Genomic DNA, 66,050 nt, shown 5'->3' with positions numbered 1-66,050 from the left:
GAAGGTCTTCCAGCACTGGCTCCATAGTATAAAGCTTCCTATCTACCCCGCTAGGAGAGGACTGCGTGGCTGGTTGAGCCCACTGGCGCTGGATGAGGTCGAGAAACAGCCCCGGGACCGGCACCAACTCCTGTTGTGGAGCTGGAACATCGAACATGACCGCATTGGGATTAGCCGGGGTGGCATCCGCTGCCGGCGCGGCCGGTTTGGGCTTGATCCCCACCCTGGTGGCAGCCTTGACCTTGTCGAGGACAGATTTAAAAAGGCTGGGCTTGAACAGACCCGCAAAGGCGGGCGCTTCAGGAGGAAGGTCCTTGTCGTCCGAAAGACCTAGCACCTCTGGGTCCGGGTCCTCTATGGCAGAGACCTCGCTGACCACCGAGGATTCCAGGGAAGGATGGCGGACACGCTTGCTAGGAGGGGGAGCTGCCTGATCGGATCTGGGACCCCTAGGGGCCACTGCAGTGGGATTCTTAAACTTCATGGCTTCCGTGATGCCCTTAGCAATGGCACGGGCCATCAGTTCCTGCATGCGGGGAGATAACTCTTCTGAGTCAGAGTCAGGATCTAGGCCCTCCTCCAGGGGGGGGGGGTGAACCTCACCCGGCATGTCATCTACGCTAGCATCTCCAGGGGGAGGGGCCTGCTCGCAGGCCCACGAGGGGACCGGGGAAGCCGGCTCCGCAAATGACCTGTTTGGGGACAGGTCCTGGGACTCCACCTCCTCGGCAAGGACCATTTGGAGATCCTCCCGGGAGGAAGGGATTCCGGAATGGGACTGCTCCCTGCCTGCCAGGCTTCTGGCCTTCTCAAATTGCTTGTCAAGGGCCCGCTGGCGCCTTTCAGCATCCTTGGCCTCAGCCACAGAAGGGGTTCTGGAACGCTGTTTCCCAGAACTACCCCCACCACTCTTGCCCGCACCCCCACTCCCCGATGAGGAGGAACCCTTGCTAGGGGCCTGAGAGAGGCTCGGCCTAGTATCTTGGGAATCGGGGGGACTGGGCAGGTCCATAGTCAATGACCACACAAGATGGAGCAAGGCTATGACAAGGCAGAAGTTAGAGAGAGAGACTGGTTGCTGCAGGGGGAACAAAAACAAAAGGATTTGTCAAAATTGTTCTATGCACAGTAATTGAGGCAATACGTCTGAAATCATCCCATGCTTAATACCAGTCAGAGGCCCAGGGGTAGGATTGGGGCCTGCACCGAGGCGCAAGGCTCCGCAGGAGAAGCAGGGAGGAGAATGACTAGAAAAAAGGCTTTGGCCTGCGCTTACTTAGGCCTCCTCCCTGAGCCGGTATAATGACCGTTGGTATGGCCCAGGAACCAGCACCGCTCGCAAAAATAGGTAAAAAGTCGAAGGTGGTGACCCCAGCCTGAGAAACCCTTGCCAGGCCCTGCCACCTCCAGCAGTCTCCTGATAACGAGGCTGATGCAAAATGGCGGCCATGGCTGGGCGCGCTTTTTTCGCGCCTAAAATGGCCGCCGCAACAGCGTGGGGCTAAGGGAGAGCGAGGAGCGAACGCGCCTTGAATGGCGACGATCGCTCACTCCTCCCTGCGGCAGAGGTCCTCTAGCAGGCCGGGGAACGAAAAAACTACGTCTAAAATAACAAACGAGGGGCCTGGGAACGTAGGAACCTCGCCGCTGCAGCCGCGCCGTTTTAAACGACAAGCGGCAGGCCTCCGAAGCCGTCCCATAGAGATCGGCTGAGGGGCACCCCCCCACCACCTTCCAGCTTATCTCCTGGCCTTCAAACGAAGATTCTGCTGGAGAGAAACGCAGCAATGAGGAGAAAAACGTCTCACAATGTTGGGGAAATGTTAGGAAAGAGGAAGAAAACGCAAATAGAGAGTCCAAGCCAAAAAAAGGATTAATTCAGCTCAGAGCTCTAGCTAATTACGTCCAAACGGGCTGACTGAGGAAGAATTCTGGGGATTGATCACACCAGGAGGAGGTGTGGCTAAAGGAAAAATAGTTCCTCAGTCCTAAGGGCAAGCAGACTGAATTAACCCATTGCTTGGACTCTCCAAGCGGTGTACAGGAAAATAACTGGGAGCTATAGGAGTTTGAAAATATCTCATTTTAATATTTAACAAATGTTTACTTGAATGTATTAGATATTAAATGCAGCTTCGCGTCAAAATTGGTTGTTATGTATCTTTAGTAATCCTTATAGGTCATCAGGTGCTACTAGAAAGTTAATTACTATAGCACGCTTCTAAACAAACCGTTATGACAAATATATTGATCAGAATTGTGGTCTTCAACTTAAGAAACTTTGAGAAAATGGCACTTTTTCAGAGCATAAGACACACAGGAGTATAAGATGCACCAAGGTTTTGAAGAGGCCAATTAAAAAGAAAAGTTTTTCCACTCTGCAGACCTCCCCAAAACAGCCTGTTTTTTGTGAAAACGGGCCCATTTTTTTCCAAAAAAAGAGGGCATGAATAGCCCTTAAAAGGCTTGTAGAGTGCTCTTGGCGGGGGGGGGGGGGGAGCCAAAAACAAGCAATAAAAGGGCTATTTCTTGTAAAAAAAGGGCCCATTTTTGTCAAAAAAGGGCATGCATAGCCTTTAGGAGGCTTATAGAGTGCTCCTGGGGCTGGGCATAATTGAGGAAAAAACGGCCCATTTTTTGCTCATTTCTGCCCTCCCCAGTCCCCAGGAGCATGGCACTTCCGGTTTGCTCGGAGGGTGGTTTTAAGCGTTCCGAAGCTTCAGGGACCGTCCGGAAGTTTCCCTGATGCCTTTGGAGTGCTTAAAACCACCCTCCGAGCAACCCGGAAGTCACTTCCGGTTTGCTCGGAGGGTGGTTTTAAGCGCTCCGAAGGCGTCAGGGAAGCCTCCGGATGGTCCCTGAAGCCTCCGGAGGGCCTCCGGGGGGGCGGGGGAGGCTCTTTTCGCCCTCCCCAGGCTCCTATAAAGCCTCTGCAGCCTGGGGAGGGCGAAAAAAGCATGTAAAAATGGGGGGGGGTGTTGCACGTTGTGCGCGCATGCTGGGGGGTCCCGCGTTGCATTATGAGTGCGGCACGCCCGCACACGACCTCCCTGCGCTCCCCCCACTTGTGCCACGTGAGCCAAAAAAGGTTCGCCATCGCTGTTTTAGAATCTGGCTGATTTGTTTAGTTTTGGATATAGAAGAGTCTACTGTGTGCCTAGAAAAAGGGCCTCACTATGTATGAATCTTCATAGCCATTGGATATATCACATCAGATACATTCAGTGCATTCCTGCATGATAAGGTATCATATCGTTCATATTCCAAAAGTTCAATGCATTACAGTCTACATATAAACTCCAGCCATCAGCGTGTGTTCCCAACGCCATCAAACTACTGATTACCTGCAGAGAAACTCAGATTGAGGCAGGGTAATCCAGTGATAGTTTAAAAAAAATCTATAACTTCCTTTAGATAATTTGTCTTCATTGAGAACAAGTATTCTCTATAATGCACACAATATATATCTACTTTTAAAAATCGTTTCATCTGGGATTCTCTTTTGCTCATCATTAGGATCTACAGGTGAAACTCGAAAAATTAGAATATCGTGCAAAAGTTCATTTATTTCAGGAATGCAACTTAAAAAGTGAAACTAATATATGAGATAGACTCATTACATGCAAAGCAAGATAGTTCAAGACGTGATTTGTCATAATTGTGATGATTATGGCTTACAGCTCATGAAAACCCCAAATCCACAATCTCAGAAAATTAGAATATTGTGAAAAGGTGCAACATTCTAGGTTCAAAGTGTACCACTCTAATCAGCTAATTAAGCCATAACACCTGCAAAGGGTTCCTGAGCTTTTAAATGATCTCTCTGTTTGGTTCAGTAGTAATCACAATCATGGGAAAGACTGCTGACCTGACAATTGTGCAGAAAATCATCATTGACACCCTCCATAAGGAGGGAAAGCCTCAAAAGGTAATTGCAAAAGAAGTTGGATGTTTCCAAAGTGCTGTATCAAAGCACATTAATAAAAAGTTATGTGGAAGGGAAAAGTGTGGAAGAAAAAGATGCACAACAGGGTTGACCGCAGCCTGGAGTAATTGATGCAAAAGGGGTCCAAACCAAGTACAGAGTACATATGCATGCTTATACTTTTCAGAGGTCTGATATTGTTCTATCTACAATCCTTGTTTTATTGATTGCATGTAATATTCTAATTTTCTGAGATTGTGGATTTGGGGTTTTCATGAGCTGTAAGCCATAATCATCACAATTATGACAAATCACGGCTTGAACTATCTTGCTTTGCATGTAATGAGTCTTATCTCATATATTAGTTTCACCTTTTAAGTTCCATTACTGAAATAAACAAACTTTTGCACGATATTCTAATTTTTCGAGTTTCACCTGCATACAATAAATAGAACCTCTTTGTTGTGGTTAATACAGAGAATAAAAATATGAGGTAGTCTTTAGAACTATTTCAATAAATCTACATATATACCACAAACTCATTTGCTTGTGAAGAACGATGCTTCATCAGTAATTTTATGCAACAAGACTTCATATAACAAATTTTGTTTTATTTTTCTTCTAATTTTTTGTAAGAGAACTTCTGTTTATCATGAGATTCACTTCCCAAATATATAATGTAAAATCAGTATGTACATTTATTATTGAATATACCATTCATTCCAAAGCAGCTATATGACTTTTCTATTTTAAAATTCCATTTAGCATAATACTATTCAAGAATGTTGGCAGATGGTCTTCCTTTTGCACTGATACTAATAGTTTCTGTGCATCTCTTGCCATCTCCTTAAATTACTATACCTTTATCTTCCTGTAACAATGGTTAGCAAATGATTCTTGAATAATCTTTAAATGAGACGTATTTCTGGTGTTTTCTTAGTTTCAGATGTCTTCATGGATCTATTCATGACTATTTTATGGTCATTGGATTTAGACTATTCTTTGCTATATAAGCTTACTGTTTAGCACACAAGAAAAGGCAGCTATAGTGTATTTTCAAATCCTTCATCCATCAAAAACTAGGTTAGCATAGAATATCTGATCAACACAGACTAGTCTTAATAATAGATGACAACTGTAGTTAAAAAAATACGAAGCCATCAACTGAATACATCAAAGGGCAGCCATATGCTAAATAAGTAAAATCTAAGTGCAAACATAACAAAAATCTAATATTGGAAGGGCAATCATTTAAGCACTCAAGAGTCTCTAAAGTAGCAGGAATAAGATTTATATTACTTTTTTTTAAACTTCTCCATTCTTTTCCCTTACATTTTTGCTTTATAATTTCCTTTTCATGCTAGGATAACCAGAGCACCATATTACAAACATGACTGTATCTTGCATTTCATTACAACGACACTTTTACTTGCAACCCCTTTCTTATTTTCTTTTTAAATCCAAGAAGTTAAATGTCACAGAAATGAATTTCGAAACAGCATGGCAGGAATGAGGACTGCTTTCCTATCATTTATCTTACTAACAGTTGCATTAACTCTTGTAACTGCAATTATAGCACTGCTGTAATTATCTGTACAGCAGAACCCATTATCACCATTTGGTGGAGAAATGTACTTACTAATTGTGTATCCCTTGTCGTTTTAATAAGCGATACTGTCATGGGTCACATACTTTTGTAAGTCACCATTTCAAAGAAAGCAAATATTACACACACAGAATATAGACCCGTGAATTGAATAATATAGTTCATTCTATTGTGACAGTACCTTTGAAAAATCACCAACATTTTATTTCAAATGAAAGTAGGCCTCTGTCATACTGATTTAGTTATTTGTGCTACTATATATGCCTTCCTTTAAGATAAAATTTACAGGTAACTCATGCAGAAATCAGTATGTTCTTTCTTATATGTGTGTTTCTGTAACTATGAATAAAATTTTGTGCAACATACAATAATGCCCATATTTTAAAATTATACAGTCTCTTTTTTGGCCTTGTTTATACACAGCCACAGACTTTATAGTCATATTGAAACTACATTTAATAATCATTTAAATAGTAATTTACTGTTGTAACACCGAAGAATTTTATTGATTTTATTACTGTTTTTATTCTGTATTATCAAGTTATTAACAATTGAACTTATGCTTGGTATAAATTCATTATTACATTTTATATAGGAAAAAACAAAACTAGAGTAGAATTCGAGTAGTGTAGCAGAACTTAAAAGCCACAATTAATAGCGCTTAGTCCACCAGATCTTACCTAGTCAGTAAATACTTAGGCTATAGACAATCATTAAAGCACTTCTATACTGTTGGCAAATAATAATAATAATCCAGGGGTGTCAAACTCACAGCCCATGGGCCAGATACATCATGTACTGACCACACCCACTCACAGTTTAGCAAAGGAGGAAAAGTCATGATACATCACATCACATGACAATGCAATGACACAACGTGACAAGTCGTTATGGTCAGTATATGTTGAGCTTGACTTAAAGAAGTACATTTTTCTAGCCTGTACAGATAAAGGTTTTTAATAAGGCCCTTGTTTAAGTCCCATCAGGATCACTTTCGAATCAGTGTTGACTCAAGTCCCTTAGTTTTTCTTGGCAAGATTTTGGAAGTGGTTTACTACTGCTTCCTTTCTAGGGCTGAGAAAAAGCCCAAAGATCACCCAGCTGCCTTTGTGTCTAAGGTGGGCCTAGAACTCAAAGCCTCCCAGTGTCTAGTTTAACTACAGCACCAAATGAGCATTGTCTCTCTCTGGTACCCCCTCACCCAAACGTACTGAAAAGTAGGTAGGTTTCTACCTGTGCAATTTTGAAGGATTCATATATAAAATAGTTATTTTTTACTCTCTAATATCAGTCATAAGCTATTGCTGCTAGAAAGTGGCATTTCTTTGTTAACATCATTAGGTTAGATATTGGCCCCTACCTTTTCTGGAAAGGCATTCTCCTGAATGGAGAAACAGAATGAAGATATTAAGAAAGTAAAGTGATATCCAAGGAAATCAACTGACTTTAAAAGTTTGCCTCAGGGTGACCTCAAATGCAGAGTACAATGAGAAGCAGCCAGTTCTGGCTCCAGTGCAAGTCACCAAGAGTACTGTAGCAGCTGCAATATGTTGGCTTTCAGGGATTCATCCCCAAGCTATTAAATAAAAAATAAATATTTGTTACATTCTTACAGATATTGTTTGTTTCATGGAACCTATGAGGGATTTAGTGTGTTATTTTAAGATGCAGTGAAGTGTTTCTCTGCTTCCTTCTCTCTTAATAATGACAGTGGTTTTTGAATTGAATCTTTATGCTTTGGGTTGCTTCTTTAAATTAGAATTAGAAAATACTTTGAATAGTAGATTCTTTTTACAGTACTGTACAAATTCTGGAGCATTTTAAACTAATAAAAATAAGTACTTTCTAACTTTCTAGAAGAAAACCACATTTCCTATTTAGTCTTTTCAGAGTGCAGTCTGAAAAATCTACACTGCTTATCAAGTTTGATACAATTAAGGGGATGGGACATGGAATATTTTCATACTTCCAAAAATGATACTGAGTACAAGTTTTCATTTAAAAAATTAACTCTAATTGATAATGATGTAAAGCACTTATTAAGATCTTAGCAACAAGAAAAAATAAAGTAGGGGTTCTATTTTATATCTTCTGTAAAGTTCAGCCAATGATTAAATGGTATTGAGATTTTTTGACATTGACTTTTAAGAATCAGAAATGTAATTCCTTGACTAAGATGCTACACATTTTTATCACCAGCATTTTGAAAATGCAATAAAATCAGTCACAAGAAACAACTTATTGTACAAAAGTTAGCAGATGATGCACTTTAACACCAGGTATAAGCATTATTATATTTAAACTCTGCAGCCAACAAATGAAATAATGTTAAATTTTTACTTTATAAAACATTTTGAGCATGATATAGCATGTGGCATCTTATTTGTTAAAGTTTACAATTTTTTGTTGCTTGGTAGCTTGAGGAAATTTGGTGCCCCCTGCTGTTAGAAAAAAACCCCACATTTCTGTTACTATATATACCTACTTGAGAATTCCTTTATACAAAAAAAAAAAAGTAAACAAAGACAAAAGAAGATGTAACTCAGACATAGGATTAACTTATAGCATGCTGGCATGCTACATAATAAATGGCAGCATTAGTGAAATATTTAAAAAATATAGTTCTTATATTCAGGAAATAATAACTAGCATTGTGTGCTAACATGCTAAAAGTGCTTTTTATAATGGGAATTTCAGTGTGGACTATTAACATGAAAATTGATAGGAATGCTGATGCAACTGTACATGTCTTTATATTTTAAAAATGTACAATTTCTTAATGTTCAGGGTGAATTATACCAATGATTTAACAAAAAGGATAGAAAAAAGGGTGAATGGAAGAAGTTGAATGTTCCAGCGTACTACACAGGAGCTAATTTCAACACAATAGAAACTAAGGGTCCAATAGAAACAACATTCTGCAGATGTTATGCTTCTTTAATTCTTATAGTATTTTATCATAAACAAATGAATCATCTTTTCATTCATTCCTTTCCATTTGTACCAGAAACAAATTTAAACCCTGCATTTGAAACAAACATACCTTTTTCTAAGCAGATATTCAGCAATCATGATTTTCATTCATTCTTTGGTCTCCAATATTTTTTTTCTTTAGTCTCATATACCCACCATACATTACTTTACCAACCTTTCCCTCAGATTGCATACATTCAGAAACTTGTATAATTTTTCTCAAACCATATTTTATTTATTTAAACCATTTATAAACCATCTTAAAACAAATCCTGGGCAGCTTGTAATCAAGAATAATGCAACACTTTCTTTCATACTTGCATTCTGATGTTGAACATTAGTATATAAACTACAGTATTTGTATCATGATGTTTTTACGCTTTTACACTTTTTATGTTTGTCACTTGCCACCCCTTGTGTTTGTAAGAGTCCAATCCAAATAGCTGATCAGCGAGTGCTCATCTAAAAATCAGAAAGTTAATAACTGTTTTGTTGTCACAAATATATCACTTTAGACTTCAGTATTGTTTTCTAATATTGTCTTTTCAACATCTATTTTATTCTCACTGGCCTTTTAATTTTATTTGTAGTGAGCATGCTAATATTTTCCTAGACTGGAATTTGTTTGATTTTATTTCTGCTTTTGTTGCCGTTGTATTGAGTTCAATTCCTAATGACTGTATGGACAAATGCTTGCTATGCTCCAAGGACATTCCTGTAATTGATACTATTTATCCATTTTACTCATCGTTGCCATTGTCTTCTAATTTTACAGTAGTTGTATATTTTAACCCACTTTTATATTTTAGTCACAATTTCAAAATATTTAAAAAAATACTAGGAAAATGTTGTCTGAAAGAAAGCCTTTACATTACAGAATAGATAACCAAATATAAATATGATATTGAACATATATTTCATGATGATTGTAGAATAGTTCTATGCAAAACAAAATGCAGGAAATATTGAAAAAAAAATAGTTATTAAGTATGATACGTTATTTTTATCTTTAGAAGTTCCAAGGAATCTTTCAGAAAGAATTTTACAATACACCAAAGCTCCACTTAGTACTCATAGAAAAATTCTTCATCTAATACGATCTATAAATTGTTGTAATACATACCTGGTCTTGGCACCTATGTTTTCTCCCCAAATTGTTCAACTGGTTTCTTTTTTTCTTGTACAACTCTTGATCAATAGTTGTGAAGGGCTGAAGAAGATAAAAAGGTATGATATGCAGCTGGAGAGTATTTTCTTTTGCAATATTGTCTGATGAAGGTAAGAACAGCTGTTGCTCAGCAACAGCACTCTCAAGATAACTTTTTGAAGCTTTCCAAACAGGATTAAATCCAGTTTCTTCTTGTGCTAATATCCTGTAAGAAGTAACTAAAAAATTCTTTGAAAGCTCAGAAGTATCTGATTCAAGTCGGAACTGAAAATAATTATGTACTTTGTTGGATTTCAGTGGTAAGCAATCTTTTGAATTAAAATGCTGTGTCTCATGTTGCCTAGAAAAAATAGGTGTCTCAATTGTGGATATTCCATATAAAGTAGGAAGCAAGACAAGCCTCTTTCTCAAACTCTGTGGTATTCTATGAAAAGCTTTTACAGTGTATCCGTCATTCTGAGCCACTGAAGCTGAAATGCTTGCTTTTAGATTAGACACTTTGAAGCATAGTTTGTTATTATTCATCTCAAAGTTAGCTGATCTCAACTCTAGGCAAAGTGCCTCCATTAATCTTCCAGTACTGTCATTACTTTTAGCCAGATATGGAACTCTTTGATTTTCAGCTCTCAGAATTTCACTTGTAGCACTCTTGTGTATTTCTTTACTAGAATCACAATTGCATTTACAAAGTAACAAGTGCTTTAGTTCTGATTTTGGTAACCTAGTAGCTATCTGGCAGCCAGTTTGTCTTTTACAAAGATGTATATCTGTGAACTGTCCACATAAACATGCTGTATAAAGTTATATTCTCCAAGGCAAGCCTCACAGAATGGGAAGTTCAATTTTCCAGTTGTCCAGTTGCCTATGGGAGAAAATAAGCCATTAATTCTTCATAATTCATGAAATAAGAAATGGTCATGAAGTCAATTTCCCTCCCACAAAATAGGAAAGACTATATACTTATCATTTTATAACTGAAAAAGAACAAATAATCAAATAACAAAAGACAAAACCTAACACTTTGAAAAAGTTCCTTGAGATAAATACATCTTGGAAATGTTCACGTTAACATCAATACCCAGTTAAAAACATTGATTCGGATGGCTCAGACAGGCTTGGGGGGGAGTCTGCCAGGGCACAGGCCAGCGCTAACTAATGGGCGTGGGTTGGGAGGGCTAGGAAGGGTTGGGATTCCGGGGGAGACATTAAGCCATTCCACTGGGGGGTTCACCATCTCAACTGTTTGTGGGAGAGGCAGATATGGTGGGGGTCGAGGGCCAAATGATGTTCGGAGGACGCGGGTTTGCTGTTTAAGAGCGATCGCGCGTTCCGACCCTCATCGCCCTTCTTGCACCCCTGGGTGCCCGGGATTACAGGACCTTGGTCTCCGGCTGGTGTCGCTTAACGCCAGGTCTGTGGTACATAAGGCTCCCCTCATTTACGACCTCATACAAGAGGGTAGAGCGGACCTGGCATGCATTACGGAGACCTGGTTGGGCCATGAGGGGGGTGTGCCCACTAGCGAACTATGCCCACCAGGCTTCCGGGCGTTTCACCAGCTGAGAGCCCAGGGCAGGGGCGGGGGGGTAGCGGTGGTTATTAGGGAAAGTCTCAGACCTCATGAGGTCACTGTGCCTCAGATAGGCAGTTGTGAGTCCCTCTTTGTGAAGTGGGGCCTTGGAGCTCAGGTGGGCCTTTTTGTTACATACCTGTCTCCTGCTATGTTTCATCGGCCCTGTCGGAGCTGCTGGATTTATTAGCTGGATTGGCGGTTGATTTCCCCAGGCTCATGGTCCTGGGGGATTTCAATCTGCCTTCCATTGGCGAGACATCCGAGTCAGCTCGGGAGTTCATGGCTTCCATGACAGCTATGGACCTAACTCAGTTAATTCAAGACCCCACCCATAATGGGGGACACACGCTCGACCTGATTTTTGTCTCTGGGCAGTGGATGAATGATCTAAATTTAGGGGATATTTCTATTCAACCCTTGTCATGGTCTGATCATTTCCTCATCAGGCTTGACTTCCATACCGCTACCCCTCGCCGCAGGGAGGCGGAACCGACTAGATGGTTCTGCCCCAGGCACCTGATGGACCCCGAAAGGTTCCTGATGGAGCTTGGGACTTTTCCTGAATCCCTTGCTCACAACTCGACCGAAGCCCTAGTAGAAGCCTGGGATAGGGCTGCCGCTGGGGCTTTGGATCGTGTTGTGCCTTTGCGGCCTCTGACGCGGTGTCGATCCCGGATGGCTCCCTGGTTTACCGAGGAGCTCCGGGAGATGAAACGCCGGAAAAGACGCCTAGAGAGTGGCTGGAGGGCCAGCCGGTCCGAATCTGATCGAACACTAGTAAGAATTCATATTAAATCCTACTTAGTGGAGATAGAAGCGGCAAAACGGCAATATTTTTCCGCTCTTATCGCATCCGCAGATAACCGCCCAGCCGCCCTGTTTAGGGTGACCCGCTCCTTACTTAACCAAGGAACTGGGGAAGACCCCTTGCAGGGTAGGGCTGAAGAATTTGTTCAGTATCTGCAGGATAAAATCGCTCAGATCCGGACAGGCTTGGACTCTGACTGGGTAGATTCGGGCGAGCCGACGGGGATGAATCTTGAGGAGACAATCTGGGATGGGTTTGACCCTGTGACCCCCGAAGGCATGGCCACAATTATGGGGAGACTCAGTGCTGCCACTTGTGTGCTGGACCCATGTCCCTCTTGGTTAGTTTCGGCTTCCCGGGAGGTGACACGAGGCTGGCTCCAGGCGATTACCAACGCTTCATTGAGAGAGGGGTTCTTTCCCACCGCCTCCTCCGGCCCCTCCTCAAGAAGCCTTCCCTGGACCCAGCTTCTTTAGCCAACTATCGTCCGGTCTCCAACCTTCGCTTTGTAGCAAAGGTTGTCAAGAGTGTGGTAGCACGTCAGCTTCCCCAGTACCTGGATGAAGCTGTCTACCTGGATCCGTTTCACTCGGGTTTCAGGCCCGGGTACAGCACGGAGATGGCATTGGTCGCATTGGTCGATGATCTCTGGCGGGCCTGGGACAGGGGCTGTTCCTCTGTCCTGGTCCTATTAGACCTCTTAGCGGCTTTCGATACCATCGACCATGGTATCCTACTGCGACGACTCGGGGTGTTGGGAGTGGGGGGCACCGTTTTACGGTGGTTCTCCTCCTATCTGTCGGATCGGTCGCAGTTTGTGTTGACTGGAGGGCAGAGATCGACCCCCAGGCACGTCACTTGTGGGGTGCCCCAGGGGTCGGTTCTCTCACCCCTCCTGTTCAACATATACATGAAAACACTGGGCGAGATCATCCATGGTTTTGGGGTACGGTATCATCAATATGCTGATGATACCCAACTTTTCATCTCTACCCCAAACCACCCAAATGATGCCCTAGACGTGATGTCCCGATGCCTGGAGGCTGTGTGGATCTGGATGGGGAGGAACAGGCTCAAGCTCAATCCCTCCAAGACTGAGTGGCTGTGGTTTCCGTCATCCCGATTTGTACATCTTGTTCCATCTTTGACAATAGGGGGAGAAATTTTAGCCCCCTCAGAGAAGGCTCGCAATCTGGGAGTCCTCCTGGATACGCGGCTTAGTTTAGAAGAACACCTGACGGCCGTGACCAGGGGGGCCTTTTACCAGGTTCGCCTGGTACGTCAGTTGCGCCCCTTCCTGGATCGGGATGCTCTGTGCACAGTCACTCATGTCCTCGTCCTTTCTCGCCTGGACTACTGCAATGCTCTCTACATGGGGCTGCCCTTGAAGAGCACCCGGAGGCTTCAGCTGCTCCAGAATGCGGCCGCGCGTGTTATCATGGGGGTACCTAGCTGCTCCCATGTTACACCCCTTTTAAGCGGCCTGCACTGGTTACCAGTTGTCTTCTAGTGCGATTCAAGGTACTAATTATGACCTTTAAAGCGCTCCATGGCTTAGGCCCAGGGTACCTGCGAGACCACCTACTGCCACCAGTAGCCTCCCACCGTCCAGTACGATCCCACAGAGTTGGCCTCCTCAGGGTGCCATCGGCCAGGCAGTGTCGGCTGGTGACCCCCAGGGGGAGAGCCTTCTCTGTGGGAGCGCCTTCCCTCTGGAATGAGCTCCCCCCAGAGCTTCGCATAATCCCTGACCTCCGGTCCTTCCGACGCACCCTAAAAAGTTGGCTTTTCCAGCAAGCCGGCCTGGCCTGTTAATTTTAATTTTAACTTATTTTAAATGTATTGTTTTTTAAAAAAATTCGGTTTGGAGGAGAAATTTCTTGAAGTTAGAACAATTAATCAGTGGAACAGCTTGCCTCAAGAAGTTATGAATGCCCCAACATTGGAAGTCTTTAAGAAGATGTTGGATAGCCATTTGTCTGAAATGGTGTAGGGTTTCCTGCCTGGGCAGGGGGTTGGACTAGAAGACCTCCAAGGCCCCTTCCAACTCTGCTATTGTATTGTAAACTAAGCTTTTATTTTTGTTCTGAGTTTTGCATTTGATTTTTTGCATTCTACCCAGAGTCCATTAGGATTGGATGGGTTATGACCATTGCTAAATAAATACATAAGTAACAAGATAAAGACTAGGTTTTCCCATTTTGAAATAGCTTTTTCCTACTGTATGTCTTCTGAAATATAATGAATAGTCTTCTTTGTGAATTATAACTTTGAATTCCACTCACTCTAGCATTCTTGTGACATTAACAGATATACATGGAAGTTTACATGATGTAAATGAGAACGTGGCAATGGATTATGATCAAATACAATTCTATGATCTATAGAAAATATATTATCTTAGGCAGAGAACATAAATTTGGCTTTCAATCAATAATTTAAAAGTCTTTTAAATAATCTAACCCTAACTAGACTTATGAGAACAACTAATGTTCTACTGGTAATACTATATGGGACCATATAAGGAACATAAGATATGCAAGTTTAGACTTAACTGAAGCATAAAAATCAGATTTTAAGATCTGATTTTACAATAAATGGCTGGCTGTAGGTCACATTTAATATTTGGAAGGGGTCTAGGGATCATGGTGGCCATAATCACAGTAAAATCTATAGGATATGAATATTAAATTTTGTTTTCTTGGATTTAGAGGCAAGGTTTTAAGGCATAGACATCAAACCTTTGCCTCTAAATCTAGGATATTAAGTTTCATGTTTTTCTGAATTTCTCTTCAAAATGACAGCAAATTATATCACCAAATTTTTACATCACCAAATAGCCTTATTATTGTTGTAGTGTTCTTTGGAGAGATGACCAAAGGACATTGTGAATATATGCTACAAGGATTTAACCCCACCAAGGTCAACCAAAGTATGATGATCATCCCAGCAGACATCATGGGACTATCCAAGGAGTCAATAAATCAATGGAGGAACAATAAATATCTGGGAGTCAATTGATGGTAACTGATAGAAGGTTGATTAACGTAGCTTTGTTGGGATCTCTGGAGTGTTCCATGCCAGTCCCTAGCCTTGAGAGAGAGGTGGCTAGCAGCAAGTGTTACTCGGGGTTGGATGATCAACCATTACCAAAAGCAGCATTGAGTTGTCTATTATCAACTATGTTTTGTTATTGGCTTCAATTATTACTATTATTATGATTGGTCACACAATAAATCAGATATTTAGACTATATTTGTCACAGGCTATCGAGTCCTTCCCAAGGACCTGGGATAGGCAAATGTTGTTGTTTGATAGTGTTAAAGGTATTATCGCAGAATGTAAGTTGTTCCAATTAAAACTTGGAAAAATTGAATGAAGGTGATTTTGTCAATGCTGATGGTGTTTAGGTGGTGCTCTAGGTATTTTGGGATTGTACCCAAAGCACCTATTACAATTGGTAACTATCTTTGCTTTCTTTTGCCACAATTGTTCCATTTCTATTTGCAAATGTTTGCATTTTGTGATTTTTCCCGTTTTCTTTTCTATTTTGCGATCCTCAGATACTGCAACACTTACTATCCAGACTTCTTTGTCTTTCTGACTGACAATTACTAAATTTGATGTGTTATGTGGCAGAAGCTTGTCTGATTGGACCCCTTAGCTTCTTCATTTTTTATTACTTTATTTTCTGGTCCCACCAATTCTTGCTTTCCAAGCAAATGGTATTTCTTGCAGATCTTCCAATGCATCATTGTTGTTACTTTGTCATGCCTTATAATCAGAATGTCCTATTTCAGGCCATGGGCACAAAGCACACCAGAAGGGATTAACTGTTTTATTGTTTAACTAAATCCCAGCATTTCCCAGGCCCCCAATGTACATGAAACATCCTTACAGCAACATCTTCCTGTTCAAAAGTTCTTTCAAGGGCCTTGGCTAACGTAGCAGATATATGTGTTAACCTTCAGTGGACTTTTGCTAATGAGGACCAAATGACAAGGCCTAAAAAAGTATTGATAATAGATGTGATAGGGGAAGAAGAGTTATTTTATTGTATTAAGTTAATGAAATTGTCTGTACTTTTTGTGATAAGGGGAAAGTCATTTCTTCATACATGTTTTGGTTTTTTTCCCATGCATTTTTTTTGTTTTTTTTGTTATATTTTTTGGTTTGTATTCTAAACTTTAATAAAATTATTATTTAATAAGATATGAAGCAGTTTTACAAAATCTGTAATGAACCTGGAACTAGAAACAGGCATGAAAAAAGGAAAGCCTTTGAAACTATCTCTGAATTCAGAAGAATTCAGTTTTAAATTGGTATGCTAAAAAATGTCAATGGACAGATACTCAAAGACAAAAAAATATAAAAGAAGAAGACCCGCAGCAAATTGGATAGACACAATTAAAATGGCAATAAATAAATCATTCAAAGACCTGCAGCACGAAGCTGGGGACAGAGAAAACCTATTAGTGTGGTTACTAAGAGCTGACACCAATTTGATAGTATATAATAATAATAATAATAATAATCAATCATCAAAGCACAGTGGGAATTAGTCATTTCAATCTGTATGGAAATACTATGCAATAATGGACTCAATATTTTTATTCATATTTAAAGTGGGGCTCTTACCTTTTCTATTATGCAATTCACCCAATCTGGAAAAGCTTGTATGTTCATATGCCGTAAATTAGACTTATCCAGGGAGGTAATGGACAATCAAGGCCGCTATAAAATAAAATTCAATATATTATTAGCATTATATATATTTTCAATTTAGAAAGTTTTAAAAATATTTTGACTTCCAAAATCCTATTATATGTGTTAATTGTATTTTTCTTTCCCCTTTTCACTCTTTGTCCATCCTCAATATTTCTATGCACAAGCTAGTTTATCTTTAATAAAGCTCTACATTTATCCTTCTTCCATACCCTTTCAACAAGCTTAAACAAATGGCTGAGATTAAGTATGTCTTGTCTTTACAACATCATCCTAATACTCCAAACTGATTTATTTCTTGCCATTCAGGTCCAGAGGGAACTGTAAGTTTTCCATATGTTCCCTGTCAAGTTTTTGACCAAGCCCAAGGCTGATTAGTTTCAGCAAGTACTGACTAAGCTCAAGGTTTCAGTTCTTCATATCACAATACAAAACATACTGTTTTACTATTCGATCCCAAATTATAAGCATGTTTTTTATGTTTTGATATAAGCTGTCCAGAAGGGATTATTCTAAAATTTAATTCTGATTATCCCAAAGATGCTTTTTTAGGAGGCAACTGGATTTTCTTGTTTTTTCTTTGAAGATGTTTCACTTCTCATCCAAAGAAAGAAAAAACAAGAAAGTCCAGTTGCCTCCTGAAAAAGCACCCTGGGGCAACCATGGCCTGGATAATTGAGAATCTCTACAGACTTTTAGCTGTACAATTTGGGATGAACACCTTTGAATTGTGGGAGTAGGAATGAATTTCTATAGAAAAATTGTCGACTACAGGAACCAGGAGAGCTACTCAGGTGATCCTGAGGACACAGATAAACCTCCAAGTGCTTCAGTGACCCTCTAAAAGGATGCAAATGACCAGCTGTCTGTAAAGAATCTAAATCCTTCCATTCCCCACTATACTGTCAGAGCTGAAGAAGCTTCTTGGATGAGAAACGAAACACCTTCAAAGACAAAATAAGAAAATCCAGTTGCCTCCTGAAAAAGCACCTTTGGGACAACCATGACTTGGATGACTGAGAATCTCTACAGACTTTTAAATATGATTACTTTTTAATTTATAATAAAATAATTTTCCAGACAGAAAACATACCTGATAGTTTTAATTAGGTATTACTGAATCTGCAACATCTCCCTAATGAACTGAAAATATAAACTATATAATATCCATTGAAGGTATACTATAACAATTATACTACAATATGTCTTATAGCATAATGATTTATTGTGACCTTTGACATACCAATTTACCACCAACTAATGGAATATTATTCTTTATTCACATAAATGAATTTTATGAAAGAATTTGAAAACAGGATAATAATAATATATGTTTTAAAGAGTATAGTACAGATTTTAAAACATAAAAGCATAAAATTGTTAAAATGTGGAAAATGCTTCATGTCAACAGGGCTTTTTATATAGGATGATTGTTAGGCTTTCAATTTGTTATCCCAGACCAAAACACAGCTTAGCCAAATGCTGTAATTTCTGTAGCTTCCCCTATACTAGTGTAATAACATTAAAGTTCATTCTATTACAGTATTTTTTCTGGAATGTAAGACACACCGGAGTATAAGACGCACAAAGGTTTGGAAGAGGCAATTTTTTAAAAAAGTAGGCAGGTAGATAGAGGGATAGAGAGGGAGAGAAAGAGAGAGAAATACAGTAGGTAGGTAGGGAGAGAGAGAAAGTAGTTAGGTAGGTAGATAAAGGGATAGAGAGAGAGAGAAAAATAGAGCGAGAGTGTGTGTAGGTAGGTAGATAGGTAGAGGGATAGAGAAAGAAATAGAGAGAGAAATACAGTAGGTAGGTAGGGAGAGAGGGAGAGTATGTAGGTAGGTAGAGGGATAGAGAGAGAGAAATAGAGATAGAGAGAAATACAGTGGATTGGTAAGTGTTTCTGCTGGCATAGCACTTGATCAATGTAATTCTCATCAATCAGTTAAAAATTAGCAAAAAACAGCCATTTTTTTGCGAAAATGGGCCCGTTTTTTGCTCATTTCTGCCCTCCCCAGCCCCCAGGAGCTCTCTGAAAGCCTCCATGAGTGTATGCACGGCCATTTTGGTGAAGGGGCGGGGCTTCGGGAGGCAAATTGTTTTGCTGTATTCAGTATATAAGACGCACCCAGATTTTCAGCCTCTTTTTGAGGAAAAAAGGTGCATCTTATACTCTAAAATATGGTATTTTAATCTCATTTAACTGGTTTGTAGATCATGTCAGTTTCTACACTGCAAGAATATTGTAATAATGAGAAATATGTATAATTAGCATATATTTATGGAACTATCATTTTATTTTATGAAATGAAATGATACCTTTGTTGGCAATCTTAAAAATCCCCATTTTAACAGTACTTTTATCATTTGACATACCAATGGGAAAATGTATTCAGATTCTAGAGTAATAAAAATTATTGTAAATTACATACCATTATTTTTAATTAAGAGACAATGAAATATGTTCTTTTAGAGAAAGTAAGTTTACTATATTTAACAAAATAATCACATTATAACATTAAAGATCTATTTTCTGCCTCCAAAAATGTTACATAAAATGAAGAAATAAAATATTTAGTTCACTCAAATTTTGATCTGATTGTGGAGGAATAGGTATTTAGCATTTATGCAAGCCATTTGTCCATTAACAATTCTGATACTCAGGGTTTTACAGTCAGAATTGTATATGGAAATTGAGGAAAGAAGATTTATATGGATTTGGTATCTTACAGCAAGGAGGCAGAACGATAATTAAGCTGTACTGTGTGACTAACTTAGTCTCAAAGTTAATTCATATTGAAAAAAGGGTGACGTAAGTTGACAACTCCCCAGTATGAATAACCACTAGAATGTATGGAAAATTAAATCATCAGCTACTGTTTCTAACATACAAATGTTACAATGTAAAGAAACTAGTAGAAATAAATTGTGATAAGAAAGCTTCTAAAATAATTTATTTGCTTGATACAAAAGTTTTTATAAGATTTTGAAATATGTTTGACTTCTTTTGGGTTTTCCTAAAGATTTATGTTTTGGACTGAGATGACATTCTTTAAATCATGAATGATCAATGTGTGTTCTTCGTTACATCAAGTGTATGCACAGCCATTTTGGTGAAGGGGCGGGGCTTTGGTTGACACTGATGTCAAGAATGTCATTTTTATTCCCTTTTAGTTAATTCAGAACCTCTTCCATGGATATTAGGAGTGCATTTGAACAACTTATTAAAGATCAGGAAACCCAAGAGGATCTAGCCAAGAACATTTTATTGAGCAATCATGCATCCCTTTATAAAGCTGTATGATACTTATATAGCTGTTTCTAAATTTCAGGGGGCAGGAAATCTAGCACGTTTTAACACTCTCTCCATAGCAGTTCTGGAGGGCCAATGTAAAAAAGTCCCATAGAAGCTGCTATTTGGTCTTTATGGACATGGGGTCATTGAAGTCACAGCTCATGTCATGTTATATTATGTCCCCTATAAAGACTCATGGATTCATTTTATAACTCCTTATTTGACAAAATATTTGGGAAATACTGATGTATTTTATGTAGAGCTATTACTATCTGATCAATATGATACAGGTAGTCCTCTACTTACAACAGTTCATTTAGTGACCATTCAAAGTTACAACAGCACTGAAAAAGTGACTTATGACCATTTTATATGCTTACGACCATTGCAGCATTCTTAAGGTCACATGATCAAAATTTGGATGCTTGGTAACTGGTTCATACTTATGATGGTGGCAGTGTCCTGAAGTCATCTAATCAGCTTTTGCAACCTTATGACAAGCAAAGTCAATGAGGAAGCAGATTCACTTAACCACCATGCTACTAACTTAACAATTGCAATGGTTCATTTAACAACAGTGGCAAGAGAGGTTGTAAAATAAGGCAAAACTCACTTAACAATTTTTTTTCCTGGTCTATAACTGTAATATAAGATTGACTGGAAATGATTAATACATAAATTAGGTATCCTGCCTAGTACTCTGTAAATTGGATGTGATAGAATAGAATATGCAGAACATTGTCTGCCATCCTATCATACAGCCTTCCATTCCTCAGCAAACAATTTTCGTGCAGGTAGTCCTCTATTTACAACTTGTCATTAAGGACCATTTAAAGTTACAACAGACTTTTAAAAAGCTACTTACGATCTGTCCCTGAAGTTATGACTGCTGCCCCACCCCTGCAGTCATGTGATCACATTTCAGGCACTGGTTGCCAAGTGCTCCACAATCATGTAATTACCATTTGCAATTTTGTCTGCTGGCTTCCCCAGAAAGTCAAGGGAGAAACCAGCAGAAAAAAATTGCAAGCTGTTGCTGCCCGCCAAAGGATTCCCCCTCCTCTCTGTGCATTTGGAGCGTGGGACTCCTATGGGAAGAGGAGAAAGTAAGCTTGGGCCATGAAGACTCAAGCTGCTTTTCTCCAGCCCAACACTACATTTTTCTTTTGTGCATGAATGGGAGAGGAACTCCTGCAACAAGCTGGAGAAAGGAAGTTCGGAATACAAAGATCAAAGCTTCTTTTCTCCAGCTCAACTCTGGATTTCCCTTTTGTACATGGAGAAGAAGGCAAACACTTAGAGTGGGCTGTAGAAAGGCAGCTTGGATTTTTGTGATGCAAGCTTCTTTTTTCAAGTCCTTCCTGGAGTTCCCTTCTACACATGGAGGGAAACTGCCTACCCTCCTTTGGCAGGCAGCTCTTTCACTCCATGTGCTTCATAATATTAAGCAGTCCCTTAACAACAACTGAAACAATTGAACATCTAATTTAATGATCAAAATAACTTACTGTATGATCAAAACTTTTGGACTCGCTTGTGGTTGTAAGCCAAGGAATACCCATACCCTATTAGATGCAGCCTCGGAAACTCCCCTGGGAAAAGTATTGGACTAAGGAAACAAGGAGCTATATTTACCCAAAACCGTTTTTTGGGTTCAGTGGGAAGGGAACAGGACTAAAATACTGGTAGTGAGTGTTACTTTGGCTTAGTGTCATAATTATGGAGTTCAGAGAAGGAAGATGGTAACTGGTAAACCAGGATGGATTTTAAATATAAAATTTAAAAACATTTCACATTTCTGAAAGTGTGTCTGTTCCAAAGTAGTCCAAGACAAACCCAGTGAACATTTTTGAGTAGGCAGGAAACACTTTTGAAGAACAGAGGTAAACTAGATTGCAACATGAGAAATATCTACTGGGAACAGAGAGGTACTGTGTACAATTGTTTAAGAAAAACAATAAGTAAATTGTAAATTTATATTTTCAATTAGTTACCACATAGGAAACTACAAGTCTAGGTATCACCTGCAAATATAGTCAGAAATAATCCTATTCTTGTTGAATATAAAAACATGCTCAATATCTTATAATTATTAATCATAATTCAGTCATGACAAGATGAAAATAAATTAGAAAACCATCAAAAGTAAAATGGAAAATATTAAACAGAATCAAACTAAAAGGAATTGTTGACATAAATTATTAAGGAAAAGCTTAGACTAAAAAAGATAAAGAAAAAAAATGGACAGAAAGTTAAATGTTACAGCTTACATAATAATATTGTAAAATGAAAACATAAAAAAGGAAAAATATAACAGAATGCATAAGAGGATTATGAAGAAAAATTGATCTGTAAAATAAAAACACTGGATTGAATGTATACAAAACAAGTTGGTCCCTAAAAATTGGGGAAAGAAATTGTGAATACAATCAAGGAAATAAACCTGGAATATTTAGAATTCATAATATAAAATGGGAACTATCAACTACTTAAATGAATTCTCTAATGAAAATTTAAGATAAATGCAATGTTGGCAGATGCAAATCTTGGCTGAAAAAATCTTTATATACAATTAGGCAAAAATATAATGTCCTTGTTTTGGATGGTAATATCAAAAGAACAAGTAACACTGGTATTGCCAACATGCAGTAGAAAATAGCATTAAATGAAGTAGCACTTAAGTTGGCAACATTTAATATAGCAAAAAATATTTGAACAATAATAGATGATACTTCAATGTTGTGAAGGATAGATACTATTTAAAATATTTCTACAAGCATCAACGTGATTTGCTAGGAAACTGTGTTGTTGCCATCAAACCCACATCCCCTACATAGTTCTTTGTTATGTGCATACAATTGAATATCAGGAGTTTTTTGATTTTCCTTTCAATACTAAGATGGGAATGAAAACAAAAAAATTTAAAATTTTCTGCACTGAGTTACTAAGTACTACAAGATGAAATTTTGTCCCTATGAATGAAATTGTGAAGTTTCCAAAAGTTGGCCTAATTAATTTACGAGCCCCGAGACAAAGTTAAAAAAAAAACTATTCATTTATTAGGACTAACATCTTGGCACTGACTTCTGTGTAGCTGAAACTAAATTACACTTAATGGCGTCTGAACTTTAACCCTGTGCCCCCTCCCCTCTGGCTGAGGTCATCAATCACATTCTCCAACAGGATGTTATGGCAGGGTTCTGGACATGCGCATTCACATCCCAGTACAAAAATATGAGACTTTTACTCTGGCCAAAAGTATGCATGGCATTTCCCCCTCCTTCTCAAGTTGATAGTGGTCATGGAAATGCCTTAAGCGTTGACAGAAATCAGCCAGCACTTCCTAGACATAACTAATTCCCTTCTGAATACCTTAATAACTTGCAACTGGCAAGATAATATAACAGAAAGCAATTAATCATTTCACTCTTATATTTCAATACTAATTACTGTGTTAACCTGAAGGAACTGGGATAACTAAATGCCAGTTTTTGAAATCAGAGCCCAGAGACCAATGGCTAGTCAGTGTCTACTTTAAGAAAAATATAAAAGGTCTGGATTAGCGGAAAGACAGTTTGGAAAACCAGGTAGTAATCTACCAAACTTGAATCATAGTAATTAGAAAAGATAACTACTATCATCACCTAGTGTTGCACAAATTAAAATTATTCTATATAGTAATTGGGAGAACCAAAAGTCAACAAAATTCAAATGATCTTCTGCATTCCTAGTTGCTCTCTGTAGTTGGTTGAAATGTTAATATAGCACAGAGTTGGAAGAAGAGTATGGTAACAATTTTTTTAAAAATTAGGTAATTTAACATTAATAACTGTCTTAAACTGAATCTATATATTGTTAAAAAGCTCATATATGTAATCTTTAACTAGGTGAAATGGTGTATCATAAGCCAAAATCTTTTAAACAAGGTACCTGTATCTGAAATAGGCTAATGTACAGAATGTGTACAAAAATCAAGGACTCACAAATTCCATTGAATTGAAATTTGGCAAATGCTATGAAATAATTTATAAGTAAAATGATCATAAAACATATTAATACATAATACAAAATACAACGATTTCCTGAAATCAACTGCTGATCTTTGACTGTGCTATACAGTTCAACATAGACTACTTTCAAGACTGATACATCTCTAAATATTTCCCTGGATTTTTAAAACTGTTCAAGTACATTAGATGCTCTGCCATTGTTGAAGGCTTTGGGGAATCTGGTAAGGAAATATCTTTGAAATGATGATCCAAGGGGTTATGGATTGTCTAGTTTACCCTAAAGATGGATTCAGATTCCACATATCAATAAACATTTAGATCATCTTGCCTCATTAGGTGCTACGTTTGTCAAAGCTATGCAAATCTTCAGATCTGGTGACCAAAATGATATCTTTGATTCACTCTGAGCCACCTGCTAAGGTTCAATGATTGAATACAGATTTACTCAGAATCTATTTACACGGAAGGCCATTATCATAAACAACACCTGTTGGTATTTATTGACAAGCCTGACAAGAGGCTTCCTTCAGTTAAAAGAAATGATAGAATTGGTATAGATCTCTAGTCTAACCAATGCCTTCTCTCCAGAACGTTTTGCCCTTGCAAGAGTTGCTTCCTCATTTCTGAAGAATGTACATACCTATTTTTCGCCCTATAAGACGCTCCGGAATATAAGACGCACCCAATTTTAAAGGAGGAAAATCTAGAAAAAAAAGATTCTGAACCAAATACTATAGTAAAATATTTTATATCAACTGTATAAAGTTAACAGCAGTTTAAGAACAATTTTATGTCAACCATGTAACACAGGGGTGTCCAAACTTTTTTCAAAGAGAGCCAGATTGGATGAAGTGAACATGCTGGAGGGCCGAACATTTTTCCGAACATTCTTTGAACAATAACAATTAAATGCAAATGAATTATTTTATGCCAAGTTAATTGCAAATGGCATACTTTTCATTTCATAACATTAAGATCAACTGACAGCTGAGTTTTCACAATGTATCCATCTTTTCCCTGAAGACTCGTGTTTAGTACATTCAGATGCTTTCTTTCCTCTTTCCCTCTTACTTGTCTATCCTTCCTTCCACCCTCCCTTCCTCCTTCCCTTCCTTCCTGCCTCCCTTCCAGTTCCCTCCTTCCTCTTTCCTCCTGCCTGCCTGCCTTCTTTCCCTCCTGCTTATCTATGCTTCCTTCCTTCCTTCCTTGCACCTCCCTCCCTTCTGCCTGCCTGCCTTCTTTCCTCTTTCCCTATCCTCCTATCCTTCCTTTCTCCCTCCCTCCTTCGATCTCAGGAGCGAAAGCCTTTGAATCAAGTTTGATTGTGTCCCATCTAGCGTTCTCCACCCTCGGATCCGGAGAGATTTGGGGGTGGGGGTGGAGAACGCTAGATGGGACACAATCAAACTTGATTCAAAGGCTTCGATCTCAGGAGCGAAAGCTCCCTCCCTTCCCTCCCTCCACCTCCCTCCCTTCTGCCTGCCTGCCTTCTTTCCTCTTTCCCTATCCTCCTATCCTTCCTTTCTTCCTCCCTCCTTCGATCTCAGGAGCGAAAGCTCCCTCCCTTCCCTCCCTCCACCTCCCTCCCTTCTGCCTGCCTGCCTTCTTTCCTCTTTCCCTATCCTCCTATCCTTCCTTTCTTCCTCCCTCCTTCGATCTCAGGAGCGAAAGCCTTTGAATCAAGTTTGATTGTGTCCCATCTAGCGTTCTCCACCCTCGGATCAAGAGAGATTTGGGGGTGGGGGTGGAGAACGCTAGATGGGACACAATCAAACTTGATTCAAAGGCTTCGATCTCAGGAGCGAAAGCCTTTGAATCAAGTTTGATTGTGTCCCATCTAGCGTTCTCCACCCCCACCCCCAAATCTCTCCGGATCCGGAGAGATTTGTGGGTGGGGGTGGAGAACGCTAGATGGGACACAAACTTGATTCAAAGGCTTCGATCTCAGGAGCGAAAGCCTTTGAATCAAGTTTGATTGTGTCCCATCTAGCGTTCTCCACCCCCACCCCCAAATCTCCGGAGAGATTTGGGGGTGGGGGTGGAGAACGCTAGATGGGACACAATCAAACTTGATTCAAAGGCTTTCGCTCCTGAGATCGGTGCGCTGCCATCCAAAATGCTATTACTACAATCTCTGCCGCCTGGAACTGCCCGAGAAGCGGCAGGTAAAGCGGGCACTGCAGCGATCGTGGTACCAGCATTTTGGATGGCAGCGCACCGGTCTCAGGAGCCAAAGCCTTGAGGCACCTTTCGTTTGCAGGAGGAGGGCAGCTTAAAGCAGCGCCCCAGCAATGTGAGGAGCCGCTGCCACCGCCACCACCGCCTAAGCCCTCTCGGGAGCCCAGCCGAGCGGGAGCTCTGAAAGCGACACCTCTCTCCTTTCCAGCCATCACGATCTTTGCAGCCCCCTCTTTGCCTGCCCCATTTTCAGATGACCCAGTGGCTACATTCGGCTTACAAGACGCACTCAGATTTTTACCCTCTTTTTTGGAGTAAAAAAGTGCGTCTTATAAGGCGAAAAATACGGTAGGTGATCCTTGGCTTATGACCATAATTGAGCTGAACATTTATGTTGCTAAGTGAGCTAGTAGTTAAGTGAGTTTTGCCCCATTTTTGACTTTTCTTGCCATAGTTGTTAAGTGATTCACTGCAGCTGTTACTTTAGTAACATGTTAAGTGTTTGAAAAACAATCATGTCACACAAAGTTTATGTTATAACTTTGAGTGATCAATAAATGAATTGTTTGTAAGCTGAGGACTACCTGTACTTCCAGATCACAAGGAGAAAACCATTATTCAATAAGGAAAACACTGTTGCTCATCTGAACATTGATTGAAGGACCTGGATTGACTCTTCACATTTTGACTCATTAGTTCAATTTTGTCACATATATATTTCTGACTGAAATAAAACTAAAGTGACCTAAATAGCAATAGACGTAAATACCGTTTCCTAATGCTTTACAGCACACTAAGTGGTTTACAGAGTCAGCATATTGCCCCCAACATCTGGATCCTCATTTTACCGACCTCAGAAGGATGGAAGGCTGAGTCAACCTTGATTTGGTTAGGATCGAACTTCTGACAGTGGGCAGAGTTAGCCTGCAATTCAGCATTCTAACCATTGTGCTACCACAGCTCCTTAAATCAACACTGAATTCCATAAGAACTTCATAGTAACTATAAAACATGAAGGTGGTAATGTCATGATATGGGAATACTTTACTGCCTCAGGACCTAGATGACTTGTTATCACTGAATAAAGAATGCTCTGCTTTTTATCAGAGAATTCTATGGGAGACTCTCAGGCCATTTATCTATTAAGTGAAGTTGAAGTGCAAGTGGGTGATGTAGCAAAAGAATGATTCCAAAAATACAACCAAGTCTACATGATGAAGAACAACAAATCCAGTGTTTCTATGTCCAGGTTCATAGAAATGTTCTCTCATGACCTGAAACAGTTTGTGATAAAAGACCTTTGAATGTTACTGAGAAGCAGCAGCTCTGAATTCCTGTACGGCGATATAAGAGACTGATCATTTATAGGAAATGTATGATTTCAGTTATTGCAGATAAATTTACTGAATCTAAGAGGATGATTCCTCTTTCATGCTGTAATCATGTGCTGGATGATTTTGTTTAAAAAATAAATTATGTAAGCACCAATGTTTGATGCTATTTTTTATTTATATTCCTTTTCTATCTTAGCGAGACTTATATTAATTCACAGCAAAAATAGGCCAAAAAATTCCGTAACTCAAAAAAAGGCTAAATGCTTTTTAAAAGAGAACTATAAATTAACATTTCACATAAGTCATGCCTTTGTAGAACTTTAAACAAATTTGTAGCCTGTCCCTTAGGAAGAAAAGAACCTTTTGAATAGTTAAGCAGCTTTTTCACACAAACAGCACTTTAACAGGCCAGGGCAAGACATGAAGAAAAAATATTGTAACTCCACCTTGATTCTGTTTGGTATAAGAGGGGTCAAAATGAAAGTACCAGGCTTTTAAGATTCTTTTATTATAACCGAGTGCAACAAAGAAGCATTCCTGTAATATTTGCAACCTCAGCTTTCTGACCTGGCCTATCTCAAAAAGCTGAATAGTGTAAAATTAATCTGCTGAAAATGAGTTCAACTCCATTTTCTCCCAGATACTTTGATTCAGCAATGCAACCATGAACAGAAATTCTTGAAATTGAGCTGAAGTAACTGTTAAACACAATTTTTAACAAATTTACTAAATTAAATAGTGGAGGGGGCATTATAAAAGGTAATTATTTGAGGATTACTTTTTATTTTAGTTACACCTTTTTTTAAACCTGATGGAAATAGTTATGTTTTAATTATTGTTATATTTAATTATTTTTTTAGATTATTTCACTTGAAAATGACATAACAAATGTCTGTTGACAGTGGTGGGAACACTAGCTGTTTCAGACAGTTGTCTTACTTCCTTGTTAGCTGTTATATCTTTAATCCTGGAGTAGAGGGCAACAGGCAGTGAGCAATCACTCGAACATATTTTCTGGATCTAGCTCCATCTTTTGCCTACCTTTGGATTAGAGCAGGGATGCTCTCCCCCACTCCACCCAAACATAGGAACTCATCATACCAGTTCCTTAATGCTGCCAAGGTTACTACATTAATACAGGCCATTTCCACAAAGGTGACTTACAGCATCTCCCAGACATCCTTGAAATAATATAAACCTGCCCAACTTACTGTTGTTTTGGGACAGTGCTGATTAAACTTACACCAAACTATTAGTTACTTTATTAGTTAGCAGCCTCGCTTACAGCCAGGGATGGGGAAGATGCTGCAGCCATTAAGTTTAAGTTTACTTCATTGTCATTGCACTTCACAAATGAAATTAAATGCGATCTCCAGTGTACATTATAACTATAAAAATAAAACGCAAACACACATTCTTCACATTCTATATAATTGAATTGACAACCCGATATTGCATATACAATAGAATTCAGTAAAGTTATTGCCCTGGGATAGAAGCTGTTTTTCAACCTATTTGTCCTTGTTTTTTTTATCCTGTACCATCTGCCAGATGGTAATAGTTCAAAAAAAGGGTACCCAGGATGAGATGGATCTTTAAGAATGTTTTGAACTTTCTTAAGGCAGGGGAGCCATAAAGCTCTTCCAAAGAGGGGAGAGGGCAACCAATGATCCTCTGGGCAATGAAGTTAACCCTCTGGAGTGCTATCCCATCTGCCACTGGGCAATTGGCAAACTATACATACAGATGCAGTAAGTTAAAATACTGTCTAGGGGGAAACAATAGAAGGTCACCAGCAGTTTTTCGTTCAGTTGTTGTTTTCTGAGAAGTCTCAGGTAGTATAATCTCTGCTGGGCCCTTTTGACCAGTGCTGCAATGTGAGTGCCCCAGGTCAGGTCCTCTTTTATGATAACACCCAGAAACTTAAAACTGGCCACTCACTCCACTCGGTCTCCATTGATAAGGGCTGGATGTCTGATCTAAATATTATCTAAATTAAATAATTTTAAATTGCTACCTCACAGATTGACTTAAATATTATTACTTTTTTTAAAAAAATAGGACGTGGTGGCTCAGTGGCTAAGGCGCTGAACGAGTTGATCAGAAAAGTCGGCAGTTCAAACCCCTAGTGCTGTGTAACAGAGTGAGCTCCCGTTACTTGTCCCAACCTAGCAGTTCGAAAGCATGTAAAAATGCAAGTAGAAAAATAGGAACCACCTTTGGTGGGAAAGTAACAGCGTTCCCTGCGCCCTTGGCGTTTAGTCATGCCAGCCACATGACCACAGAGACATCTTCAGACAGCGCTGACTGTTCAGCTTTGAAAAGGAGATGAGTACTGCCCCCTAAAGTTGGGAACACTAGAACATAGAACATATGTGCAAGGGGAACCTTTACCTTTACCAGGTAAAAAAACAAATCTTTGGTTATTTGAAAGTTTTCTCATACAGTTCACAATAGAAATCTCCCCCCCCCCCCCAATTCAAAAGACACCCATTCAAAAGAAAGGGGTATATTTTTCAGGAACCCAACCTGAAAGCGGTCCCCATCTGCCTTGCCTTGCCCTGTTATAACCAAGCGGCGTGAAAACGAGCGTTGCTCTTCCTCCTAACAGCGGGAGGGAAACCGGGGCGTCTCAACCCCCCAAGTGGCCTTTGCTCTCGCCAAAGAGAAGCGGCGCCTCGCCTGACAGCATCTTATTTTCACGCTCCCGTCCTAAGGCCGCCGCCGCCGCCACGAGTAGGCCTCCCCCTAGTCAGAACGGCGGGCCGAGCACCACCGGTGCTGCCTGACGAAAGGCCCGCGCCCATTTACCTGCTTCGGCCTCCCGCCGCCGCCGCGCGCGGTCCATGCCAGAGGCGCTCCGAGGGTGCGCTGGCAGGTGGGCGGGCCGCGGTCGGGGAGGAAAATCGAGGAAGGCCGTCTCAGTCCGCTGGAGTCCGGAAAGGGGTACAGTATTGGCAGCGGCGGCAACAGCAGCGGCGGCGGCAACAGCAGCGGCAAACGGGAAGAGACTGGAGACAAACGGCACGAAAAGCGCTCAGTTCCAGGCAAAAGCGAAAGGCTGGTTTGCCTTTGCCCACCTTTCCCTTCGTCACCGCCCCTTCCCCAGTCGGTGCGAAACGGGAGGGAACAGCTTTTCATTTATTGGGCTGCCTGGGTGTGTGGAATGGGATGTGTGTGTGTGTCACAACAGAAGCGGGTAGGCTAGGCTTGCCATACCTATACACCCTTTTTTTTTAGAAGGGTGGGGAGCAAAGTCAATTCGCGCGTTTTGAGGCGGTACTCGAACCCGGGAACTTGCCGTGGGGTGTCAAACCTGCGGGGAGGGGAGTCAGAAAAGTCAAGATGGCGGCGAGAACCATGCGATGGAAGCCCCGCCTTTTTTGTAACTGAGGCACGTGAAAGATCGATCGTCATGTGGACATTCTGTTACGTGACTGGTAGGAGTCAAGGACAATTCGTCGGCACATAATCATATTAAAAAGGCGCGGATGTAGAACGAGGAGGGGCTTTCCATCACATGGTTTTCGTCGTCATTTTGACTTTTTGGACCCCTCTTCCCCTTCCCTCAGGCTCCCCTGCAAAAGTGGTTAGTCATTGGAAGGGAAACTCTCAGATAAATACCATTTTAGGCTAGACTGGAAAATTGGGAAAACATCCTTAAGAGGATCCTTAAATCATGCTGATATTGTTGCCAAGAAGATTATACTGTGCAGCTGTGTTCCTGAAGTCACCAAGAATTGAATTTATGGAGATTTGTTTTACCAAAAGTAAATGAAAAGGGGAGTCATGGTTGCTGGTAGTTAGAAATCACTCAGAAACTGATCAATAAATCATCTTCTGCCTTTTGCCTGTGGTTGGGATGCTTTTTCTTTTTCAGAACATGGGGACTTGCCTGTTCGTTACTTTTACTATTCAGGAAAAAGATGCGGCAAGAGTCATTTCTCCTCTTATATCCTAATCTAATCAAAGTTGTGTGAGGTTATTGCATGCATGTTCACAGGTAGAAGTTGACATTGAAAATCAGCAGTGAGCAGAAGTAGTGGACCACAGCTAGGAACATCTTGGGTCGTCTGCTATTCTGAACATCTACTTACCTCTCAGAGGTGATAGGCAGATTGAAATGGAAAAGTAAAAGTACAGAAGCAAAAACACAAGACAGTTAATTGAAAATCAACTATTGGCATTTTTCTAGTATCTTATATATATTATATTTGTGGGAATATAATGGCCCCTTAATGAGGATCCCAAATTTGAGGGGATTCCAGCTACTGGGAAAAGACTATGCTCAAGGCTTTACCATGATGGCCTCATCTCTGAAATAGCCCAACCCACAGATATCTGGACTACTCTCTCCTTACTACATGTTTTCAAGGCTTTTCAAAAACACACACCAGTAACATTTAAAAATCTTGTTCATTGTTGCATGTTATGTTATTGGCTTCTTGTATTTAAATTTTACATTGATGCAGAATTTAATAGAACACCTGTGGGTTTCCTATTATCATATCTCACAATATAAGAAGTGAATCTTAAGATTCCTTAGAAATTGAGCTGGAGATGGGGCAGAGAAGAGAAACTTATTTTGTTTGTTGTTTTAGTCTTACTTATCAAAGAAAAATTATCTACTGTACATGTTGAACAGGTAATTAAATTACCAATTTAAAAAAAACATTAAAAATAAGACACAGAAACACACACATACACATACATCTATCCTTACATATAGGAAGGGGAAGGCAGAGGAGAAATCTGTTTGATATTGCTGGTATAAGAGATGAACTTTTAAAGGGGGAGTGAAACTGGAGTACTGATGCCTTCCCTTACTTTTTATTCTTCCTGGGATGAAGATACATTCATTGTCCAAAACCCCTTGATCGTTTCAGTGAATCAGAATGCCCTTTCCATCATTTCTTCAATCACAGGCAATTGAACCTTATGGGTAGGTTCTTTTAGATAGCGTCAGTGGGTAACAGCAATTAGCAATCTCAGACAGTTAAGCAGGGTTGAATCTGGTTGGTATAGTGTATGAAAAACCTTGCAGAAAATAAACATTGTAGATAAGATTGAATTTTTAAAAAAAGATCTAAAAAACCATATTGAAAAGTACTTCTATATCATTGGCAAGAAGACAAAATGGATGTGATTATGTAGTCTACCAGGAGTTATCCCTCAGATTGACTGAAAATCTCCATAGACATCTACCAGGAGTTGCTTACATAAATTCAAGGGTTCACAAGTCCCTTCTTTCCAAAAATGAGGCAGAATGCATCTCCCAGGCTGACAGTTTGTGCTCTGCCAGCTTCCTATTTAATTATTTTTAATTTAAAATATATTTTAAAAAAATCAGAAAGGACATGGAAGCAGTGAAGGTGCTATTGATAGTACCATATAGCTTATTCAATTCACATAATTTTTCAGGCATTCCCATTTACTGACTGATGCTTTTCATAAATGGAAGATGAGATGTTAATCAATTAATAAAACAAATGCTTAAATAAAATAGTAAATAAATAAATTCATTAAGAATTGGCTTTCTGAATTGCTCTCAGTAAGTGGGAAATCTAGCTTCCCCTCTTCAAGGAGCTCACAGTTAGAATGATAAAACTGATGTGTGTGTACTGCTTTCCGTTGCCAATGCTCCTGATAAATCATATTACAGACTCTAAAATTATATGAGGAGATAAATATTTTCATTTTGCAGTCTATAAGATGTAAGCCCTTCTGTGTTAGTGATGAATTGTATCTTCTTTGCAGGGCAATCCTTTGTGTATTTAACTTAAATTCCCTTTATATTCTATGGCAAGGCTTTTTCGCTGTTCTGCAGTTGATGGGATTCTCTAAGAGACTGAAGACAAAAAAACCAATTATCCATCATAAGAGCTTTATGTCTTGATTGGGGGTTCTGGGACATTTCTTTTTCTCTAACTAACTTGGAGATTAGAAGAGAAATACTGGACAACGTGGGAAAAGAAGTAGTGAGAAAATATCGGCTTTGAATTCAAGATGTCAGGACAGGTGGATTACATGCCAGGGTATGTAATAAAGAAAGAAAACCAAAAGATGGTAAAGAAAACCAGCAGATGTGGTGTCAGAACCACTATGTATAAAAAAAAGGGGGGGGAGTAGACATAAGAAACTACAGACCAATCCGCTTGAAATCAGTCTGGAAAATCCTAAAAAAGAATATCTAAGAGTGGGTTGGCAAGCAGATAGAAAGGAACAAGGTGTAGTAGAAGCCAGTGTGGGTTTATTAAAAATAGATTGTGCCATACTAGTCCTACTGCTTTTTAAAACTTAAATGACTGGATCAAGAGAATACTGTAGATGTTGTGTAGCTAGAATACAATACAATACAATAGTAGAGTTGGAAGGGACCTTGGAGGTCTTCTAGTCCAACCCCCTGCCTAGGCAGGAAACCCTATACTGTTTCAGACAAATAGCTATCCAACATCTTCTTAAAGACTTCCAGTGTTGGGGCATTCACAACTTCTGTAGGTAAGCTGTTCCACTGATTAATTGTTCTAACTGTCAGGAAATTTCTCCTCAGTTCTAAGTTGCTTCTCTCCTTGATTAGTTTCCACCCATTGCTTCTTGTTCTACCCTCAGGTGCCTTGGAGAATAGTTTGACTTCCTCTTCTTTGTGGCAACCCCTGTTGTAGTAAGCTAGTTGAATGTAGTAAGCTAGTTGAGTTTGATAAAATGGAGCAATATGTGATGGAGGGTCACACCCAAATTCACAGTTTGGTTGAACAGAAATTCATGATCTTTGATGGATTTATTTATAAATGGAGCGAGTTATGCAGTGGGACACTCAACAGTCTGAGGCCAGTGCTCTTTAAATTTTTATAAATTATTTAGACAAAGGGATATGAGGTATGCTCAGCGAACTTGAAAATGACATAAAGCCATTGGAAGGGGATTGTTAATACCTTTAGAGAGTGAATTAAGTTCAGGAGGATCTTGATCAATTTGCATGTTGCGTCTTTTCCAACAAAATGTGGTTCAGTGGCAAGAAATGTAGGAATCTGCCTGTCAGCTCCGGCGAACTCACAGGCCCGGAGCTGCCATTCGGGTGGGGGAAGCGGTGAGAGCTGCCAGGAATCATGCTTACCAGCTGGGGATCTTCCCCCTCCATAAGCAATCCAGCTGAGAACTCTCCATAACTGATAACTGACTGAGAACAAGCCATGACTGATTGGCGGGTGGTTGTCACACTGGGTCACGAGGTGATGGGTGTGCGCGCGGGGGTGGGGTTTAGCCTAAATACCAAATAAAGTATAAAAGGTGATGGGGAGCACCGGATGTCAGCTCTGACAATTTATTCATTGCCTTAGTACTTTTTTGGTGCCAGAGAAGATAAGCTGCATTTTCAAACTGTCTCTGCGTTTGGCTGTTTTCCTTAACCCTTCAGAACCTGACACTGACATTTGGTAGAAACACTGTGTGTCTAAGTCCAAAAGGTGGTACGTGGCTCAGCATTGGTCCCTGTAAAAAAGATCTGGATGTCCTGATAGACCACAAATTAAGCATTCTGCAGCTTCAAAAAGAACCAATGCAATTTTGTATTGCATTAACAGTGTTAAATTGTGGAGAACACAGTTCCAATCTATGTTACACTAATCAGACCATACCTGGAATACTGCATCTAGTTTTGGTCATCATAATACACAAATGACGCTGAAGAAACAGTGCAAAGAAGAGCAATGAAGAGGCTGAAAGGCCAGGAAATTAAATTCTATAGAAAACAATGGAAAAAAATCTCTAAAGAAGAGAAGGATAAGGGATGTCTGATAAAAGTCTTCTAGTACAGGAAGACGATGTGGATTTACTCTCCATTGTGCCCCGGGATAAGACAAGAACCAAAGATTAAAGAGATATCTAAACAAAATGAGTAATGTTCTGACCATCAGCTATTACTTGTTGAAATGGCTGACCTCCTGAGTTGTGGATACTCTATCATTGGAGGTTTTTAAGCAAAGATTGGACTGTCTGTCTGAGATAGGCTGAGGATTCCTGTCCTGGGCAGGAAATTGTACACAAAGACCTCCAAAGTCTCTTCCAAACCTGTGGTTCTATGATTCTAGGTCTGTAGCCCGTTTGATGGGCTTTACTCTCAAGAACCAGATAAATAGCACCTCAAAAGTCTCATTGTGTTTGGAAGGATAGATTCCCAAGTAAATTATATATATATATATATATATATATATATATATATATATATATATATATATATATATATATATATATATATATATATATATATATATATATATATATATATATATATATATATATATATATATATATATATATATATATATATATATATATATATATATATATATATATATATATATATATATATATATATATATATATATATATAAGCAACTAACTGTTATAAGAGATGAGCAATTAATAAATTTTGCTGGTCCAACAAATCCTGTTGAATTGCCAAGTTCAGTGACAACTGGTAGTATGTGGAGCCTTTACACAGTTATGTTCTTCAATCATTCAGTTGCTTCCCACTGTTATAACCTGCCATTTCATCAGGATTGTCTACCAGTAATTGATTATTTTTATATCCTTGTAAGCTTATTGTATCTTTAGTGATAATACCTATTTGTCTTGTTTACTGTCAATCTCTTTTTTTATTGCCATCCATTTTATTCCAGCATCAGGGTCTCTTCTATTAATTGTTATCTTTTGTATTGGGTTCAACATATCTAAACTGTAGCTTAGTTGTTAATGTTTCCAGTGAGCACCTAGACCCCTGATGGCGAACCTATGGCACATGGGCCACAGGTGGCATGCAGAGCCATATCTGCTGGCACGGGAGCCATCAGCTCCAGCACACATGCGCGTACCATCCAGCTGATTTTCAGCCTTTTGGAGGGTTGGGGGAGACCATTTTCGTCCTCCACAAGCTTCAGTTAAGCCTCTGGACCCTGTGGAGGGAGATGGGGCAATAGCAAGAAGACTCAGATCACAGAAATAAATAAGAAAATCATATTATTATAAATTGACCGAAAGTGAAAATGGAATTATATTAGGATTTTATACTGAAATGTTTAATTTGATTGAATTTAATAATAGAACTAATATGCTGATTGTAATCAATTATATACTAATGCATTATATATAAATGTATACTATGGGTATGGAGGGAGGGGTGCCTCGCACATTTTGCAACTGCCAAAATTTGTATACCTGTCCATTTACCCTTTTCCCTATAAATTTTGAAAAACCAATAAAATTTTTATTACAACAAGCCTCTGGACCCTGGGGAGAGCGAAAACGGCTTTCCCCGCCCCCCGAAGGAAATACCAAGCTCAGCTTGGAGGTGAGTAGTGCGGTGCGCGTGGGGACAGTGTGTGTATGTGGGGGGTTGTTTGTGCATGCGCATGTGGGGTCACACTTTGCATTATTGGTGCCAGCATGCCCATGCGCTATCGTGCGCACACCCTTGCATTTTTGGCACCCAACAACCAAAGGTTAGCCATCACTGACCTAGTCCATTTAGTACTGAATAATTTGCTTGTATGCAGTCCAAGGCATTCTCAACTATTTAAGAATATTTCCTTTTATTTGTTTAGCCTTTTTATGTTCTACCTTTCACAAATATAAATTGCAATTGGGAACATCATATCCTTGGCATTAAGTATCTGTTGTGAATGTGATATCTCTGCACATTAATATTTTATCTAAATGTGTCATAGTCTTTCTCCCAAGCAGCAAGACCTTCTCTTTATGTTATGACTACACTTTCAATCCCTGTGAATTTTTGAGCTTAGAAGGATAAAATCTTCTATACGTAGCTAGCATTCACAGTGCCTTTTTTAATTACAAAGCATTACACCAGGATTTAGCAACAAGAGATTAAATAAGCAGTGACATTGGGTGGTGGGCATGTCAAAGTCGGGGGGCACAATGACAAAAATAGTGTCATGTCATCATTGTGGGAGCTTCATCCCTTTTGTATATATGGATACATGACCCAAAATGGTTGAACTGTCAGCAAATAAAGCAAAAATAAAGATCTTTTGGGATCCCCATGCCTTCCCAATTGTCAGTCTTAGGTGCCTTTGCCTCCTCTGAATCTGGCTTGTACAGAGTTTTCACTTCATCTTTTGCTGAAGTCTGCTTTGTAAAATTTTGACCATTCTTAGTAGCATGTGAAATAACTGTGATAGTTTTACTTGAGCATTCCTTAGCACTACTTTGGCGGAGCCAGATAAAAACATGCCTTTTCCAGACTTTGCCCACTGCTGTGTCTTCCATGCTTTATTTACAAACGACATACAGCACTTTAATGGCTTTATCTTGTGAAATTTTAATCAGTTACGTTGATATTTCATCATCTCCTACAGCTTTGTTATCAGCAATATTTTCTGAGGCCATTTCATTTCCCTTTTCAGAATGTCAGGCTCAAACATATCATTGATTTTAGGATCTTTTGGGGGGACATAATAGCTCTCTGGATGAATTGGCAGGAAAGACTGAAATATGTCAACATTTGTTGATCTTTAAATATAGTCATGTAAAATTGCTATATATACGGAGAAGGAAGAAAGAAAAGACCAACTAGCAGAAGGTATAAACTGCGGATGCTTCTATATTTCAAAATTCCTTGCTTGTTGGACCGTGCCAGCATTGTGTTGATGGGCAGGCTGTATGGTATACTTGTCAGTATAGGCAGGGGGTTGGACTAGAAGACCTCCAAGGTCCCTTCCAACTCTACTATTGTATTGTATTGTATTGTATTGTATTGTATTGTATTGTATTGTATTGTATTGTATTGTATTGTATTGTATTGTATTGTCTGGAGTGATGTGATATTTGAGCTCACTAAAAGCCTCCATTCTCTCCATGTGTCCTCATCTGTCATATATTCTTTATTTCTAATATGATGTCCATATATTACGTATACTAATTCCTTTCTGGACACAAAAAGAAAATAATGGAGAGACATGAAGAATAGGAATAAAGCACATTGAAACAAGATGTTATTAGGTTCTAACATGAAATAAAATCAATGTATTCAGAGTTTAATTAAAACCTTTCTGTAGGAACCATATTCTTTACATTGACTTTCAGAAATGCATGTTTATTATAATACGAAACAGACCTAGAAATAGAAAGTAAAATCATATGAGATATGGATTTGAGTGGTAGTGAAAACTGTACTACATTTTGACCTGTATGATACTGAAGATGTAAGCTTCCTAAACGCACTAAATATTGTGTGTATTGTTATAGATTAACAACAGACTAAACTCTTTACTTTTTTAAAATTAAGAAATTGCAAACATTTGCTATATTTTGTTAATCAAAAACAAGGTTTTCAAATAAAGATTTGTGCATATTCCTCCTGACTTACTTGATCCAGTGATTGCAATGTATGTTCAAAACAATAGACCTAAAATAGCATATATTTAAACCTACATCTACATATATATACCCAGCATTCTATTTCTTTTCAAAGTGCAAAAAAGAATAAGAAACACTAAACAAAAGAATCTTGGGAGAAGATAAGAAAAAAGCAAAGGAAATGCAACTAAATCTACTTTATCTCAACTTTCACTATATTGTTCTATACTTATAAAGGAAAATATTAGTAGCTCAGGGTTGAAATGAGGGGTCCTTGGGACTCTCTGAGCTTGGTCGTTTTCTTGCAGACATGTCATTACCCAAACTACAAATTATCAGGTAACCTCTCAGGTTCTATACTTTATCATCTTTGCAAACTACCCTTGGTTCTATACATTAATTCGCAATTTACTTTTTCCCCTTAAACTTCTTCCCTATCTGTTTTTGAGGATCTTATCTTCATTGAATCTTAGTGATATCTTTAGGATTAAAACAGTTTGCCAAGAGCAATTAAACTTTCGTTCCACATTTCATAATCACTTGCTCTGATCCTTGTAAAATCATGGTGTTCAATCCAGTGAGTAATTTCAGCTCACTTTCTTTCAACCATAAATGGAATGTATGTAGAAACACGATCCTTAAAGCTTTCTGATGGAATAAGTCCTTAACAACGAGTATATTTATTTGCTTAATCAATGTATAGCTTTGGAGATGTGTGACTCTTGTATCAGACAAAAGAAGAGTCCGCTGAAGGCTATAATTGAATAGCTTTGAATTATTTTAACTGAATATAAATTATTCAAGGGGTACTGAATAAGGATGATGGTACAGAATTCTTTCAATACAATACAATACAATACAATAGTAGAGTTGGAAGGGACCTTGGAGGTCTTCTAGTCCAACCCCCTGCCTAGGCAGGAAACCCTATACCATTTCAGACAAATAGCTATCCAACATCTTCTTAAAGACTTCCAGTGTTGGGGCATTCGCAACTTCTGGAGGCAACTTCTGTTCCACTGATTAATTGTTCTAACTGTCAGGAAATTTCTCCTCAGTTCTAAGTTGCTTCTCTCCTTGATTAGTTTCCACCCATTGCTTCTTGTTCTACCCTCAGGTGCCTTGGAGAATAGTTTGACTCCCTCTTCTTTGTGGCAACCTCTGAGATATTGGAACAATGCTATCATGTCTCCCCTAGTCCTTCTTTCTCTTAAGCTGAACATACCCAGTTCCTGCAACCGTTCTTCATATGTTTTAGTCTCCAATCCCCTAATCATCTTTGTTGCTCTTCTCTGCACTCTTTCTAGAGTCTCCACATCTTTTTTACATCGTGGCGACCAGAATTGAATGCAGTATTCCAAGTGTGGCCTTACCAAGGCATTATAAAGTGGTATTAACACTTCACGTGATCTTGAGTCTATCCCTCTATTTATGCAGCCTAGGACTGTGTTGGCTTTTTTGGCAGCTGCTGCACACTGCTGGCTCATATTTAGATGGTTCTCCACTAGGACTCCAAGATCCCTTTCACAGTTACTACTACTGAGCAAGGTATCACCTATATTGTACCTGTGTTGAATATAGTACCTATATTCAACACCTTAGTACTACACAGTTTATAGTTTGAACTGTTTGAAGCACAGCCCCATTTTTCCTAATGGTAGTATTTTCCCTGATAGCAATATATTTCCTATAGCTTTTTTATTTTTCATATTCAGTGATTTTATTTCTTCTGTTGCAGTGTTCTCATTCATTTGCCCCAAAACGCTCATACAATAGTGCAAAATCATTCCATCTACCTTCGTATTTCACATATATCGTCCAATATTATTCCTACTTTATTGATTATTTTAGTATTGCAGGATTTAACATGGGTTGTTGCTTCAGGTTTTCCTATTACTGTTTTCATTTTTGTTCATTTATTTCATGCATTTTTAAAATAAAATCCTGTTATGGAAAACTTAAAAACTAAAACGTGTAGCTACCGTAGAAAGAATATTGGATTTATGGAAGCTTACCCATTCATCCAGTTCCCTCTGGACAAGTCCTCTATTTAAACTCTGAAAATTCTATTTCGATGAATATTTAAAATGCTGAAATATCAAGGATCAGAGCTATTTCTAAGCAAGAGCGCACCACAGCAGTATAGTTGGAGTGACTGAGAAAGAAAATAAATGCTGCTGTTATTAGCATTGCTGTACTGCTATTGTTGTTATTGCAACCGAATGAAGTTGGAGTAAAGAGGTAGTGTATAGGAAGAGCCTAAAGATGAGTCTCTTACTAGCAATCCCACAAAGAATTTTCCCTGGAAAAGAAGCTGGCAGTGTTGGCTTAGGTCCAGGTGAGTGAGGGAGTGAGGCAAGAGCCATATATAGACATACAATGGGAACAGGCAAACAACTGTGTGAAGTATGATAACCTCCTGGACATGTCCTGGTTTGCTTGCCAGAGTCAATCCAACATGAAATAGCCCAGTCTCTCATCAATGGCAGCACTTTTAAAAGAAGTTAAAAGGACCTCTGTCTTTAAAAAAACACAAAACAGCAGGACGTTCTTTCAAAGAACGCTATAAAATTGTTTAATGGCATTGTTCAAGAAAGAGTCCTGATATATTATTTGGTTTTCAGGCTGATCATCTTTTAAATTCACAGCCAATTGCAAGACTATACACTACCAGTGTAGAGATTATATAGAACCTGGGCTGTTTTTACATATTAGGCAATTAGGTCCACCATAGAAAGTGTCCTCGCATATTGCATTACAGTATGGTATGCTGGTTTAACAGCTGCGGACAGGAAGGCACTACAGAGAGTGATCAATTCGGCACAAGAAACCATTGGTTGCCCTCTGACACCACTGGATGACATCGCCAGATTTCGCTGCTTTAGCAGATAAGGAAGATACTCAGAGATGATTCACACCCTGGTCAGTGTCTCTTTGCACTTCTACCATCAGGCAGAAGACATCAAAGTATAGCCAGCCGAAGAAACAGGTTTAAAGTTTAAACAGGTTTTATCCTTGGGCTGTGAGACTTAAATACAACCACAATCACTCCATGCACACGCTAGTTTTTTTCTTTTTCTTTCTTTTTTTCTTTCTGTTATAATTTTGCACCAGTGAGATTAAAACCAGTTTCGTTGTATTTAAGTACAATGACAATAAAGATTACACTTATACTTATACTTAATTATATTAACCTCCAAGCCACAAGCTCTCTTCCCTTATCTGCAATACAAAATGGTTTTTCTGTCTGGAAGCTCCTGGAGTGGGGCTGAAAGGCGAAACGAAAGCAGTATGCTCCCTCCCATATTTGGGCATACCTCTCTCTCTCTCTGTGTGTGTGTTTCTGAGCACCCGGTCTACCCAAATATGGGAAGGAGAATACTGCTTCCCTTTCGCCTTTCAGTCCCACTCCAGGAGCCTTCCAGGCAATCGCTTACATTACAAACCATTTTGTTGTATGCTCCCTCCCATATTTGGATAGACCAGGTGCTCAGAGAAACACTTAATCTCTCCACTGGCTCAGCTGATAAAGGGAGAAGAACTTGTGGCTTAGAGGTTAATGCAACTGCCTAATATGTAAGCAGCCCAAGTTTGAATCCCAGCAAGGGTATGGCTAGCTGATGACAGCTAAATAGCTTGAAATAGATCTACATTAGTCTCCCTTCATTTATTTATCAGCAAAAATGTAACACTATCAGTGACGTGCGGTGAGGTTTATGGCTGGTGAGGCACTGACACAATGGTGGGTTTCAATTTTTTTTAGACTTGTGGACTTCAACCCCCAGAATTCCACAGCCAGGCATGCTCAGTTCCGATTTAAAGCGACAGCATTTGTTTTTCTCCTTTGCTCCTTCTTTCTTTTTCTTTTTCTTCTTCCTTCCCCTCCTTCTTTCCTCTCTCCCTCCCTCTCTCAAACACACACACACACACAAAAGTTGGATTGGACTATCTCTCCTACCCACTTCCATCTATCTCACTCATTCACTCTCTTAAACAAACACAACCCCCCCCCACACACAGAGAGAGTTGGATTGGAGGAAAGAGCACCAGTGAGGAGACCACAGGAGGAGGCAGGAAGCCAGTCAAAGAGCCATACTGGAGCACATACCCTTTCCCCCAGCCCAGCTTCACTGATTACAGGTTTGAAAAGGCAACGTGGCTCTGCCTGCAATCAAACTACACCCCAGGGAGAGGACAAGCGAGCCAGAGTCCTTCCCTCCAGCCTTTTCCCAAAGGCCCACACCAGGAGGATGAAGTTTGAATTCCTCCCCCTCCCTCTGACCTTCATGTACCTTTTCCAGCTGTTTCAGAGAGGATTTCAACTCTGCTCTTGCCTCGGGTCTTCTGAAGAAGCCCCGCCCAAATGAGCGCCCTCTACTATGAAGCAGGAGAACGGCATGCCCCACCTATGTCTGGAATTTTTAGGCTTTTAACCCTTGCTTAACTCTGCTCGAGTGATCATAAAACGCCTAGAGTCAGACTAGATGAGGCATGCGGTTCCCCTGCCTCATAGTAGAGGGCACTTTTTTAGAGGCTTTTTTAAACAGTTAAGCAGAGTCATCCACGGTGAGGCAGCAACTAGCTCGCCTGACCTCAGCTCTCACCTTTTTCCTTTTACATTTTTTTTCTTTTCATGATGACAGTGGTGAGGCTGTGCCCCCCTTGCCTCACTTGACTGCACATCACGGAACAGTATATATATGCTTTAGTGCTACTGGATGCTGCTTTGCTGCTGTGCCTCTGCTGTGGTCACATGATCTTCATATTCAACATTTTGTGACAGTTTCCCAGTCAGTCTTGTAATCCCCTGCTCTCTCCCTCTCTGCTTTCTGGAAAGGAAAAGGAATAGAAGAAGGAAGAGAGGGAGGGAAGACCCCCCAGTGCAACCTTCTGAGTCTATGCCAACCCCCTGTGCATTCTGTCAACTTGTTCCACCTTTCTTTGTGCTTTCCCTAACCTGTGTCCCCTCCCCCTGCTTTCCTTCCCCAACCTAGGCAACATCTCTTGTGCACCTCCACGCACTCTCCTTCACTTGCACTGCCTTCCCTGCATACCTCCCCTGAACTTAAATTCCCTGAAGGAAGAGGGAGGGACGGACGATTTCTGATGCTTCCTGCTATCCTCCCACAAGGAACCCCAAGGGGAAAGTAGCAGGAAGTTAGACATCACTCCTGTTTCTACTGGTCATTGTGTTTAGATCTGTTAATGTAGGGGTGGCGAACATGTGGCTCGCGAGCCGCATGCGGCTCGCGGCCAAAATAAATGAGGCTCTTTGCCTCTTACCATTATTTAGTATACTGTGGCTCGGATCGCGCGCTTCCGTTCCCAGCCAAGCTGGTGGAGCGCAGGCAAGCGTCGTCGCGTCGACCGTACTTCCGGGTTTAGCGCGCGATCTGAGCCACAGTATACTAAATAATGGTAAGAGGCAAAAAGCCTCATTCATTTTGGCCGCGAGCCGCGTGTTAAGTTAAGATGAAGTCTTAAGTTAAGATGAAGTGGAAGATGGGTAATAATTAGGGGAATGGAGACTTTGGGTTGTGGAGTCCACTTTTTTTAAAAAATACAAAAAAACCAGCCATTAGAACTTGAACTTTGCTAATCAGAATAAAATGCTAAGTAGTCAGAGGAAGGTTGTAGCAGTACTGTCAGTCACCTATTGCACCTCATCATGAATCAAGTATTCTATATTTTAAAAAATACAAACTTATATCTTAGTTACTAGAGATCAAAGTGTCCAAGGAAATAGATTAATTCAAATGCAATGAATTAATCATTATACTGAAGTTAAAAGACAAGCAATTATCAGAATGGTGGCTATGGCAGAGATCTTTCTAAATTTTTAACATTTCATTTAACTTAAAATACTGGAAGTTGGAAAAGATTGGTGATCTGCCAATCATTTGTAGATATACCAAACCCATAGAATCACAGGGTTGGAAGGGACCACAGAGGTGATTGTTCAATTTTATCTTTAAATAAGATTAAGACAATTTGCTTTGTAATCCAGTCTAAGATTAAGAAATGCTGCTCCTCTATATCTTTCTTTTGAGTCTTGTATGATTTTGAATCTTGCTCCCCCACCCCACCACCCAGCTTCCAGTTGGTGCCATTTGGAATAAAACATTTATCTTAGATAATATCTAAGTTTCAAGGAATTGTTCATTTCATTCAATAATTTGTTATAATTGTTTTCAAATGTATTATTATTATATCCTATTAAATAAGAGTTCTAGATATTTCACTATATTTTTCTCATATCCCAATCCTCCTTTTCATGTTTTTTTTCCATTGGAAATTGAATGCCTTATTATCTTACTTTTCATTTAATTTTTTATCTCTAAAAGGTAGCCAAAAATCTTTGAATTCTGCCATTAGTATCTTATGGAGCTTTGTGTTTGCATAATCGTTACTACTATATCATTTGCATAGCATTTCATCTTGTATCTCTTTCTACCTGAATCTTTAGCTGAAATATTTGTTTAGCTTTTCAGTTCTGGCCCGCCAGGACCTCCTAACCCAGGGGTGTCCAAACTTGGGAACTTTAAGACTTGTGGACTTCAACTCCCAGAATTCCCCAGCCAAGTTTGGACACCCCTGTCCTAACCAATTATAAATAATAAAAGAGAAAATGCCCATCCTTGCCTTTGACTTTCCATATTAAAAGATTGTAGAGATTATTCCATTTACTGTGAATTTTAACTTGTCAAAAGCTTTGTGTCTAAAAATATTTCCGTTGCCTTCCGTTGCAGCTCTAATGGGTTTATAAAAATTTATAACAAAAAACACCTGACTGAGCATGTTATATTATGTGTTTAATATATTATTGTTAAAATTATATGCTTTTGTGTGAATGTTTGTCTGTTTTGGCAGGTCACTGCGTGGTGTGGCTCTCTGACTCTCACAGTTTAAAATTTTGGCTCTTTTTGTCGAACTTGTTCGCCACCCCTGTGTTAATGTAAGGAAGTATCTCTGAAATGATGACCCATTGAGACAGGGGTTGTCTAGTTAGTTCTAAATAAGAAATAATTTTGTACTTTATTCTCAATAAATTTTGGTAAAGAGTCTTCTGGATAAATGAAAATCAGTTTCAGATGGCAGCCATGAAGTTTAATACATGGTAGAACTTCTACCAGCTTTGCTTCCTTGCTTTTAGCAGCTGTGTGCTGATCCATAGATTTTAAAGAGGTTAATATTTGATCTCTTCCTGTCAAGATATACTATAATGTCACAATGTATGGTCATAGTTACAAGCATAGAAATAAATCTGATATAATAATCCCAGAACCTTGCATTGAGATGCAATGCCTGTCAGGTCACAGGAAAATAAAGCATGTTTTTTCATTAAAGCATCTGTTTAATTTGTGGAATCATTATGTTGAGGACTTTTATACTGATAAGATTTTAGCAGTTTCTGACAAATCTTCCATGAATCTGGTAATCCTATTAGCAGTGATTTGATAAAAGTAATAGTAGGTCAATGTTTTTTGACAAGTGCTTCAGTTACTGGAACAGAACTGAATTCCTGTGACACTGCTGTAGCTGCACATTTTGAATTAGATGTGGGAAATGCCACTTTCAAATATCTTCAACCAAGTAATTGAATCCCCTTTCTTTTTTCACAGGCTATTTCCCTGACACACTTTCCTGTCATTAAATGAACCATGACTTACTCAATTAACCTAATTTCTTCTGTTTTTCATATCTCCTGGACTGACCTTTTTATAATTTTTTTATTTATTTAATTTGACTTCTTAGTCGCCCCCTCTCCCCCCAGGGACTCGGGGCGACGTACAATAGCAACGGACACAACAATATAATATGGAGGAGGTGGAAAATAAATAAATAAATTACAGTACTTTAAGACAATTAAAACCCCAATAACAGTTAAAATATAAAATTAAAATTAACAATTAAAAATGCCCAAGAGGTGGGGAAGCTCTAAATTTAAGCCAGGCTGGCTAGTCGAAACAGGTGGGTCTTAAGTTTAATACGGAAGGAGCGGAGGTCAGTTGTTGTCCTAATGTCTGGGGGGAGGTCATTCCAAAGGGTAGGGCCCATCACAGAGAAGGCCCTACTCCTGGGCGCCGCCCTCTGACACTCTCTGGAGGACGGCACCCGGAGAAGTCCCTCTCTGTGCGAGCGAATAGGTCACAGGGATGTGTGGGGCAGGACGCGATCCCGCAGGTAACTAGGCCCTGTGCCATGGAGCGCTTTAAAGATGGTGACTAACACCTTGAAGCGCACCCGGTAGGCTACAGGAAGCCAGTGCAGCTCGCGCAGGAGAGGTGTTATATGGGAGAACCTCGTTAATATATTAAGACTGAAATGGGCTTGGCTAGTATGTGCCTCACTGTGTGATTTGTGTACTCGGGAGTATTGCAAGAATAACCTGTACAAAACAATGTTAGATTCGTACACAGAAATGGCAGTAATAATCTGTCAGAGCAAAAACAATTAGTGGCATCATGAATACTTGTTAAAAACGTGCCCATGACTACTTAGTATCCCATGGTGGGTTCATAATAAAAAGGGCATTTAGCGACTGAGTAACAGTGACAACCCCCTATTTGTTGGCAGGGCTCAGCATTGCTCTCTAAAATATCTCATTAGTTGGGATCCTACTGAGAAAACTGAATAGAAAGAATTTCTCCTTTGTTTCACAAAAAAGCTGTCCCACATAATCCCATTTGCCTAGTGACACAAGGAGTAAAAATTAGACTATCCTCTTATTATTGAACACATTAGGAAAATGGGTTAAGTCAATGCTTCCCATACTTTTTTCTTTATTACCCAAAATCACTTATCAGAAAGTCCTTTTTACCCAGTGTAGGTTAAACACTTTAAGTCAATTTAGATATCTCTCTTGTGATTCCGTAATGGGTTTTTTTTGTGTCATTACCCAAATAACTTACCACAATTTGGGTAAGTAATAACAACAACAACAACAACAACAACAACAACAACAACAACAACAACCCCTCCGAGGAGCTTTACGTCGTGGTGGAGAGGCTTGCATGGTCTAGTGATCCTAAGGGCTATGCTGAACAGGTGCAACCATATCAGACAGGTCTTAGGTGAAGGGCCAGACAAAATTTGCTCCACAACCCATTCAAACATGGTGAATACGAGAAAAATGAAATTTATGCTAGCTGAACCGTCACCCAGATTAACAAGGGTTCCGTTGGATGCTATGGCTCCTGGCATCCTGTGCAAAATGAGCTACAGGGCTCAGCAATGCCCTCTACATGGGGCTTCCCCTGGGACGCGCCCGAAGACTACAGTTAGTCCAGAACGCAGCCGCGCGGGCCATTACGGGGAGTACTAGGTACTCCCACATAACACCTCTCCTGCGCGAGCTGCACTGGCTGCCTGTGGTTTTTCGGGTGCGTTTCAAGGTATTGATTACCATCTTTAAAGCGCTCCATGGCACAGGACCTAGTTACCTGCGGGATTGCATCCTGCCGCACACATCCCTGCGACCAATTCGCTCTCACAGGGAGGGACTTCTCCTGGTGCCGTCCACCAAGCAATGCCAACGGGCGGCGCCTAGGAGTAGAGCCTTCTCTGTGATGGGCCCAACCCTCTGGAATGACCTCCCCTCCGATATCAGAACTACCACCGACTTCCGCTCCTTCCGACAAAAACTAAAGACTCACCTGTTTCGATTAGCCGGCTTGGCCCATTCATAGTTTTATTTTACCTCCTGGCAGATATTTTTTAATTGGGAATTTCTGGGGTAACTTTTTAGGGGTTGTTTTTTAAATATTGTATTTTAAATGCTTTACTTGAATGTACAGTTTTTATAACCTCCTCCATTTAAGCATTTAAGTATTTAAATATTTAAGTATGTGTATATATATATTTATGTATTCTTTTTATGTATTCCATTGACTGTACACCACCCCGAGTCCCTTTTGGGAGAGGGGGCGGTCTAGAAATATGAAATAAAGCAAAGCTCCCTTTGCCAGGCAACCAGGGCACGGAGCCAACAAGCTACTGGAAGAAAAAGCAAAAAAGCGAAAAATCTGGACTAGGGAAGAAAACATCTCTATTAAGGAAGCTTACTATCAGACTGAGCCAGAAAACCGTGGATTTGGAAGGTGAACCACACAGACTGTGATATCAGTGAACAAAGGCTAATGGACCAATGACGTGTAATTCTGAGCCACAGATTTTTCACTACAGCAGAATTAACAGGAATTGAAGAGAAAGCAACTAATGGTCTGAGTATATCAACAAAGAAGAGTAACATCAAGAATGATTTGCAGACTCAAAAGCAAACTGAGGAAGAAACAGAGGAAGAGGCTGCTGAAATGGATGAAGATAAAGAACAAGGAAGCACTGAAGAGCAAGCACCAACAGATAGAGCTCAATTAGCTGAGAAAACAAAGCATCAAATGGAAGATGCTGAAAGAACATGTTTGCTAAAGCTGAACCAAGTGAACCGGAAAGAATTGAGAAATGTACTAAAAAAGGTCAATGAGGCTGTGCAAACCATTCAAACCACTACATTAGCTGAAACAAACCAGCTGATGTATGCTGCAGCCTTCATAACCACCAAAGAATTGGGTTTGAAAATACAAAGGAACCAAAGAGGCAAGAAGGGGAAACCTAAGTGGAAAATTCGGTTGGAATTGAAGATCAAAAAATTTCGTGGAGACTTGAGCAACTTGAAGAACCTAAGGCAAGGTCAGCTAAAGCAGGTCAAAAGCAGCCTGGAAGCAAGATACGATTTGGAGAATAAGGAGATTGCAGTAGTAATCGAAGAGCTGAAGAAGAGGGCTGTTGCCATTGCTGAAAAGATTAAACAGTATGAAAATCGAGTAACTTAGTTCAAGGAAAACTCACAGTTCAGAGAAAATCAGCACCAGTTTTATAAGAGCTTAGAAAGTGGAGATGGAGTAACAACAAATGAAAAGCCTGATAAAGAGAAAGCTCTGAAATTCTGGAAGAATTTGTGGGAAAACAACAAGAAGCACAACAGAAATGCAATATGGATCAAGCAGGTTGAGGATTCTATTAAAGTGCATAAAATGGAAGACATGAAAATAACAAAAGAAATGGTGCAAAGGCAGTCAAGAAAAGTGAAGAATTGGAGTGCACCTGGACCAGATGAGCTACATGATTTCTGGCTAAAGGCACTTACAAGTATGTATGAAAGATTGGCAGGCCAAATGAATCAGATCTTAAAAGCACCTGAAAATGATGAATGGATGACAACTGGAAGGACATTTTTGATCCAAAAAGATAAAGAAAATGGAAAGGACTCTGGAAACTATAGGCCAATCACCTGTTTGCCAACAACATGCAAACTCCCTACTGGTATCATTGCAAACCAAATTTACGGATACTTGGGAAGAAATGACTTGCTTCCTGTAGAACAGAAAGGATGCTGCAAAAATTCAAGAGGAACAAAGGACCAACTTCTGATTGACAAGCTAATCCTAAAGAATTCAAAGAAAAGACAAACCAAGCTGTTCATGGCTTGGATAGACTATAAGAAAGCGTTTGATTCAGTTCCCCACAGCTGGATCAAGAAATGCCTGAAAATCTCATCTGGTCCAGATGCACTCCAATTCTTTACTGTTGTTGTTGTTGTTGTTGTTGTTGTTGTTGTTGTTGTTATTATTATTATTATTATTATTATTATTATTATTATTATTATTATTATTATACCACCCAGATTTGGGAAGCACTAGGTTAAATTGTTAGAAAAGTTTCTGATTTGCTGCCCTTAAGCTAAGACATCAGAAATGGAGCATTTTGTTTGATAAGGAAAAAACAACAATCACTCTATCAAAGGCAGTTTTTCATTTATGTCCCTTTTGTGACCATAGCCTGCATGGTAGCCAGCAAACTCAAAGCCACAATCACCAGGGTAAGATCGCTCCTTAACACATACATAGTTAGAATATCCCTATTCCTGCCTCTGTTGGACATAAGAAAGAGGGTTTTTTTTTTGTTTGTTTGTTTTAAAAAGGAAGTTGAAATCTGTGAGGAGGGGCTTAGTGAAGAGTTAGATGCTTCCACTTCCCTCAGAAGCATCTAATTAATGGGTGAGAGGCTGGATAGATAATGAAGAATACCTGTGGCTTTCTTCCCCCAATCCTGGCTTGTCCTTTATATATGACCTACTTATCATGGGATGTGAAGCAAAGCCAGCCTGTTTCAAAAAACCCAGGCTGAAGTCTGCACATGGCTATTGCTGGCAGGGAGAAAGCTGCCAAAAGCTCCATCCAACTGTCACCTCTTGATAAATTCCAGGATAAGAACTGAAGAGAGAAAGCCAGAAACATGGAATAGTTTTGGCAGCCAAAATTAGTGTAGGAGTCAAACAAGAAGGGCCAAAGGTATCAAGAAGATCAGCTGCCATGTTAGAGGGTGGACAGGAAGTACAAAAGAAGTCCAGGGGAGAAAGTGACTAAGAATGCCAGCTAATGGTCATGTAGATTAGGGAGGTAGAGACTTAGCTAGCAGGAGATTGGCTAAAAAAATCAAAAACACTGGTGGTGGACTGAAGGTGGCTCCATAAAATTAATTCTTTCTTTCTTTCTTTCTTTCTTTCTTTCTTTCTTTCTTTCTTTCTTTCTTTCTTTCTTTCTTTCTTTCTCTCTCTCTCTCTCTCTCTCTCTCTCTCTCTCTTTCTTTCTTTCTCTCTCTCTCTCTCTCTTCTGTTCCCTCCCTCCTTCCTTCCCTCCTTCCTTCCTCTTTATATTTTCTATTTTTTCTTTTAGTTTTTTTGCTACTGCAATAATAGTCCTTAATGATTTAAAAAAGAAAGAATGAATGAAACAGTCGTCAAGAAAAAGTCAGGATGGCAGCACCAAAAAAAGTGCATAGGCAGCCAAAAGCAAAGGTGAAGCTGGCAGCAAAGCAGAAGCAGGAATAGTAGCAGCAAAGCTGTCAAAAGCCAAGACCTCTTCAATCCACTAGTCCAGGGGTGTCCAAACTTGGGAACTTTAAGACTTGTGGACTTCAACTCCCAGAATTCCCCAGCCAGCCATGCTGGCTGGGGAATACTGGGAGTTGAAGTCCACAAGTCTTAAAGTTCCCAAGTTTGGACACCCCTGCACTAGTCCACCCTAGACAATCTCTGTCATGGTTTTATTGATTTTTATTGGTTTAGGGGTGCATGAAATTGTCCTTGGCATAATACATTTTATTCTACTTTACTTTTAATCTTGTTTAATAAACAGTTCACAGCGATTGCAGAGGCACCAGCAAGGGGAGATATTCAGAACAAAACCAGGAAAGGATGAATGTAAAAGAAAATAACTTCTCATACCTTAAATTATTTTAGGGAATAGCCAACCAGCCCTGCTCATACATTTAACAGGTGTTGGCTTGGGACTTAGTAACTATTAGAAAGGGAATATGGAAAGTATACTAATTGACAACAGGGTACAAAGCAAGTGTCAGTTTAGAACTTTATGAAGAAAAAAACTTTATTTTTACAGATGATTTCCATTAGCTGTTGATCTGCACGAGTCTTGAGATTGTGCCATCGCAAAAAGAACCCTGACACTGGAATCTCCAAGTAGTTGGATAAATCTTAATATTTAAGTTCTCTTCTGATTAGTAATAGTTTGAGCAGAAGACTTCATCTGTAGCCGGCTATCACCACTTTGGGGTCTAATTGGAGTATATTTTTCTTTTGGATTGCTCTTTTTAAAACAATTGTCAGGCTGTTGTTACTTCAATCTGAACCTCCCTATATGTGTGCTAAATGCACAGTATAAAATCTGAAGTTTAAAAGGTTTAAAACTTTAAATTTTCATAGATCTGAGCTGAAGGGAAATGTTTTTGGGGAAAGAACTAAGAACATCTCAGACAGACAAACGTAGGAGGACATATCAGGAGGTTCAGCTTGACGGTTGGCAGTTTATTGTAATTATTACTATTTTTTTTAAGCTAGGAAATCATGAGAAAGGGAGGCTGCCAGAGAGAATTTGGTTAATCTGTTATTCATAACAGAAAGGTAAGATAAAGGTAGAACATCAAAAGAATTAAAATCCTCCTGAGTGGTTATGAATCCTTTCTAGTGACAAACAGAGCAATGAATACATAATTACTCTTCTGTTTTATTTTTCTGCAGCATAATTTGCCATTTGCACAAGTAGGCAATGCTTGTAATTTGGATGTATTTAGGTTGGGGTTAGGAAGGACAGAAATTGAAGACCATTCAAGTTATGAAAGACTGGATTAAGATATAGCAGAGGTAAATAGCTTGAAGCCTCTACCTAAACAGATGAGGTCTATGAGTAAAGAAATTTACATAGTTAAAAGTAGGGCATCTTAATGGCAGTTAATTTTAGCTAGGCTCACTTGGATTCATAGATAATTCCATTCTGATTTCCTATCTTTGCCAATCAGAAGCTGAGATAGAAACACAAAATCTTTTTTTTTATCAAGCAAAATGACCATCTCTCTCTGCTGCTTATTCCTGCATATAAGCCTTAGTTTCTCAGAGAGAAACCAACAGTGAAGCAGGTGAGGATTTGGGTGGAGGGAGCTGTAGAAGCATTACAAGATTGCTTTGAGTGCATAGGTTGGGGCATCAGATAACCAACATATTATAAATGTAGAGGAGGATGCTACCACCGTGTGTGCCTATATTCAAAAGTGCATTGCGGATGTCTGTGTCCTTAAAAATGTTGTGAGGGCTAATAAAAAACTATGGATTACATATGAGTTTTGCAAGGCATTGACAACACGGAATGTGGCTTTCAAATCTGATGATATGCTGGCACTTGGGACAGCCAGAGCCAATTTGAAAAGGGCCATAAAAAGAGCAAAGCAGGCCAATTGTCAGAAAGTTCAGAACTTTTTTCAGGACCCGATAAACACCAGATATCTGTGGCAAGGCATCCAGGCCATTATAGACTATAAGACGGCTCCATCGTGTTGTGATGGTGACACTGACTTTTAAAATGAGCTGAACACATATTTTGGAATATTCGAGGCATCAAATAGCTTCCCTGTGAGGAAAGCTGTACCCCATCCTGATGAGCAGGTGCTTAGCTTTGAAGTTAGGCCCAGATAATATCCCTGGTTGTGTTCTTAGGGAATGTGCAGACGAGTTGGTTTGTCTTCTTACAGATATTTTCGATCTTTCACTGCAGCAGGCAGTCATCTCATCATGTTTTAAAACAGCCATTATTTTGCCAGTGCCAAAAAAGTACAATTACGCCATTCAATGATTACTGTCCAGTTACATTTACACCCATCATTATGAAATGTTTTGAAAGGCTGATAAAGGACATTATGGTATCTAGCCTCCCTCCAGCATTTGACTCGCTTCAGTTTGCTTACCATCCAAATCGCTCTACAGAGGATGCTGTTTCTTCTGCTCTCCATCTGAGCTTGGCACACTTAAGAGGAAAGAAATACTCACGTGCAAATTCTGTTTGTTGACTTCAGTTCAGCACTGAATACCACCGCTCCTCAGCATCTAAGTAGACAAACTGGGCCTTTTGGGCTTTAATACTCCTTTGTGCAACTGGATTCTTGATTTTCTTATTGACAGGCCCCAGTATGTGCGAGTTGGGACTAATATTACTGACACCATTTTCTTGAGCACAGGTTCTCCTCAGGGCTGAGTGTCCTAAGACCGCCATGATTCACCTCGTTGATCCACGACTGTTGTGCATGGTTTACCACCAATCATATTGTAACATATGTGGATGATACAACAGTAGTGGGCCTTGTTCAGGATGACAATGAGGGTGCTTGCCACAAGGAGGTAGAAGGTTTGGTGAACTGGTGTAATAAAAACAGCCTAGTTTTAAACTTTGGAACAACGAAAGAGATCATTGTCGATTTCAGAGAAGGAGGCACAGCCATACACTTCTGTGTACTAATGATTCACCTGTGGAGGTGGTTAACAGCATCAGGTTTCTGGGTGTGCAGCTAACCAGTAGGCCATCTTGGTCACTCAACATCAACACACTGGTGAAATGGGTGCAGCAGCACCTGCATTTTCTGTGCCACATGAGAAAAGTACATCGTCCTTCCCCTGTCCTTGCCACTTTCTATAGAGGGACAATCGCATACAGCCTTCATCTACTGCTAAAAGTTCTTATTCTAGATGCTACAAGATGTTGCTTCAGTTTGGTTGTCTTCTTCTAATTGCTACCAAGTTCCCAGCAAAGGTCCAAGTTGATCTCCCACCAACTTGGTGGGAGACCAACTTGCTCTTTATCATAACTAGCAGTCCTGGCAGTTGAATGATAGTCCTCTTAAAGTAGAAGGTTGACATCCAGATAAGGTTAGGCCGGGCAGTAAGGCCCTGACTCCTTCAAGCATGCAACAGGAGATTGATCACCCTATCTGCCTGACTAGGCTGAAACAAAGGAGCCAGGAACTTGGTACAATTATATCCTTATATGGCAGTCAAGCAAAGCTAATGTATATCCTGTCACTAGGGTGTTGATGTGTACATGGCCTATGTGACACGGGAAGAAGGTGTACTTTGAACAATGATCAATATCCTGGGTAATAGAGTAAAAAAACATTGTGGCTAACTACCCTTCAGGGTTCAGATTCTGCTTGAGCTATCGCTGCTGAACCTTGCGCAATAAACCTTTCCCTTCGACAAAGAGCTGGTGTGGTCTCTTTTCTGCAACACTCTTGCTTGCTTGTATCAGCTGGTACATTCGAGTTGCCTTTGCTTCCCCATGTGTGTGCTGTCTGTTTATTACCTTTCCTCCTCCACACCCCTCCCTCCTTTCAGCATTTGCTTTTGTAATCTAAGAACCTAGGAGGAGGATGCTGTCTCTGGACATCACATTAGAGAGTGATTCAGTTATCACAGGCAGCTGGAATAACTGGTTTGGATGCTTGTGAGTAAAGTTGTGAGCCAATGAATGAATGAATAAGTGAGGGAGGGAAATAGGGTGAGAAGCATTTCTGCCTGGCTGCGGATACTTTTCCCAACTTCACTCCATCACAGCCCAGTCAATCAGTTCATTCCAGATAATTCCCTGAAATGCCACTTTTTTGTATAAAGTATGAGCTTAAGAGTGCAAAATCTGAAATATTATACAGTTACAAAACTATGAAACATCACACAAACTCTAAATCCATACAATGTTTTCTGATAGAAGTGTTCAAGAGTATGACTTGCAGTAATGCCAAAATAATGACACTTTAATGAAAAAAAAGTGGAAGTTGAGCTATGGGTATTTTAAAATACCCATAGGAATTTTAGAATCATTGGACTGAGGCAACATTTATTTTCAATGATTGCTACAAATCAAATATTAATGAAATAAGATTAAGGCATTGATGGGGCAATTTATTTCATCACTGGAACTTGCAATTCTTCATCTGTTTCTTAGATTATAGCCTTATAGTTACATCTTTTTATAAAAAGATTTATTGGTCAACATTAACCATTTTTAAAAAGCTGTCTTTGGTCCCACAGAAGAGAGACAGTTAATAAGATGGATTGAACAAGATCTATTTCACTGTGTGAATTGTTTGCCAATGTCAGCCTGGAAATGCCAGGATATTGCCTATCCCTTAACAAGACCCTGAAGAAAAAAGGAGAGAGGTAAGGGGCAAATAACATGGATTTTGTGATTTTGTATGTTAATCTGATTGATATTCTCTCTTTTAAAGCGATGTTCAGATTTATCAGCTTTTAACATTCCTAAACTGATAAACAAGGTGGAGACTTACCTCCAGAGAAGAAGTTTGTTAGTACAACTTGGGATCTGGCTTATCTCTTTTGTCAACTCTAAACAATTACACTCATTCTGATGCCAGACCTCATTTTAATGTACATGTGTGATATTATGGGATACAAATATGCAACGTGTTTGACTACATGTAACTGATTTCCTACACAAAGGGGAGGTTACTTTTATTCTGCCCAAACCACTTTCCTCTTGCATTTTCTTTGTTGGGTTAACTATAAAAAGAAGGGAAACATGGGGCTCAAGGTTCTTTCTCTTCCTTTTTCATAGAGAGACCCACTTTATCAGAGTACCCTAATAAACTGCTTTTAAATGATCACCCAACTTAGTTGCTTACTGGAAAGGTAACCTGAGGCAGAATCTAGAGCCAGCTTTGGCTTTCTGAGGTAACAACACAAAAACAGAAGAAACCCTCCCCTCCCACATACTATGTAACTTCATTTTCCTTCATTCCATCAATGAGGAGAATAGCTCCGAGATCCAGTTTGTCTGGAGCTGCATGTGGCTCTTTCATCCCTTTGCTGTGGCTCCCTGTCGAACAAAATATGTGTTACAACTGCCAATGTGCAATATCCACCGGCACACAATTTATTGAGGTTTTGGACCCATCTTTCTTTTCAGAGCTCAAAATGTTTTTGTTGCATGCAGAAATTTAAAAAAATGTTTTCTCTGTAGCAGTTCATCGATTTCATAAATGCGACCCACTATAGTTGTTTTATACATAGCATAAAGGTAAAAAAGTAATATATGCAGTGCTATCTTCGTTTTAGATGTCAAAAGGATTTTGTGGCTCCCAGGGTTTTCATTTCTGTGGGAGACGAGTCCAAATGGCTCTTTGAGTGTTTAAAGTTGCCGAACCCTGGTCTAGTGGTTAAGGCACCAGCAGGGGTGGGTTCCTGCCAGTTCTAACCTCTTCTATAGAAGAGGTTCCACAAATCTACCGTGCCATTTAGAACCAGTTCCAGCTCCCTCCCCCCGCCCATCCGCACCACGCTTGCGCCACCTGCCGCTCACTGATTGGCTGGCTCACCAATCACCCCGCCCGCCTCTAAGAGTCCTATCTAAACCTTAAAGTCTTAAAGCTGTCAAGTATGAACATCCCTGGTTTTTTTTTCCTAAAAGGTTAGGGGTGCAAGGGTCTTGTAACTTGACAGCGTTAAGACTTTCCCAATTCAATGCCAGAGTTCCTGAGCCAACATGACTGGAGGAGGAATTCTGGGAGGTGAAGTCCACAGGTCTTAAAGCTGTCAAGTTTGAACACCCCTGGGGTATTTTTTTCTAAAGGGTTAGGGGTGCAAGGGTCTTGTAACTTGACAGCGTTAAGACTTTCCCACTTCAATGCCAGAGTTCCTGAGCCAACATGACTGGAGGAGGAATTCTGGGAGTTGAAGTCCACAAGTCTTAAAGCTGTCAAGTTTGAACACCCCTGGGGTATTTTTTTCTAAAGGGTTAGGGGTGCAAGGGTCTTGTAACTTAACAGCTTTAGGACTTGCGTGCTTCAAATACCAGAGTTTCTGAGCCAACATTTTGGTTGCTAAGCAAGAGCATTGTTAAATGAGTTTCACCACATTTTACAACTTGGCCACGCCCACCCAGTCACATGACTGCCAAGCCACTCCCACTTGGTCACATGGATGGCAAGGCACTCCCACCCGGTCACATGGCTGGCAAGCCACTCCCACAAAGCAGACCACACCTACAGAAGAGGTTCTAAAAAATTTTGAAACCCACCACTGGGCACCAGGCTAGAAACCAGAAGACTTTTGAGTTTGACTTCTACCTTAGGCATCAAAGCCAGCTGGGTTATTTTGGGCCAGTCATTCTCTCTCAAACCAACTCATCTTGCAGGGCTGTTATTGTGGAGAAAAAAAGGAGTAGGAAGGAATATTGAATTATATATAAACATTATAAAGGGAGGATAAAAATAAATAAATAAACATAGGTGCCTGCAATCAAAAGGCTGCACCATTTCTCTGGAAGAGGCTTTTAAGTGCTGGCATAACATGCACTCTTGAGAGCCAAGGCCTGTCTTAATCCAGAATTTTGCTCTGACAGTACTTCACTAGTCCTCTGAGGTGCTTATGAACAAGAGATACTCCTATTCCTCCCTCATCTTTATTTCCCTGGAACTGGCATTTCAAAGCATGCTATAGGGCAAAAAAGGGGAAAAAATGAAGAAAAATAGAAAAGAAGTAAAAAAAAAAGTAGCTTTTAATTTTCTTAATAACAGTTTTACGTATTACTATAGGTTTACCTCTTGCACTATGATCATAATATATTCCTCTTTTTCTATAATCTATTTTGTTTGATCATCAAGCCCATACATCATAGGATGTTTTTGTTTTACAAAAACGTCTGTGAAGAGATAGCAGTCAGCAATAAATGTAGATATTTATTTTCTCTGATACAGTCAGTTTATCTATCTCAACAAATCACATCATTTTCACCAATTATTCCTTCATTGCGCTTAATAGCAAATCTTTCTATTTTTGTGCCTGCTATAATAATCTTCATGCAGTTAATCATGTAAAGAACAAACATAAAAGGTTTCTGCATATAATCCTAGCAGCTTTTCTCCCAAGGCCACTTTATTCCTTTTGTAATATTCTCACAATTTTAAAGGCCTTTGGGGAAATAGGGAGGAAACGGGCAATCTTTATCAGTTTCTTTACTGTAAAGTGTAACGGGGGTCATATCCATTACACTTAATTTATTTTATAAGACTAAAAATGTTTTGAGGTGTCACCATATTTCTAACTATAGATCTTGTTTTTTTTTTCCGCATGAGCTGTTAATTATTGAAAATGTGTCAAGAAAAATTTGTTGGCAGCTTGAGCTATGTGTTAAAAGATATACTTTTAAATATTAGATCCAATGTCTTTGTCCAATGCTGAGAAAAGGCATTTACTGCCTAGGTTTTCTAATGGGTGTAATATAAAAACATGCAGATGTGAGCAATTGCTTTCCCTAGGCCACACTAATGGGAGAATACATTCATTTCCTATGCTTATTAAATAAAAACTCTCCAGTTTAGCTATATAGGGCTCTTAATTATGCAAGAATCTATGTTTCCCCCCCCCCCCATAAGAGAGTGTTGCAATCGTTATATGCAAGACTACTCCTTTTCTCATTGTTGCAGATACTGTGCATGTTATCTCTCTGTTTGGAAAAGAATATATTCATGGATTTATTTTTTACTGTCTTCAGCATTATTCTGTGTATTGTTTGCTTTGCCAACTTGAAATGCAATTGGATCAAATAACACCTAACATCTTAGGACTTGTCAAGTGATGGCAGAGCTGAGATGTCAATGTAAAAGCAGCCAATTAAGAATACTAAGGATCACAGTGCTAAACTGAGACAAATGGTCCATTTGACTCAGTATTTTTAAAATCACACCTGCAATGCTGACACTACTACTAAGTCAATCTGAAGACAGACACAGGCAGTGTCTAATCCGCAAACATTCACATGTTCAAGAACTTGCCTAAGATAAACTTGGAAAGTAAAATCTTAGCTTCTAGCTTATGTCTTTGCTCTAGGGCAGTGATGGCGAACCTTTTTTGGCTCGTGTGCCACAAGTGGGGGGAGCGCAGGGGGGTCGAGTGCGGGCGTGCCGCACCCATAATGCAACGCACCCCCCCCAGTGTGCATGTGCGCACAACGCGCGACCCCCCCATTTTTACATATTTTTTTGCCCTCCCCAGGCTCCAAGGGCTTTATAGGAGCCTGGGGAGGGCGAAAAGAGCCTCCCCCGACCCCCCAGAGGCCCTCCGGAGGCTTCAGGGACTGTCCGGAGGCTTCCCCGAAGCATTTGGAGCGCTTAAAATCACCGTCCGAGCAAACTGGAAGTGACTTCTGGGTTGCTCGGAGGGTCATTTTAAGCGCTCCGAAGGCATCGGGGAAGCCTCGGACGGTCCCTGAAGCCTTCGGAGCGCTTAAAACCACCCTCCGAGCAAACCGGAAGTGACTTCCGGGTTGCTCGGAGGGTCGTTTTAAGCGCTCCGAAGGCATCAGGGAAGCCTCGGACGGTCCCTGAAGCCTTCGGAACGCTTAAAACCACCCTCCGAGCAACCTGGAAGTTACTTCGCATGCCCTGACAAATGGCTCCGCGTGCCACTTGTGGCACGCGTGCCATAGGTTCGCCATCACGGCTCTAGGGAAAGCTAACCTTTGAACAATTAAATGTTGCTTATTAGGAGCGAATACAAATTGTAGAAGTTTGGGGAAGACAAGGTTTTCCTCTTTCCTTTTTATCTGCCATATGAAAAATGTGACTTATAATCATTTTTCATAGTTAATGATCTTTGCAGCATCCCAATCAGAGGTGGGTTCGGAGTGGTTCGGCCGAATAGGTAGTACCTCAGCCTGCCACGCCCCTGAACTGGTTCTATCAGCAGCGGCGCCATTTTGATTTTTGGTTCTGCGCAAGCGCAGAACAATCTTCATTGCAAAAATTTAATTTTTCCCCCTTTTCTAATGTTGTGCACATGCACAGACCTTTTTAGGTGCAAATGTGCATGTGCGCCGAACTGGCAGTAATGCCGGCAGGGACTCACCTCTGATCCCATTGATCATGTGAACAAAATTCAGATGCTGGCAACTGGGTCATATTCAGAGGTGGTATTCAGCAGGTCCTGACCAGTTCTGGAGAACTGGTAGCAGAAATTTTGAGTAGTTTGGAGAACCAGTAAATACCACCTGTGATTGACCCTGCCCCCATCTATTCTCTGCCTTCTGCGTCCCAGCTGATCGGTAGGAAATGGGGATTTTGCAGTAACCTTCCCCTGGAGTGGGGAGGGAATGGAGATTTTACAGCATCCTTCCGCTGCCACGCCCACCAAGGCACATTCACAGAACCGGTAGTAAAAATTTTGGAATCCCACCACCAGTCATATTTATGATCTTTGCTGTGTCCCAGGGTCATGTGATCACATTTTGCGACCTTCTGACAAGCAGTCAATGTGGAAGCAACATTGACTTAACAATTTTGTTACTAACTTATCAACTGCAATGATTCACTTAACAACTGTTGCAAGAAAAGTCATAAAACTGGGCAAAACTCACAACATATGTCTGACTTAACAACATAAATTTTGGGCTCAATAGATCAAGGACTGACTACACTACACTACACTATACTATTAGCCCATAAGAATGATTGTTATTAAAGACTATTTCTGCTTTTGTTTCAGTGACAGAATAAATTTATCAGTACACATAAAGAACGTTAAAAGTACTGAGTAGCACCGTTGCTATGATATTACTGGAGAATAAGAGATAGGAAGAACTTTGGTGGATCCCTTTTTAAGATCCTAAGGTCGAGGATTTATATTCATCTATGCCCGAGAAGCAGAGCAATTAAATCTTTGTTTGAAACTGCCATCAACTTTTATCATCTTGTTGTTTATCTTCAGTTCTTCTACGTTTCCAGTTAACGTAGTCATTGTTTTCTTGAAGTTCAAAAAAAGCACTGTTTTATTTATATGCTCCATATTGTTATGATTTAACGCCTGAGAGTATCCAGACCTCAAGAAGAAAAAAACTATGAAATCATCGTATGGTAGCTGTTTTCTTAAATATTTTTTTCTTTCCCCCAAAAGTCCATAAAAGAAGAAGGAACTTCTCTGTGGTGGATCCCTCCCAGTGGAAGATCAACTTTGTGGAGATAAGATTGTTCCCACCTTTATACTCTTTTGACAGGCTCTGAAGACATGGATTTGCCATTGGTCCTAGGGACCCCCCTCACTTTCTGTGTGTGTTTGTGTGTGTTTGTGTGTGTAGGGTTATTGGATTTTGTATCTAGGGTTTTATTTCTGTAAGCTGCCTGGAGTGAGCTGCCCATATACATTTTGTAAATAAATAAATAAATAAACCTTAAGATGGTTAGCCTTTTAAAAATTCTTATCTCAAAACAAGAGATTAGTCAGTTCCCAAGGAGATGTCATATTTTTCTAACTAGTGGAACTCGACTGAAATCAGGAAGTTTTAGTTTGGATTATATATGCACAGGATTGCATTTTAGAGAAAAAGACGAATACATTCAACTTTAATTTATTACAGACTTTTTGTACATAATCTGGATCAGTTTAGCAACAAACTAGAGGGAAGTTGATGCTCTTAATGTTAAATCGTGCTTGTGGAGGAACTTGCAAATGAAATAATTCACAGCTATATATGGATCAGACAACCATACCAACTAGATAACAAATGTGTGAAGTATTTTGCATTGGATATATGACATTGTAATGAGACATTTAATAATGTTCAGCTTTATGTTCCTTTCCTCCTTCATTTTAGCAGTTGATGCAGTTCCCATAAAAAAAACTGTTGGAGACATCTGACTGAAAGAAGTATGAAAAGTGTTCTTAATGGAAAATTTATTTTCTGCTTCATATGAGTGAAGGAAAATCAATGTAGAAATGAATAACAGAGTTGGAAGGGAACTTGGAGGTCTTCTAGTCCAACCTCCTGCTTAGGCAGGAAACCCTACACCACTTCAAACAAATGGTTATCCAACATCTTCTTAAAAACGTCCAGTGTTGGAGCATTCACAGCTTCTGGAGGCAAGTTGTTCCACTGATTAATTGTTCTGTCAGGAAATTTCTCCTTAGTTCTAAGTTGCTTCTCTCCTTGATAAGTTTCCACCCATTGCTTCTTGTCCTGGCCTCAGGTGCTTTGGAGAATAGCTTGAATCCCTCTTCTTTGTGTCAGTCCCTGAGATATTGGAACGCTGCTATCATGTCTCCCCTAGTCCTTCTTTTCATTAAACTGGACATACCCAGTTCTGGCAACCGTTCTTTATTTAAGCCTCCTGTCCCCTAATCATCTTTGTTGCTCTTCTCTGCACTCTTTGGAAGACATTATGGTTTGCTCTATAATGTCTTCTAAACAGTAGTTTTCCATTTTTTAAAATTGTGCACCCTTATTTGCAAACAGGATCAAAGCAGTCATAAACCACAATGTAACATTAAACCAGAAACTCTCATAACCAACAGAAGAAATCAACAGCATCCCAAGCAACAGCTGTAACTTTCACTCCATGTCAGGAAGGTCCTCGTCTCCATCCACTATTTTAAGGCTCTCCAGAAAAGCCAGGTTTTAATGGTTCTTGAGAAACCATTAAAGAGTAGAAGCCAATCTGACAAGGACTTCGGTTCCAAAGAAGCTGTTCTTTACTCATTGTACCTCACCAACTGTCTTTGGATCAAGAAGTTGATCAGATACCAGCACATTTCCCAAACAAATAAAGAACATTGCATGAGTAACTTCCAATTATTTTGGAAATCAAGAGTACCTACATAAAGCGGGTGTCTCCAACTTTGGCAATTTTAAGCCTGGCGGACTTCAGTTCTCAGAATTCCTTTGCTGGCAGGGGAATGTTGGGAATTGAAGTCTTAAAGTTGCCAAGGTTGGAGACCCCTGATAGAAAGAGTACCTATATTCAGTGGGCAAGAAAGATAAGATTTGTTTTCAGAAATAGTACTATAATAAGAGAGTATGTCAAAATTTAAAAGTAATTGTTAACTGGAGAAGAAGTCCTAAGGATGAAAGAGAAAGATGAGAAGTCATACAGCTGTGGGGAATAGAGGGCATTTGGCAATTTGAAACAATTTTTTCTTGAGGAGATACATCAAACAGTAGCAAAAAAGTGGATTTAAAAAAAAACAATGCTATGTGTACAGAATAAGATACTGCTTCATATACATGCATTTACATCTAATCTTTCTCATTGCCAGCAAATGTATTGTGTAATTTCTAGGGCAATTAAACCAGTTCCCATTGCCTGCTGCTCTTTTAACACTTTTATTTTTTCCTTATCCCATGCCTCCACTGAAATGGCTCCAAGAATCATACACATCATTGTGATGGGATCACACTTCTTTTCCTTTCCTCTAAACCTGTGTTTTTTAAAACTTGGGGACTTTAAGATGTCAGAATTTCAACTCCCGGAGTTCCCTAGCCAGCTGAGGATTCTGGGAATTTAAAACCACACATCTTAAACTTGCCAAGTTGAAAAAACCCTGCTGTAAAATAGGCCCGCATTTTCCCATGCCCAAGATTATGAATTGAATTTCCTATTATTGTCTTACTTAAGTTAATACCCTAGAATAGGGGTGTCACGTGCAGGCCACACCCGCCCCCACTCTGCAAAGGCAAAAAACATCATGATATGTCGTGATACATCAAATTTGATCGTGACACGATCAAATTTGAAACCCATGCCCTAGAAGCCATGTGATCCGATCATCCATTGGTTAGCCTCCTTGGAGACTAAATGCAGCCCTATCCCAATTCAGTGAAAATGACAAAATGCAGTGGCTGAATAATTCCAATCAATTGCCTTATAACCTTCAAAGATTAAGTTTCCCATTAAGTCTAGGTAGCTAAATTGGACACATTTTAAGGACTAGATCAAGCAACAACCTATTACGATCCTGTGAAATCGCTGATGAAGGGGTAGAGTTTCTGCTAGCTGTTCTATTCACAAAGTTGGAAATGCAGATGATTTCCTACTCCTGCTGAGTTTACCACAATCAACAAGACAAGCTACACAATTTCAACCTGGTCTATTTCTCCCTAAATCCCATAGCACAAAAGGGAACTGGAAGAGCATAGAAATGGCATGAAATTAGAAGTGCCATACTTCTGTGGAGAAGAAAAGAATATTGATAAGTCAGACCAAGAGGGGAAAACACCGCAGTAACAGTTCAGATATATCACTGATGTAACAGTGCAGTTCTGAGCTGAAATTTAATGTAATGTAAAATGTGTCTGCCTCAACAGTTCAGTTCCCTTGATTCTCTTGAATGGATGTAGGGAACCTACAGAGAGCAGAGAGGCACACTAATTGCAGTTACATCAACAAAACCATTTTAATGGATTTTCTTCTAATCCTTAATATGTATGGTTGCCAAAGCAAACATTGATTTGTGGTTTATAAAGTCATCCTCTTTTTCTCCCAATGCTATAGATGAAATGGTGGAGTATTTGAGAGACTGAGATAAGGAAATATATTATTTAAAATGTTAGATCAATAAATCAACAAATCTGCTCCTAAAAGAAGAGTAATGGTTATAAAACACGAGTGATTTTATTCTCTAAGGCAGTATTACAGAACCAATACTACCAGGTTAAGATAAATTTTGTGAAACATATTCTTTGGAAGTGTTCTTCCCAAACTCACAGCTTTAATTGCCCAGATTATTTAGGAGAGAGAGGGGGGGAAGGAGGGAGAGAAAGAGTGGGGAGGGAACATCCCACTTGGATCCAACCGTATGCCTTTCTGATTCATTTCCTGCAGCAGAAACAGTTGCAGGTCATAGCGACTCCATTTATAGCATCCCCTAAGTGGAGGAGAGATGCTAAGCAGTCATAACTACCAA

At 39.7% G+C, this 66,050-nt stretch overlaps 1 protein-coding gene across 1 annotated transcript; it reads right to left on the bottom strand.

Annotated features, from left to right (window-relative positions):
* Positions 1 to 6,866: 6,866 nt before the first annotated feature.
* RNF180 (ring finger protein 180) lies at positions 6,867 to 54,582 on the bottom strand (the record flags this gene model as incomplete). Its single annotated transcript, XM_081940646.1, is given in 6 exon segments — positions 6,867 to 7,107; positions 9,628 to 10,469; positions 10,472 to 10,534; positions 16,692 to 16,748; positions 30,407 to 30,606; positions 54,401 to 54,582. Coding segments are annotated over 6 exon segments (1,401 nt in total). The 3' UTR covers positions 6,867 to 7,050.
* Between the last annotated feature and the right edge of the window lie 11,468 nt (positions 54,583 to 66,050).

Source organism: Natrix helvetica, assembly GCF_964273705.1.
Source record: "Natrix helvetica genome assembly, chromosome: 2".
Taxonomy (NCBI): Eukaryota; Metazoa; Chordata; class Lepidosauria; order Squamata; family Natricidae; genus Natrix; species Natrix helvetica.
This window is presented reverse-complemented; position numbering and strand designations above follow the sequence as displayed.